General features: G+C 40.6%; 1 protein-coding gene across 1 annotated transcript; it reads right to left on the reverse strand.

Moving 5' to 3' along the window:
- Nucleotides 1-34,107: 34,107 nt before the first annotated feature.
- Nucleotides 34,108-46,687, reverse strand: Stc1 (stanniocalcin 1). The gene is made up of 4 exons (XM_020187517.2): nt 46,322-46,687; nt 44,204-44,346; nt 43,351-43,562; nt 34,108-37,211 (listed from the first exon to the last, which is right to left on the reverse strand). Exons 1-4 carry the CDS (start codon nt 46,437-46,439, stop codon nt 36,941-36,943), a joined length of 744 nt encoding a protein of 247 aa, XP_020043106.1. The 5' UTR covers nt 46,440-46,687; the 3' UTR covers nt 34,108-36,940.
- Nucleotides 46,688-72,089: the final 25,402 nt, after the last annotated feature.

Genomic DNA, 72,089 nt, shown 5'->3' on the forward strand with positions numbered 1-72,089 from the left:
TAGGTTGACTTACAACTTTTAAATATTTAAACATGTGATACCTGGGCCTCCCTTTACACTCCTGCCCTGGGAGACTTAGGAACCTGGTCACTCTCTTAAGTTTAGGTGTGAAATTAAAGGCTGCTGAGATAGTTACACAGGTTGTTTACTGTTCTCCCGTCTTCTTCCCCTGTCACCCCTCTCTCTAAATTGGAATAGGGAGTACAGATTACAGAGATACAATGTAGAGTTTCTGTTCTAATGAATCCATTGTTGAGGTAGAGAAGGACAAAACACTCTCTAGATACACCAGTGCTTGTGAGATGACACATTCTGGTAACTTTGAGAAGGGGCTAATGAAAATTATTAGCCAGTGATGGAACACGGGATAAGGGCCATGAAGAATTAATACTTTACACATGAGGGAGTGTTTTTGGAAGGGGGGGAGAGAGAGGAGAGAAAGAGAGAGAGGGAGAGAGAGAGAGAGAGAGAGAGGAATGGGGGAAGAGATTTTAGCTTGGATGAACTGGAAGGTGTGTTGGAGGAAAATGATGAATAAAACGAGTAAAATAGAGCCCAACTTGATGCAAAACCTTGGACAAACATTGTTCTCAGGTAGATGGGGTGTCTGGAAAAGGGTAATTTAATGGGTAATTACAAATTATTGTAATTACTTCTAATCAAGCAAAACAAAGAGAATGACTAAGACAGTGCCCATTTGTAAGAAATTTGAGTTTTCATCTCTGGAAAGCTCCAGAACAAGCAGGAAGCAAAGTACAGTACCTACCTTACAACCAGGCTCTTCTCTAAAGAAATTTTTCAAGAGCCAATTTTTTTGAGTGTCTTTGCTTAACTATAAAGAAAGCAAAGAGGCAGGAAGGGTGAGGGCCAGGAAAATTTGAGATGATTTTTCCCTTGTTATATAATGAAACTTAAAAAAAAAAAGTAGATAAGAGCGTCAGTCAATCAATGTCTTTGATTTTGGGCCAAGTTGAAATGTCCTCTGTTCTGCTTGCTCATTTTTTAAAAAAAGAGCTCAATGTTAACAAACTGTAATCCACTTCGATCTTCTTTTGGAAGGACATTTATGCTCATAAGAAAATGCAGCACCTGTTAAAGAAAATCTTGTGAAACTGAGAAGATAAGCAGTTTTTATTAAAATTAATTTTTAAAAAGCCCAGCAAATTTAGGTCCAATACTCCCTTCTATCCCTAAGAAGGTTATTGGGTTTTAAGGGAAAGAACTTGTCCAAAGCTCTTGTTCACAAAATATACCCTGCAGTTTGGGAAATACCTTGTAAATAAAAATCTTTGGAACTAAAGCAAGGGTTTCAGGTACTAGTCCTGTTCTCAACTGGCTCATATCTTTGGAAAACTATTTGTTCCTCCATTCTTTGTCTCCCACCCAAGTACTAACCAGGCCCGACCCTGCTTAGCTTCTGAGACCGGACAAGATCGGGCGCGTTCAGGGTGGGATGGCTGTTGATGTTGTTCCTCCATCTTTAGTGTCTAAAGACTGAAAACATTAAAATAAGTGATTTCAAAGTGTACTCTTGGAGAGAAAAATGGAGAGCTAGAGGGAGGTAGGAAAGATCAAGAGAAAGGTCTGGTTCATTGCTGCTAAGTTGTCACTGCTTCCAAGCTTTTCAGCTGAAGGAGCAAGAAGGGATGTGAAGCCTAATAGCTCATTATGTGCATGTGTTTATAAATTCCTCTGAATATAACCACCTGTGATGGCTAATTTTGGGTGTCAGTTTGACTGGATTGAGTGATACCAAGGAAGGCGATAAAAAGTTACTTCTGGGTGTGTCTGTAAAGGTATTTCCAGAGCAGACTGGCATGTGATCAAGGAACGGGGTAGGCAAGACTTGCCATCATTGAGAGTGGTACCACTCTCACTGGCTGGGGACCTGTGTGGAACAGGAAAGTGGAAGAAGAGCAAAACTCTCTAGCTCTTCTGGAGTGATTGCCTCACTCCTGCTGCTGCCTTGGATATCAGACTCCAGGTTCTTCATCCTTCAAGCCCTGGACCCTCTGGGGCTTCTTGGGTCTTTGGCCTCACACTGGGGGCTGCACCATTGGCTTCTGTGAAGCCAGGACTTCCAGATTCTTGGTCTGAGCTTTGCTTATCTGGCTTTGAAGAACCTTTCACACTCCTAATAAATTTCCTCTTATGCACATATATCCCACTGGTTTTGTTTCTCTGGAGAACCCTGACTAGTATGCATCTGTGTCTACAGTAAGGTAAGCATAACTTCATACTTGTGTTTGCAATTTTGTTTTGTTTTCAGATGAGTCATTCTGGCTTACTCCCTTTACTTGTCTGTAAGAACCTGACTCCCACTATTTGAGATCCATTTACTTGTTCAATCTAGCATACCTATAGGGGGGCAACAAAACTTAATCTGTTCTCCATCACCAGCTAGACTCCAGTGCTTATACACAATTTTTTGTCTTTGCTCCTATAGATTCCATGTTCCTTAAGTTAGCCTCTTCTTCCAACTTCCTTCACTGACATTGTTTAATACATTTGTAATACAATTAGATATTTTGTCACATTCTTCATTGCATCTTGTTGTCCCTCAAAGTCCTAAATGATATTAAAAATTTTGCTACATAAAGGTGCACTGGGCTGTGACAAATAGCATTACCTATTCACCATTGTAATATCATGCAGGATAATTTTGCCATCCTAAAAAAATCCTGTGTTGACCTTTCTCCTTCCCCTAGAACCCTGGTAGATACTGATATATATATATATATATATATATAAAATATATATCAATATATATATTTTATCATATAAAGATATACTATCTTTATATTTTATCTTTACTATAATGTCATATAGTTGGAATCAATAGTAATGTAATTTTTTTAGATTGGCTTTTAAACTTAGCAATATGCATTTGAGTTCCTCAATGTACTTTTTGGCTGCTCAGTTCTTCTTTATAAAAAATGAAATAACAGAATAATATTCTATTATATGGGGCATCAGTTTGATAATACATCCAGCTATTGAAGCATATCTATTTGCTTTCAGTTTGGGATGATTGTGAATAAAGCTATTAAAAACGTTTACTTTAAGTTTCTTGGTGAGCGTAAGTCTTCAAATCACTTGGGTGAATGCCTGGGAGTACATTTTCTCTGTCTTGTGGCAATTTATCTTCCAAAGTAGTTCTATTGTTTTGCATTTCTGTCAACGAGACATGAGAAGAATCTTACTTTTTAATTGGCTGAGAATATTTACAATGAAAATCTTTGACTCTTCTGGAAAGTTAGAAGGTCCCAGTCATGAAGGAAAGAATGCAAAATAATGCAGAGGTCAAGCACTTGAGGGTTCATGGAGACCACGGAGATAGTAAATGAAGAAAATGGCTGATATCATGAGAAAAATAGAATGATTTGGTCTGTGGTGAACCAAAGTATACGTCTGGCTGCTGATTGGTTGTAGCTAGTTGTTGCCAGGCGTGAAATAGGCGCCAATGCTTCTAAATTTCCCAATATTTTCTTTTTTTTTTGGTGGGACTGGGATTTGAATTCAGGGCACCCCACTTACAAAGCAGGTGTTCACAAACAGGCACTCTATCTCTTGAGTCACACCTCTAGTCCATTTTGCTTTGTTTATTTTGGAGTTGGGGTCTCACAGTGCATTTTCCCGGGTTAACCTTGAACCATATCCTCTTGATCTTAGCCTCCCAAGTAGCTAGGATTACAGGCATGGTCCACCAACACCTGGCTTGTAATATTTTCAAGAGAAGCTAGAAATCTGCATTTGTATTTAAATTGTCCTACTTTTTGATATATAATAAATGTACATAATTTGATAAAGTTCAACCAATGTTTATATCATTAAAATCATTGCCAGTCAAGCTGGTGAACATATACATCATCCCAAACAGCTTTTTCATTCATCTTCATGATTCCTCCTCCTACTCTTCCCTTATACAGTAGTTTGCATTTTATAAGGCTTTATATGAATGGAATCATAATTGTCTACTCCTTTTCTTTTTGCCTTTTTCTCCCTCAGCATAAACATTTCATATTTATCCAAGTTGTATGATCAATAGTTTACCTGCACAGTATTATTCTGCATGTCTATAGTACAATTTGTTTATCTGATCATCTATTGCTGTTCATTTGAGTTGCTTCCAGATTTGAACTATGACAAAGTTAGCTTGAATATTTGTATACGTGTTCTTGTAAGAGCATGGATTCTTTTTTCTTTTGTCTTAGAATGGCTAGATCATGTAATAGATGTGTGTTTAATTTTTTAAGAAACTCCCAAACTGTTTTCCAAAGTGATTGTAGTATTTTATATTCCCATCCGTAGGTGGAGGAGAGTTCTGGTTCTTCCCAATCCTCACCAACATTTGGCATGGTGAGTCTTTGTAATTTTAACTATTCTAGTGGTTATGTAGTGGTGCCTTTTTGTGACTTTGATATGCATTTTCCTAACCAATAATGATATTGAACAGCCCTCACCTTTTAATTGTCCTTCACATATCTTCATTGGAGAACTGTCCAAATATTTTGCCTATTATTTTATTTATTTTTGACTAATTTGTTATTTTTTATCATTTTTACATGTATTTACATGTGTATACATGGTTTGTGTCACCTCCCCCCACTACCCCAAACCCCCCCGCTTCCAGGCAGAACCTGTTCCACTCTCTTGTTCTCCAGTTTTGTTGAAGAGAAAACATAAGAGATAATTAAGAAAGACATAGCGCTTTTGCTAGCTTGAGATAAAGACAGCTATACAGAGAGATGCCTAGCATTGCTTCCATGCACTTGTGTATTGCAACCCACATTGGTTCATCTCTACCAGATCTCTTTGCTACTTGCTCTTTCCCCTTCCCATAGTTTGCCCATTATTTTATTCGGTTATCATTTTCTCATTATTGAATTTTGAGAGTTTTAAGAACATAGATAGTCTAGATTCATCCTTTGTCAGATGTATGTTTTGAAAGTATTTTCTTGTTTCCGTGATTGCTCTTTTTTCATTTGTAAAAAATTGGAGTCTTTAAAAAATGGATTTGAGCCTGGGTCTTAATTTATAGAAGTGACTGAGTTGATAACACAGAAAAGTTTATGTTACAGTTTCCCTAGAGATGGTAGACGTGCCACACCATGTAGGATCACAGGGGGAAGGAAGAGCCAGTGTCAATCAAGAGGCAGACAGGAGTGTGGGAGGGTCAGAGACTTTACTGGGGTTTTCCGAGAAAGCCAATGCGGGAAGGATAAAAAATTTGGATTGACTCCTGCAGACTTTGGGGCATTGAGGTTATCTCTAGTTACCTGATATTTGGCCCTGGGTTGAATTAGGGAAAATAGAAAGTTGGTATGAGAGAATTAGATAAAGGAAGTGGTTGGGAATAAACAACCAACTAATAAACTAGTAAACAAGTAACAACTAGCTTGTAAACAACTTTTTACTCTTTCTGGAAATTGGCTAGTCCTGAGAGGGGCAGTCTCTCCTCTACCACCTCTTAAAGACCCCAAAATATCATAAAATATAGAAAACAGAGGCTGGGCATCTCAGCAGTAGAGCAGGCTTACCTGAAGACACAAGGCCCTGAGCTTGATCTTTAGCACTGCCCTCCCCACCCCAAAAAAGAAATCATAAATAAAAATAAGACACTGGGCACCAGTGGCTCACGCCTGTAATCCTATCTACTCAGGAGGCAGAGATCAGGAGGATTGTGGTTCAAAGTCAACCCAGGCAAATAGTTCACAAGACCCTATCTTGAATAAACCCATCACAAAAAGATAGGATTGGTAGAGTGGCTTGAGGTGTAGGCCCTGAGTTCAAACCCCAGCACTGCAACACACACACACACACACACACACACACACACAAAGACTAATATTGATGTTTTAAAAGTTTAGGTGAAGTCCAATTCATCAAGTTTTTTATTTTGTGTATTTTTTTTCTTTCATGTACAAATTTGAATGCTTGTAACTTCTGAGAGATAGCTTGTCTGGTGAATTTGGTCAGTTTTAACCATCAGTGCAACTGCATCCACCCAATTCACTGAGACTCATGGGAGGCAACTGTGGGGATAGCATCCTGTGTTTTGGTGCTGCTTGCTAAGCCAGGGTGGGTAATGAGGCCCATGAGCCTCAAATATTGGGGTTCTCTGTTCTGGCTGTGCATGGCTGCTCTAATGGATGACATGTGGGCATGGGCTGAATGCTGCTGTTGCAACCACTGTGGGCTCAACTGGTTTCCATCAGATTTAGAGGTCTGAGCCTGTCATTTGAACATTCAAAAACTGTAGGTATGAGAAACTTCAGAATGTTACTGCTTATATCCAGGAAAAGACACAGGCTCAGAAAAGAACTGAGAAAAGCTCAAGTTTTAATTTCAAGCAGATCCTGGCATGCAGACACCCTAGAACAATCAGAAAAACAGCAAAGTCTGTGGAGGAGGGGACTGTGATTTGCATAGTTATCTCATCATAAGATTCAATGAAAAATTACAAGCCATACAAAGAGACAGAAAACAGTATGGTCCACTCAAAGGAGTCCAATGAGTTGACTAAAAATGGACCTGAGGAAGCCCAGATGTAATAGGAAGCAGTTAGACATGAGTGTTGGGGACATGAAAAGGGAACCTTAAAATGGAGACTCCTTGTTTTAGTGCATCTGTGCTCAAAGCCCTGTTCTCATTTTCTCATGGCCTGTTTTCTCACATGCTGTAAATCACACTTTGCTAGACTTAGGCTTCTTTCTCTACATCCTTGTGAAACACCTGCAAAATCTCAGATATGCCTGACAGGGAAAAGGCCTGGTACAAACTGATAAGGAGAAGGCCAGATATGGCCAGATCCTCCTCAAGATTAATCTTGCAGAGATAAAAATTATAAAAAGTAAGGCAAAAGAAATTTTGGAGCTGAAAAGCACCATAAATGAAATGAGAACTACACTAGAGGGGCCCAAATACAGCTATGTGCAATTGAAAGAAAGTATCAATGAACTTAAAGAATTGAAGTGGTGGAGGCTGATGAACAGAAAGAGAAAGGAATGAACAAAGGTGAATAGGACTTAAGGGACCAAAATACACTTTTAGGTCCTCTCCCTAGGAAGAGGGAGAAAGTGATGGAGAGAATATTTGAAGAAATATTTGAAAAATTTGAAGAACTCCATGTGGAGTGAACACAAAGACATGCACACAAAGACATATTATAATATGTCAAAAGACAAAGAAATAATCTTGAAGTCTGCAAGAAGGAAGTGACTCAACAAATACAAGAATATGCAATAAGATTTATAAATACAAGAATACTCAGTAAGATTATCAGGCAAATTATCATCAGAAATCTTGGAGATCAAGAGGCAGTGGGTTGATATACTCAAATTGCTGAGAGGAAATAAAAAAAAAGCTGTGTATCTGGCAAAACTGTCCCAAAATGAGGGAGATTTCCAGATAAAGACACTCCCAATAAACAAAAGCTGAAGGTGTTTTGTACTAGACCCATATTATAAGAAATGCCAAACAGAATTCTTCAGGTTGACATTGAAACTAGACAGTAACTTGAAATTGTATGAAGAACTTCAGTAATGGCAAATACATGGGAAATTATGAAAGTTTGTATTATTATAATTTTGCTTTGTAAATTTACTGTTTATTTGCATGTGATTTAAAAGAAAAAAAACCATAAAATGTTATTGATCCAAGTTATTGGGCACACAATGATAAAGATACAAATGAGATAGATCAAAGAGATCCAACTCTCTTTGAGGGTATTTAGCTAGGGCTTAAGTACTGTGGATAATATTAATTTCATGTTATGTCTTTATTGTTAGCACACTTTGATGTTTTAAGTGACCAAAAGTGTCAGAGATGGTCAGTCAGTCCCTTGATTGCTGGCTGACAGATCCTTCCCTTGTGTCTGGTTGCTTTAAGTGGAAGGCTGTCAGCAAAGCAGCCCCTTCTTTGGCAACTGGCTGAACTGTCATCATGGCAGCCTGGTTACTTTGAACACTCCGTGGTGGCCTGGAGGAAACTATTCCAGCAGCAAGGAATACTTGTAACCATGACTGCTGTGGGAGCCACAACTTGTGCTTTTTAGGGGCCTTGCTCCAGTCAGGACTGTTCCAAACAACTTGCTCAGGCTCCAGGAAATTTCACTCTATCGATGGCAAGCCTCAATGAACTCTAGATAACTCCACCTATCCTGCAGACAGTCTCACTCAGGATGGAAGGAGAGCACCTCCTTGATGACTCAGAAAAAAGCTTGTGAGTGGGATATCTGTGAGGCTTGTGATTGGTGGAAGCAGAAGCTGTGCATAAACAGGACTGTGAATGATAGATCTAGAGTCTGTGCACAGCATCAGGTTTTTAACTCTTCTTGGGTCAGTCAGGATGTTCTGTCCTATGCTCTGCCCCTTCTTGTGCTGCAGCACTAGCCTGTGATAAAAGCCTCTTTCAACGGTCCTTTATTGACTAAGTGTAGTCTTTATTATAGGAAGGGTGGGATCAGCTGGTAACACGAACCCTGAGCTTCCAGCCCCAGGCGCTTATAGCAGAAGCAGCTAGAAGGGGGCTGGAGAGTGACTTCCAAGGCTACAAGGCTGTGGGGCACCTCCAGGGATCTGGCTCATTCATCAGCTAGGGGACTGGCTGAAGTGTTCCACAGGGTGTCTAGGAGCAGAGACTGCAGGGACTACAAAAGACTACAGAAGTGCTAGGGTCATAAGAAGGCAAGAGGTGGCAAACAGCTAAGACTATGAAGAGTTGAGAATGAAGAAGGTGAGAGACTGGGAACAGCCAAGTTGGAGAACTGAAGACTCCAGATACTAGAATAGTTCTGGAGGGCCACTGAGGGCCTTGGTGTATGGAAGCTCAGAGCTGAAACCCTAGCTGCTGGATGCTGGGCTGCTAGGACTCAATGCCTACAGCAATAAACCTCTTACTTTGATATGTCTAGCCACAAGTGTCTGATTATCAGGACCTACAGCTATAAGCTTCTGGGCTAGAAGGTCCATCCCAAAAGCCTCTGGAGTTCCGGGCTGCCAAAACCCAGGGAGCTGATCCTTGTCTGTTCATTTGTTTCCATCTGAAGAGAGCAAAAGGAACTTCAGTCAGATGTTTGTGACACAATATGTGACATCAATCACAGAAAGGGAGGGGTGGTCAGAGATGTATAGGAGTAGAGTTTTGTATGTTATTGAACTTAGAAGTTGTTAGAAATTCTAATCTGATTGTTATAAATTTAGAATGTTAATGGAATCCCCATGGTAACCACAAAGACATCAGGAACTGAAATATTTTATTGTAAAAAGAATCAGAACAAGGCAGTTGGAGGAAATGAGGGGAAATAAAGCTATAAAGCGTATAGTAAACATTGCAACATTGCAGAAGTCTCTCCATATCAGTAATTTAAATGTAAATGGATTAAACTCTTTGACCAAGTGACAGAGACTAGCAGAATGACTCAAAACAAACAAAAAAGCAAATAACACGACCCAACTATACACTGTCTACAAAGGGGCTCACTTTAGTTCTAAATATGAAAATAAATTTAAGTTGAAAGAATGGAAAAATATATCCTGTGCAAATAGTAAATAAAGGAGAGCTAGAGTAGCTATGAAAATATCATAAAGATAGATCTTAAATCCAAAACAGATCCAAGGACGAAGAAGGATATTATATATTAATAAAAGACTTAATAGATCACTATAATAATTTTAAACATTTACGCACTTAGTAACAGACCCTCAAAGTATCTGAAGCAAAAAGCGTTGTCGCCTGTGCTTTAGGTAGAATATCCAAGATCTTTTTGCCAAATCCAAAGTCAAGAATTTTTCTGTAGTGTTTTCTTCTTTTATTATATCTTTATTTTGGTTTCATTATGTTTTCTAACATTTTAGTATCTTTAAATCTTTGATTCATTTTGGGCTAATTTTTGTGTACAGTACAAAGTAAGAACCTAGTTTTGTTATTTTCCATGTGGGTATTCTGTTTTTCAAAAGATTGTCATTTTCCCAATTCCTAGTCATGACATCTTTGCCAAAAACAATGGCCCATATATATGAGGGTTTATTTTTGTGCCCTCTATTCTCCATTTGACTTTGGTCAGTTTTTATGCTAGTACTGTACTATTTTAATTACTAAAGCTTTGCTGATAATGTTATTCGTGTTCTGTATGTTTTTTGACTTGCCTACTTGTTCTGTCGGTTACCAAGAAAGTGATTTTGAAATCTGTAATGACAGTTGCAGATTCGTCTGTGTTTCCTTGCCATTATATCAGTTTTTCTTCATGCATTTTTTTATTGTTGTGCTGGGGGTACATTGTGGCATTTACAAAAGTTCTTACAATATATCAAATGTATCATACTTGAATTAACCCCCTCCATCACTCTCCTTTATCCTCCCTCCCATTCTTCAGACATTTTGAAACTCTGTTAAGAATAAATATTTAGGAGTTTTATATCCTCTTGATGACTTGACTACTTGACCATTGTGAGATGACCTTCTTTATCCTGGTAATAGTTTTCCTCTGAAATCTACCTTGTGTGATATTAATACAGTCATCCATCTTTCTTTTAATTAGTGTTCCCACAGTAAAACTTTTCTCGTTGTTTTACTTTTAATTTATTTGTGTACTTGATATCTCAATTACATTTCTTATAGGCAGCATATAGTTGAGCCATTTAAAATAATTCAATCATACTCTTATTTTCTCCTAACTGTTCTTTATTCCCTTTCCTTCTTCAGCATTCTTTAGGGTTGAATATTTTTATGATCCACTTTTATTTCTTTCATTAAACAATTGCAATAACATTTTATTTTACTATTTATTCCAGGCCTATAGTAAGCACCTTTAACTTACCACAGACTACCTTCAACTCACATTATACCACTTCCTTCCTTCCTTCCTTCCTTCCTTCCTTCCTTCCTTCCTTCCTTCCTTCCTTCCTTCCTTCCTTCTTTCCTCCCTCCTTCTGTCCTTTTTCTTTCTTTCCTTCCTTCCTTCTTCCTTCCTTTTTTCTTTCCTTCCTTCCTTTCTTTCTTTTTCTCTCTCTTTTCCTCCCTCTCTTCCCCTCCCTTCCTCCTCCTCCTTCTTCTCTCTCTCTTCTTTCTTTCCTTCATTTTTGTTGCCACTGCTTCTGCACTTATAAGATTAACATTGAGAAGGTGAGACTAATATTGATCTATGCTCACCTGTTTAAAATTCAGTCCAGCCTTACTTCCCAGTGAGATAGCATGTTATTGTCATAAAGCCTTTGCTTATTCTTAAGCCCTTTCAACTTGGCTCACTCACACACTCCTTCCTTTGTACCATCCCTCCTTTCTTTACAGTAGCTCCAACTAAGCAGTTATTAAGATTTTATTGCTCTTTGCATTCCCAGTAGCTCCCCCCCCCATGCCTTAAACTTCTAACAATTTACATTTACTCTTTGTACTCCATGCCATTTACTAAGATCAGACCTCAGAGCAAAATGTTCCCAGGGATGTAAAGATATTTTAGAATGGATCCCACTGCCAGAGTTCATGGTCTTCACTGGCTCCTCAGAACTGAACACTAGAATGCCAGGAAAGTGCTGAAAGCTGCTTTAAGACCTTGGTATGGAAGCTGCCAGAAGATGGTAGGTGGTTGATAACATTGCATTCTTTCCCTACCTCTGCACATTGTACATCCTTTCTACCATCACTTAGTACATATGAAGTCTGAAGACAATTTTATACATATCATTTATTTTCATCATTATCATTTTTATTTGAGACAGGGTCTTGCTATGTAGACCATGCTGTCTTTGAACTTGCAATCCTCCTAGTACCTCCACCTTCCAAGTACTAAGGTGTTCTTTGAGATAGGATCAGGCTAACATTTTTGCCTGGTCTGTCCTCGAACTGTGACATTCCCATCTCTACTTCTCCAATGAGTGAGATTACAGTCATGAGCTACTGTATGCATCTCTGGTTTGGTTTTTGTTAATTGAATTTTCTCATAAAACATCATATTTTTTACTTCTTCACATGTCCAGTAATTTTTTTAATTGAATTCCAGGCATTGTGAATTTTACCTTATTGGATGCTAGATAGTTATGTATTCTTATAAATATACTAAAGTTTTGTTCAGTTGCACATCTGAGATACTTGGAAATATTTTGATCCATTTCGTATCTTGCTTTTAAGAATTGTTGGGTGGTCACTGACGAACGGATCAAGACAATGTGTTATCTATACACAATGGAATTTTATGCTACCATGAAGAAGAATGAAATGTTATCATTCGCTGGTAAATGGATGGAATTGGAGAACATCATTCTGAGGGAGGTTAGCCTGGCCCAAAAGACCAAAAATCATATGTTCTCCCTCATATATGGACATTAGATCAAGGGCAAACACAACAAGGGGATTGGACTTTGAGCACATGATAAAAGTGAGAGCACAAAAGGGAGGGGTGAGGATAGGTAAGACGCCTAAAAAACTAGATAGCATTTGTTGCCCTTAATGCAGAGAAACTAAAGCAGATACCTTAAAAGCAACTGAGGCCAATAGGAGAAGGGGACCAGGAATTAGAGAAAAGGTTAGATCAAAAAGAATTAACCTAGAAGGTAACACCCACGCACAGGAAATCAATGTGAGTCAATGCCCTGTACAGCTATCCTTATCTCAACCAGGAACCCTTGTTCCTTCCTATTATTGCTTATACTCTCTCTACAACAAAATTAGAGATAAGGGCAAAATAGTTTCTGCTGGGTATTGGGGGGGGAGAGGGAGGGGGCAGGGTGGGTGGTAAGGGAGGGGGTGGGGGCAGGGGGAGAAATGACCCAAGCCTTGTATGCACATATGAATAATAAAACAATAAAAAGACAGAATTGTTGGGTGGTATAGGAGCAGTGTGAGGCTGAAGGCTAGTTATTGCACACTACTGAGGCAGGAGTTCTGAGTCCTCTATGCAACACTGTAAAATATGAGGTTTTCTAACCTGGCTGTTGGCACTAGGCAGTATTGTTGGCCTTACATGAGTGTTGAGCCCTTTTCCCATAATTCTTCTGGATATTTTGTTTCCTGGCCTCATGATAAATACTGATGGGCATCTTGATAAATACGCAAAAGGGAGCCTCTGCAGATATCTGGGGTTCTCTCCCTATTCAGCTCTCTGCTTTTTTTGATATTCTGTCCTGTGAATTTTTTCATCCAAGTACTAACCAGCTTAGCTTCTGAGATCAGATGAGATCAGGTGTGTTCAGGGTGGTATGCCTGTAGACCTGTCCTGTGAATTCTAACCACTTTGGTCTTTCAAGTTGTGTTCCTCAATTCAGGGAATCCTTTGGTCTCTGCCTAGGTTCCTCTCCCTTCTGTACCTGGAAGCTCTCTCAAGGCAATCTATTGGGGCAATCATAGGAATGAGCTCACTGGCTTACCATCTTTCAGGGGTCAGTGTCCTTCAATACCTGATATCTAGTTTCTTGAGAACTTTTTGATATTTTTTTTCATGTTTTGTTTAGTTTGGTTTGGTTTTCTAGGCAGGAGGCTAAATCTGGTCCCTGCTACTCTCTCTTGGTAGAAGCTGAACGTCATTCATTAAATATTGGAACTTGACACAGAATTTTAAAAGACATACTGCAAACAGCAAAAATACATCTGGGGTTGCATTTAGCTCTTAGGTCATATCTTGTGACTTCAAAACAACATTCCTTATACAATATCATAGTAAGAACCATGATAGAGTTGCTACGGAAGCTCCAAAATGAGGCTCTTCACATACAGTGGGTATTAAGACTTTCAGGACACTTGAGCAAGACTTGAAGACTTGAGCAGCTGTTACCCAAAAAAGAAGATATGGTGAGAGGAAAGGATAGTTCAGGCCAAAGGTCCACCATGAGTAAATATGGGTTAGTGTGGAACTGTACACCCATATTATTTATAAGGTTCAATATTGAAATGTATTTATGAAATAAATACATAAATAAAAAGATACTCTCTGTCTTCAGGATGAACAAAATTCATCCTGAATTACTCTCTGCTGTAAGGGTGACTAAAAGCGTTACTCTATTAAAAATCATTGGGCTCAGGAGGAACAAGTGATCAGTAAATGGAAAAACTAAGGTTACCAGATGCAGTGAGTAAAAATACAGAGCACAATTAATTTGGAATTTAAGATGAATAAGGGAAATATTTTTAGTGTAAGTATGTCCCATGCAAAATTTGGAACATACATCTAGCTACTAAAAAGCTATTTGTTGTTTACCTTAAATTCAAATTTAATTGGATGCCCTGCATTTTGGGGGCACTTTTTAGGGTAAAACTATTCAGTATAACTGGAGAAGAACCTGAAACAAGTCAGGGTCAGTTGCTGTAGGAGTCAAGTCGTGCCGTGATTGTAATCATGTGTGGGTTCCCTTTGGCTTAGGTTCTTGGGATTAGTCTGGCTTTGAAAGAAAGAGCTGAACACCAAGTCGCCCACAAAGCTGTTTTAATAATATGATTGTTTACATTGATATCACACATATGCTTTTCCAAAGTGCTTTCACAATGCCTTCTCTCACCTTACCCCCCAAACCACCAGAAGGCAAACCCACATTAACCACAGTCTGACAGTGGAAAAAACAACAGCTAGAGATGCCAAATAAGCTGGTATTAAACCAAGGCTTAAGGTCACTGTTTACACTCCTTCTGGTCCACAGGCAATTCTAGGTGAGGAGTTCACTTTTAAAATAGAGATGCCGACATGTTCAGACATGTGCATGTGTGAGAGCACGTGTGGTGTGTGGTGTGGACTCCCAGTGGTGAGGACTAGTTACTTATGTGTTAATTTTCTTAGAAAGGAAGAGATTAATCTGCTTGATAGGTGCCTAAGCCTATGAGTTTAACCAGTCTACCCTCCCACCCCCACCTCACAGCTGGGCAGCCTTGGGCACTGCGGATCTGTTGATGACAGTTCTTTTAGTCATGCTCACATCACTTCTATTCTCACTCCTCCCTCTCTTGCTGCCTCTTGGCCTTAGCCCTCAGTTTTAGCTCCCATATCTGGCTGCACAAAGATCCCAGGTATTTGGGTTTCATGGCTATCACCCTCTAGGTGCAACTTCATCTGCGATGGGATGTATTGGCAGCAGTCAACTTGTTAGGGATCTCTTGCATACTGGCCAGCAGGCTATTTCTGACAGAGTTGTGACTGTCACCTCCTGCCTACAGTGGCATTGCTAACTCATCTGCCTGAAATGCCATGTCACAGTCTACACTTCATAACTGACTCCAAGCATTGACCCAATCCAGGTCAACTGAAAGTTTCCTTTATACTGAACAAATGTGTACACTTAGCAATCTGAACCAATTGCAAAGATTCTAAAATGGGTTGTCCAACTGAGGAGAGGAGTTGAAAACAGATAGAACAATTAACTGAGCACTTAATATCAAAATAAGCCCTTTGCATAATTTACACTATTTAACTTTTATGGGAATTTTATGAAGTAGGAATTGCCATCTGTCGCTTTATAGGTAAGTATCCATATCCATACAATTAGGGAATCAGGATTTGAACCAACATAGTCTGGCTCCAGCATCTTCACTTCTACTCCTATATCATACTGCCTCTTAGGAACTGGAGGCAGAAAGTGAAGTAGTGAAGACGGGTAAGGGGTATTTGAGTGGAGGTGGGGTTTCATGTGATGTGGTGCTATGATTCAGGATAAGTATATAGAGCAGTGAGGTGGTGGACAGAGTGTCTTAGGAGTCTGAAATCAATCTGCATTGTGATATTTATTTTTCTCCTCTTTGCTAGCCTTTCTTATCTCCAGGGACCTCTCTCTTCTCTCTCCTCCAGGGTCCAGTGTCCTCATCCTTCTCCTCTCTTAAAAGTATACTCTCAGAGATTAAAGTGAGGGAATATGGTTGATGGACTTCATATACCTATATGAAATAGAACAGTGAAACCTCTTGCAATTGCTTCAAGTGGGGCGAGGAGGAGTTCGAGGGGGAGAGATGGTGTACAATGTACAATATAAGCCTATTTGGAATTGTCACAATGAATCCCTCCTGTACAACAAAAGTATTCTAATAAAGAAAAAAATTCTACTTTCAGAAAAGGGAAGGAAACTTATTCAGACTGAGGTTTACCTAGGAGGAAGCACAAACTATCATATTTCCTGGATATTATTTTAAGTATTAGTAGGGTTTGAATGTCCCCACCAAAACTCACATTGGAATTTAATCTCCATTGTGAAGTGTTAAGAAGTGGACCCAGTTGAGACCTTTAAGAGGTGACTGGCTCATGAGGGGAATGGATTAGTCCATTCATAAATTAATGAGTAATCAAAATGAGTAACTTTTAAAATAAAAAGACAGTTCTCTCTGACTAGCTCACTCTTTCTTTCCATGTGGTACCCTGTATCCCCCGGGACTCTGCAGAGTTCTCACCAGCAGGCTTTCACCAGATGTGGCCCTTGACCTTGGATTTCCAAGCCTCCAGAACAGTAAGTTGAATAAACTCTGATTCTTTATAAATGACTCAGTTGGTGACATTAAGGCAACAGAAAATATTCTAAGAGAAGTATGTTCTCTTTAGTCCTTTTTTTTTTAACTGGCACAATTCCCTAAAGAACCATGTATCAGCACCACATATAATGAAGGTCCAAATACTTCTGTTTCATTCTCAAACTAAGTCTGGGAGCATCCCCTGGTGCTGGTCTCTTGCTTTGCCTCTTGTTTCTATGTCTGTGCTTACCTTGGACCTGAGGACATTCACCTTTTCTCTGGTTCTGCCTGGCTGCTGTCCTCACCACCCTCCCACCAACCCATGTCAATATGAGCCAGGTCATGAATAGGGGTTTTTTTCAACAGGGTCCTCCTGGAAGACCTATGTTGGGGGATCTACTTGAATATCTGGTGCTAGGAAGAGCAGGAGACAGTAAGAACAGCCACTGAGCTCCTACCAGCCTCTGGACTTGGCAACCTTATCTTATTTGATCTTCCTAGTCATCCCATGTGGCTGGTATTAATGACCTCATTTTAGAGATGAAGAGCTTAAGAATGCAAGGGTTTGCAATACATTGTTCAAGCTCACCCTGCTAACAAATGGCAGTGCTGGGACTCAACCTTTATCTGACTGACAGTCAAGCCTATCTGTGCTGTTATTCCCCTGTCTCAATAGCATGGAAGCAGCAGCACCTGGTACTAATCCTGGAAAAAAGGGAAGGGGACAGAAATTAAACAGGAAAGTAAAAAGGCCAAAAGATGAGTGGACATTAAAATGGAAAAGACTGAGGAAATAAGAGAAAACAACAACAACAACAAAATAAACATAAAAACTAGAAAAAATGGTAGAACTAGAAAGTCTAAGGCAGTTTCTATGGATGGAGGTCAAATGCTTAAGTGTTTAGGGATAGGACACAAGGCAGTGTGGGTGTTCCCCCATACATGCTTTGGTCCCCACTCTTGGACATGTTCTGCCTATGGTGACCATTTCATCTAACTCAGTTCCAGCTCCAGTCCTCGGATTCCCCCAGCCTGGGTCACATCAGCCTATGCCATAAGACTAGGCTAAATGGCAACAAAAAACAGACACCAACGAGTAGAGAAGAACTGGTGGGTTTTAGACATTAGCAGGTTTGAGGAGAAGGCAGCTGCAAGGGATTGGGGGATCTTCTTGGTGTTCCTAAAATCCTACCAATAGTGGGGCAGCTGCCTGTTTTCCATTACTTGAAGGTAGCCTCACATAAAGTTATGTAGGTGAATTTGGCCCCATAGATGCTTACATTTTGGTTTTCTACCTCCTCTATTGTTCCTTTCTAGGGAGAGTAAACACCCTCTCCGCCCCTCCCAACGTTATGTGCTTCCGGGCTGAGACCAGAGATGGAGGCTGCAGGTGGCCTGGAGGAGCCCCAGTGGTCTCAGACTCAGTTCTCCAAGCTGCTAATGGAGGAGTCCAGTTCAGCCTCGGATGGCTGACTAAACCCAGCTCCACTTTAGGGCTCAGGGCAAAGGATTGAGTTCTTCTCTGCTTCTGGGCTTTAGGCAGTGTCTTGAGATTTGCATGGCTGAGAAAGAGGAAACAGGTGGACACCATGTGGGCTGGAGGAAGCCAGGGGGTCACCAACCTACCCTGGGGCTGGGAGGAGATTGCTCCCTTTGGAGTATGTTGTGATAATCATCAGGTTGCTGAGATGTCAGGCAACAGAAAGTGGAAAGTTACAGTCAGGGCTTTCTGGGGTTGCAATGAGGAACAGATTTAGTACAGGTTAGAGTCACTTTCAACCTTTGTACTGAGTAGTAACTTCGCCATGGCAAAAATTGAACATGGTAATTTATGCCAGGTGAATTACCACTGCATGCTTGCTTCCTAGGTGGCTTCCTGGAGCTATAGGGCTTTATAGTTGGAAGAGATAATCTGGTCCAGTGACTGGTGATTGAATGGCTCTTCATCATATTTATTAATCCCTACAAGATTTTATGGAGAGGGGAAGTGACCTGCTCAAGGCTATGAGAAGGCTAGGTCCCAGAAGGCAGGTGCCCTTCTTCACAGGGAACCATGGGAGTCCAGGCTCCTGGAGATCACTGTCATGACTGTTATTATCAAAATGTACTTAGTGGCAGGGCAAATACAAATAAGTGTCTTACCTATCACATGTCATTTTCCTATTGATTTGTTAATGTCATATATAGTTTGTCCTCTATACTTCCTGTAGAATCAATGAGCATTTAGCTTTCTAAGCCCTCTTCCTTAGCTGTTCAAATTTTATTTATTTTTTTTTTGCACTCAATACTCTACAGACATTAAGTGGGCCATGGGGGCTCCATCTTCACTGAGGGAGGCAGTTTGGTTTAATGGAAAAAGACATGAGTGAGGAACTAGATAGTTTTAATGTCCAAATATTACCTTCACTACTGATTACACATATACCATCTGCATGATCCCTTTATTTTTCAGTCTGTTTTCTTGTCTGTGAAATGGGATCTAGGAAGGAGCCCCTCAATGGATTATGCTGAGGATTGTCAATGCCTGGCACCTTGCACATCATAGGTCCTCACCGGTTATTGACATTTTAATCTTAAAGTGAGTACTCACATAATTTTCTTCCACTTATAGTATGTCTTGTTTTCAGCTTAGAAGCTTTTTCTTCTTTTTAAACAACCAAAGTCATTGCTTTGTAAAGTTGAATGTTCTTGTAATTCCTCATGTAAATGGAAATACACATCTGTACTTTAAATTAGATCATCTGGTGTTTATAGCATCTCTAGGGTATGCAAAGGATTTTTACATCAGTTTTGTCTAGTATTTTTATGTGCTCATTAATTTTCACAGCATTCTTATACGACAGGGATCAGGCATATTGCTCATGAATTAATGAAAGTACAGAGAGGTGTAGGCACTTTTCCAACATCACAGGGAAAAATTCATGCCGGTCAAGAAGACTATCAACAACTCTAGGCTGCAAATGTGCTGTTGGCTTGCTCAGCTCTCTCTTTCTCTGTCTCTCTGTGTGTCTCTCTCTGTCTCTGCCTCTGTTTCTCTCTCTCTCTCTCTCTTTCTCTTGTGTGTTTTCTCCTCCTGGGTTTGGGGATCTTAGGTCCTCAGTAGTCACATGGACCATTCTGGTTTCAGTTGGATGACCAGGAAAGAACGATGAGAGTGGTGGTAATGTCCATTAAGTTTTCTTCCACTGCAGGCATTTGAGGCATTGGTGAAGTGGTGACAGTGGCAGATATTTTGGGAATCAGAAGTGCAATTCCAGATCCCAGATCTCCTAAAATAATTTCTGCCTCTGGGTGAGGGGTGCTGGGTGACGGTGTCTGATTCTCGGCTCTGATTGCCTTGCTCTTCGGGTAGGCAGAAGATCCCTGTGACACAGGAGCTCTGCTCCTGAAAGGCAGCCTCAGGATCCACTCTGGATTGGCCAGTGGATACCTGCTTCCCAGGCCTGGGCCCCTTAATATCTACAGTCAACTCACACCCAGCAGTGACCCATAGACTCTTCTTCCACATTTTGTTCTGAGCATTACTGTCTTTTCTTGCTTTGCTTGCTAATTGGTCTTGGGACCAGCTTTGACTCTACTGTGGCTGTTTTAACTGCATTCTAGCTTCCTTCTATTTTTCTAAGCTTGTAGCATCTCTGATTTTGGCCTCATCCACCTATCTTGGTACTGACTGGTTAGTTTTGTTGCCCTTGCTAGAAGATGAGATAGAAGAGGATAGCATGGGCTGATGCTTCATAGAAAGTGTTCTGTAACGAAATGTTATCATTCGCTGGTAAATGGATGGAATTGGAGAACATCATTCTGAGTGAGGTTAGCCTGGCTCAAAAAACCAAAAATCGTATGTTCTCCCTCATATGTGGACATTAGATCAAGGGCAAACACAACAAGGGGATTGGACTATGAGCACATGATAAAAGCGAGAGCACACAAGGGAGGGGTGAGGATAGGTAAGACGCCTAAAAAACTAGCTAGCATTTGTTGCCCTTAACGCAGAGAAACTAAAGCAGATACCTTAAAGCAACTGAGGCCAATAGGAAAAGGGGAACAGGTACTAGAGAAAAGGTTAGATCAAAAAGAATTAACCTAGAAGGTAACACACACGCACAGGAAATCAATGTGAGTCAATGCCCTGTATAGCTATCCTTATCTCAACCAGCAAAAACTCTTGTTCCTTCCTATTATTGCTTATACTCTCTCTACAACAAAATTAGAAATAAGGGCAAAATAGTTTCTGCTGGGTATTGGGGGGGGAGAAGGAGGGGGTGGAGTGGGTGGTAAGGGAGGGGGTGGGGGCAGTGGGGAGAAATGAACCAATCCTTATATGCACATATGAATAATAAAAGAAAAATGAAAAAAAAAAAAAAGAACAGCAACCTGGACAAAACTGAAACTCAAAAAAAAAAAAAAAAGAAAGTGTTCTGTAGGGGGTGGGAATTGAAGTTTGGGTAACCTCATGACAAGTGGAGAGAGCTGGAGAGGGGGCCTGAGAGCACTGTACCAGGAAGGAGGAGAGCAGCATAGTATCATACAAAAGCATAGTTTGGGAGTTGGACAGAACTGGTCCAAAGTGTGAGTGAGCTCTGATATTTACAAGGTGTAAGAGCTTGGACAAGTCCCTTAACCTTTCTGGGGCTTGGCTTTCTTATCTGTAAAATGGGAATAGCATAGCTTTCTTCTCAGTGTTCTTGGGACTGTTAGACAGCACATGTGACAGTGGCCAGTGCAGGGCCCCTGGGAGATTCTCAATCAATGCTGATTTTGCATCATTTCCTGGTGTTGGCAATGCTGGCTTACCTACACAGGCAGGAAAAAGAGGCAGAGAGAGGAAGGTGGCCCCCATTTCTGCTCTGATCTTGCCTTGACAATTGCTTAATCGATGCTGGGCAATCACAGTGCTTCTTCCACAGATGTGAGAGTCCCCCAGCTGGAGGCTTAATGTCTTGATGATGAAGCTTGCACACTGGGCTAGAGAGTTCTCTTGCACTTGTTAAAACTCAGCTTGGGGATATAAAGTGATGTAGTACCTCTTCCTTTCTACTGCCTCTGTCCCTCATCCTCCCACCTGTGGTGATGAATTCAGCCTTTGGTGGCTTCATGCGTCTACCACAAAGCATTGCTGAAGAAACATCTGTATTATATTGAGTTCAGGGAGACCCTGTTATCGGGAGCAGCCTGGCCTCCTTCTTAGTCATTTGCTCTTGATAATCAGATGTGCTTATATGAACATATTTCAGCTTGAGAACCAAGGGGACTTGTCCCAGGCTCCTCCTTCCTCAAAAGGCCTTGGCATCCCTTGATGTTCACCTTGCTGCTAACTACAGTGTTTTCTTTATTTGTCCATTAGCTGCTCTACCTTTGGGTTCTAATCTGTGCTCCAGGATTTCTGTTGATGGACTGGAACCTCTGCTAACAAGATGGAGTCACTGTTCCATATTGTTAATGCTTTTTTTTTAAGTACTGGGGTTTGACCTCAAGTCCTGCTCTTGCTAGATAAGCACTCTACTGTTTGAACCCTCCATCCCTTTTTGCCTGTTTTTCAGATAGGATGTTGTGCTTTTTGCCTGGGTTGGCCTGGGACCACTATCCTCTTACTTCTACCTCCCCCATAGCTGGGATTATAGGCTTGCACCACCACCATGCCTAGCTTGCTTTTTGAGGTATGATCTTGCAAACTTTATTGCTTGGGCTATCCTTGAACCTCAATCTTAGCTCCACCTCCCAAGCAGCTGGGATTATAGGACTGAGCCATTGCACCCAGCTTGGTCTTTACTTCCTAACTTTTGCCCTTGTATTTGGTCCAGAAGCCTCATCAAGCTCCACCTTTTCTGTTTAGTAACTGAACATGCTACTGGTCATGGCTTAGGCACCAAAATTTGCAACTCTGACAATGGACAAATAGGCTTCTTTAATCTCATCTTTAGTTGAGTACCCAAATCCAGACCTTTCAGACATCACACCTGACCACTTATATCCATCCAGCCTGCCAGAAACACCTTGCCAGAATTGCTTCTAGTCTGCTAATTCATGACCTCCAGTAGAAATTCCAGTTTAGAAGGCTGGTTAGGGAAGGGGCCAGGGTGATGGAGAGTGGAGGGGAAATAGAGTCTGCAATCTGCGTAGAACCACAGGTGAGTCCGACCCAGGAGGCTCTTGAATCATATGCTCTGAGCAGCACTGACCACTCTAGAGGACTCTGGAAGTCACATAAAGGCAAACATTGTCATGTTGGCTGGTAGAGATTGAAAGCCATAGGTTTAAGACCAGGTAAGAATGACATGTATGAGCTGGGCACAGGTGCCTCACACCTGTAATCCTAGCTCCTTGGGAGGAAGAGATCAGGAGGATTTCAGTTCAAGGCCAGCCATAGAAAATAGTTCATGAGACCCTATCTCCAAAGTACCCAACACAAAAAAGAGCTGGTGCAGTGGTTCAAATGGGAGATGGGGAGAGTACCTAGCAACAATAAGGCCCTGAGTTCAAACCCCAGTACCACCAAACAGACAAACAAACAAACAAAAAAAGGACCTGTTTGAAATCAGTGCTTCTTAGAAGAGCAAAAACAATCAAATTTCCTAAGTTAGCTAAATATTTGCTCCATTTGTCTAGACAGACATTTTGCTTGATCTGGTTTCCTCAAGGAAATGGTGGTGAACTTCCAGCCCTGTTTTGCTCAGGTCACTTTAATTTTGAATTCGTTTGAGTCTGTGTTCAAGACTTGTGTGCCTGGGCTACTAAAGTAAGGAGTGTCCTCTCATCAGGTCCCATTTTCCCTTCCCCCAGTCCCTAGCATCCTTTCCCTTAATCTTCCTGTGCTCCAGATGGATCCTACTAAATGTTAGTAATATCTTTCTGATAAGTACTTCATGGGCGATCTTTCTTTGAGCTCTATTTTTGGAGGAAGAGATGAAAGGAGACTGAAAAATTAAAATCAAGATAAGCAGTCTCTCCCCTGGAATGTTATTAAGAGGATGTGGTCGTTTAAAAGTACTTTTCCTTCTTCTCTTCAGCGTTTGACATCTGAAGTCATAGAAGATGCTATCACATCTCGTTTTATTAGCATGGCTAGAGTCACCTGTTTCACAAAGCCCAGGAGCATTAACCTGAAACGAAAAGAAAGTGGCACCAACAGAAAGAGATAAAGAGAAACTCGCTTTTGGCAGCAGGAGTTGTAGGCGCTCTGCCAGGCCCCTGCAGCTACCCTGTTAAGTGGCCCCATGAATTTATTTTACAGGGAGATCATTTCCACTATCTGAGTGCACTGAGGCTGTCGTTGTTCAGACAAGCTTCAGAAAAGCCAGTTAAGTTACATAACATGTTCCTCTTCTAGGAGAACAGGGAAGGGGCTAGAAGGCCAGAGAAGGGAGTGGGCGGTGCAGATGATAAGAATTGGCCTTCTTTGGTATCCAGTGGGGTTTGCAGAGAAGGGTCAGAGGGCTCAGGGAGGTTGGATGAGGATTGTGCACACTAATGCCCCAGCCTGGAGCTCCAGGCACCGGGCGTGCACAAGCACAGCAGGCTTTCTCTGGAAAGGCGAGGTGAGGCAGAGCTGGGAGGATGGGGCTCTGCTGTGGCTGGCAGAAGCCCTGGAGCACACCCTCAGCCCCAGGGTTCTCCTTTTATTTCAGGTTGTTAGAGATGAAATGTTCCTAAAGGGTGGAGGGGTGGGGTGAGGTGGGGGAAGTCCTCCCAGGTATGATGAGTTTATAACCCAGGGCTCCTGGGAATATGCTTATTCTCAGTGCCCCTCTTCATTGACTTTCATCACCCATCTGTCAATCCAGATATCTTGACATGGCCCTTGAGCCCTCCATGTTTGTGTCATTGATGGTTTGTCACAGTGGCTTTGGAGTCTATCAGTCATGTCCTCTTTCAGGCCCATTCTTTCTCCTCTGGAGCCCAGCAAGGCAAGTGGTTTGAGTTCATTTGGATGGCAGAATAGTTCATTATTCAACAGAATAAGGAGGCTTGAGGAAGGCAGTTCAACAGTGGGCCAGCTGGCTTTCCTCTGGTTTCAGAGCACAGACAGCATCCCCCCTCCACCCATAGCCAGCTCCTCTGCAAGTAGCTACTTTGCTCATAGAGCCCAGAGTTGGGGGTGGGACAAGGTCAGGTGTGAATGGATTTGCCCATCCAGGAAACTTAACATTAAGAACGGTTATCATCTTTTAGGAGTAAGGGTGGACCATGATTAGTACGGAGCCTGACACTTCACAGGAGCTGGATGGGGTGTTGTGGTGTTGCATATTGTATGAATTGCCTTGACCTTGAATTGTGTCATTTAGCAATTTTCTTGGACTAGACATATTTGTCATAAATATTAAAATATATGAACAGCTGGCATTCAATACGATGAGAGTTTGCTATTTTAAAGAGGGCTTTTATATAAATACATGTGGTGTGAACACTGTATCAGTGTTTTGGATACTTAAAAGCCAAACTATAGCAGTTTTATCATAAAAAGTGATTGATTTATTGAAGATCTGCCTTTTCATTAAGATTCTTTAAATTTTCACTTTGGTCTTATTACAAAAATACAGTGCCTTGTAAAAATATTGAAAAAAACAAAACCAAACCAAAAACAACCCCAAATTCAAAATTGCAAGAAACTATATAAAGCAAAGACAATCAATAGCAATGTTTTATTAGGTAAGTTTCTAGTTTTTCTTCCTTGATGCATGTATATGAGTACATATTTTTGTAAAAGGTCATATACATTTTGCTATATTCTTTCCACTTATGTGTATTTGTATGCAAATATACTTCATATCCTTTTAATAATTAAATATTTTATCAATTTCTTCAATCAATATATTATTGTAGATAGATATATGTCACTTTAGTAACAAAGTTTTTGTGATAAATATCTCTGTGGTAAGCTATTTAATAGTGTGTTGTCTTTTACTACATTTTTAGAAATGAAATTTCCAGCTCAAAGGACGTGTAAAGTTTGAACATATTGTAGAATTTTTAATAGAATATCCCCCAAAGGCACTCTATTTTGCATTCTCACCAGTAGTGTTTGGAAATTTTGTTTTCTTCAAACACCAAACAACTCTGAAAATTATTATTTAAAATATTTTTCCAATTAGAATGATAAAAATATTCATATGTTGAGCCCCTTTAGTGTGTGATTGCCAATGGTATTTGTTGTTTTGGAACTAGCTTTTATTTATTTTGCTTATAGATGATATGTCTCACTTGTGTCTTACCATTTTTCCAGAACAAAATCTAGAAGAATGACTACCTAAAATGTAACTATGATACATTTTTATTCAATTAGATTCATTGCATATTTATTGAGTATCTACTGGGTACCAAGCACCATGCTAGAAAATGGGCATATCATTTCTTTAAAAAAAGGTAACAGTCTGGCTTTCAGGCTTTCAAATTGCACAGTCCAGTGAAGGGAGAAAAACAAGTCAATAGGAAGTTTAAATTCTTCAGTACAGAGGTAACCACTAGAGTTTTTGGAACTAGAGTGGGCATATAACCCTGTCTTAAGTAGTCACAGGCGGTTCCTTGGAAGAGCTCACTGAATCCTAAAAGATGAGTAACAGGTATGGAAACACATGCTTATGAGGAGCAAACTCACACCAGTGGGATGGATTCATACTGAGTATTACTATATAGTTTATGCAACCAAATTGGCAGAGGTCAAGAAGAGCAAGGTGAATGCATGGAATTGCATATACTAAATACCTGGCTGGAATTCACAGTGAGAGAAGAAGGGTAAGGATTGGATTGGTTATCAAGAGATGAGGTTAACAAAAATCGTATGTTCTCCCTCATATATGGACATTAGATCAAGGGCAAACACAGCAAGGGGATTGGACTTTGATCACATGATAAAAGTGAGAGCACAAAAGGGAGGGGTGAGAATAGGTAAGACACCTAAAAAATTAGCTAGCATTTGTTGCCCTTAACGCAGAGAAACTAAAGCGGATACCTTAAAGCAACTGAGGCCAATAGGAGAAGGGGACCAGGAATTAGAGAAAAGGTTAGATCAAAAAGAATTAACCTAGAAGGTAACACCCACGCACAGGAAATCAATGTGAGTCAATGCCCTGTATAGCTATCCTTATCTCAACCAGCAAAACCCCTTGTTCCTTCCTATTATTGCTTATACTCTCTCTTCAACAAAATTAGAGATAAGGTCAAAATAGTGTCTGCCAGGTATTGAGGGGTGGGGGGGAGAGGGAGGGGGCAGGGTGGGTGGTAAGGGAGGGGGTGGGGGCAGTGGGGAGAAATGACCGAAGCATTATATGCACATATGAATAAAAAAAAGAGATGAGGTTAAGAAGTAAGAAGTGGTCAGATTATGTAGCATTTCATGTTGCATACTGTATTAGACAGCTAGTGTTACTCTAACACAATACCTGCAGCTAACTTAAAAAGATAAAAGGTTTATTTAACTCACAATTTTGGAAGTTCAAGAATATGATGCCTGTATTGGATCAGTTTTAGTGAGGATTTTATGGTGAATGGCAGATGGCAATGAAAGAAGTGCATGTGGGACCAAGCTGTGACATCTCAGATTAGAGAGAGAGAGAGAGAGAGAGACAAGAAGAAGGAGGAGGAGGAGGAGGAGAAGGAGAGAGCTATCTCATAATGATTCAAGGGCACTCCTCCCCCTGGGATCCACCTCCCTAAGATTTTACCACCTGCCAATAGTGCCACCATGGCAACCAAACCTTCAATCACAATGGACCTTTGGTGGATACCACACCTAAACCATAGGGAATACTAAGAAGTATGGATTTTTTTTCCTGATAGTTTAGAGTGGCCACTGAAGTTTTCAAATGGTAGAGTGACAGAACCAGACTTGCTCTCTTGAAAGAATCTTCTGTTCCTAAGTAGGGAATGAATTTGGAGTTAGGGGGCATGGCATTCCTAGAATCTGAGAACTTATGAGGCTCTTGAGGATGGGGCCTAAATCAAGATAATAGCAATGGGAATGTAAATAAGGAGATCTGTGGGTGTCTGCTGAGGGGAATGAACAGTCAAAATATTTCATATGAATGGAGATGCCACTCAATAGGTTTGGGGTCACAGATGAGGAATAAGGTTTTTTTGCTTTTATTTTTGGAAAGCAAAGGAGGAGTGGAGAGTTCAAATTTGGTCCCATTGAGAGTTTAGTGGCTGTTTTATATCAGAATGGCCATCCTTCAGCTCAGTAAATGGATCTGAAACTCCATAGAGTTTTCAAGGGAAATGCAGAATTTTTGAGGTATCAACACATAAATGGCAAATGAAATATGATACCAAAGAAAATTATATACAGTGAGAAAAGAGGCTAGGACAGAGAGCTGGAGAACTCCAGTATTTGAGAAATTGGAAGAGAAGGTAAAGACTGAGATGATTAGAGAGAGGAAAAGTGTTGTCATGGAAAGCATTAAGTAGGACATTTTTATCAGTGCCACTGGCACAGATCAATCAAATAAGACAAGACATAGAAAGTCTCTTTTGGACTTAGAAATTAGCCTGATTGATAGGTACCTGGTTGTGGGTAGGTGTCAGATTCTAAAGGACTAGAGATTGAATGGGAGATGAGGAAATGAAGAAAGTGCATATAGGCATCTCTTTAAAGAAGACTGGCTGTGAGAGATTAGAGAGATAGGGTGCAAGTGGAAGATATGCTTTTGTGTGGAAGCAGAGAGGGAGAGGCCACTGATGTAGCTGTAAGGATGACATAGACTGATGGAGAGGTTGCTGAAGGTGAGTGGTCCTACTTGAGCGGGGGGCCATGACTGGGATCTACAACTCAGGTGCACTCATTAGTTTAAGCAGGAAGTAGGATTCTGCACCTGCTGGACAGGCGAACAAGAGGAAGTTTATGTATGAATAGACATGGTGGCGGGGAATTGAGGGATCTTCCATGTGCTGGCTTTTATTTTGTCTGTATGGTAGGAGGCAAATTTTTTTGCTGGACATCAGAAGGGGGGTGGTTGGATGGCTTTTCAATTGAATTGAAGATTTTAATAGTTGCTATGGAGAGTAGAAAAGGGTCCTGAACAGAGATAATTAGTAAGATAACCAGTATAGCACCAAGGGTCCTGTTGAGCTTGAAGCTGACAAATTTCAAATAACACCAAAGCTGTTCAAGGATTTCTGATTTTGTTTCTCTAGTTGAGAAGGCAGACTGCAGGGTTGGGATTTTTCCAGTTTGATGTGGTGGGAAATTGATGAGGATGGCTATTTGAGAGCAACGCAGTAGCATGGTTGAACTGATGAGCCATGCGTCTAAGAGTGGACATGGAGGAAGCAAGACGGGAGGGGAGGGAAAATATTGGGAGAATCTTGAAGGGTCAAGGTCTGGAAGTGGGGATAAGGTTATAGAATTTGTGCAGTACAAATAAATGAGCAGGAGAGCTGTAAGGGGAATCTTTGCATTCGTGTCAGTTTCACATAAGGATAATAGTCAACATATTCAACTGGTATGGCATGGACAATGATCAATCAGAGTAAGAAGTCATCACAACCAAACTGGTTACCATCACTGGAACGGAGAAAGGATTAAGAGCTTGAGCACTGGATGAGTCATTCCCAGGAAGATTGAACTTTTCCCAGATAAATGAAGTGACTTGGAAATGAAAAGGAAGACCACGAATTTTATATCACTATCATCAATAAATGAGATACAGTTCCTGCCAATATCATCCTGCCAATCCAAATTCTCTGGATAACAGAGAAGGGATATAGCAAGGTGGCTTAAAGCTCCATCCATCAGGTGTGTTACAGGGAATTGGCAGAATCGTAGTTTGGAGCATCACTAGCCAAAAGAGGCACCCAGAGCTCACTTGCCACCTTTGACATGGGAAGAATAAGCAACCATTTGGGAGGATGGTGCTCTTTGAGGAACCAGGTTTCAGCTAGGACTGGACTGGGGAGAAGGTTCAAAGAGAGGTTGAAGATACACATCTTTGCTTTTACATGTGCAGATTCAGCCATCTATGAATAGGAAATATCCAGAAAAGAAGAAATTGCATCTGTACTAAACATGTCAGACTTTTCCTTGTCATTATTTACTAAATAATACAGTCTAATAACTTTTTACCCAGCAGTCACATTGCACTAGGTATTGTGAGTATTCTAGAGATGGTCTAAACAACACATGAGGATTGCATAGGCTATGTACAAATGTTATAATGTTGTATACAAGGAACTTGATCATTGATGGATTTCACTACCTGGGGATTGAAGGGGTGTCTGAAACCAATCCCTGAGGATAGCAAAGGACAACTGTAGTAAAATGTTATTCAGAATGGGCAGATTTGGGAAGGAGGAGAACAGTGGAAGATTTCCTCAGGGAGGGAGAGCACATAATAGTATTGGAATGTGCAGGAGGCAGGAGGCTAGATAATTGGAGAGGCTGATGTTTTGAGTAGTGACTTTGGATGACCAGGATATAAGGCATGAAGGAAGTAGTGGAATGCAAATCTTCCAGGTTATTAGTCCTAGCATCTTCCTGATGAACAGGGATAGGAAGGAGAAGAGCTCAGGCCAGTGTGGAGGGAGTGCTGTGGCCCAGAATGATTGTGCTTCTAAGAAATCCCAGGACAAGTGAGCAGGCCATCGCTGGAATGGATTCCAGTCCTTCGACCACATGTTGGAAATAATGACAAGTCCCTTGTGGAACACTTCTGGTTTTCCTACAGCACAGGACACCTGCATGTGACTTAATTGTGTTAGAGTTGAGACTAGTATTGTATCCTCCACTGGAAGCCACAAATCCCTTAGTACAGAGGGAGAGCAGAGATACACTCGCTTGGTAAGTGAGTGCTCAGCCCAGTTTGCTCCATGTTGGCCACTGGACACAGTGTACAGCAGCACATTAATGCTCAGTTGATTCCTATTTGATAATTTGACTTCAGTTAGTCATTTGCAAAGTCTAGTGATGTTCACTGTTCTTCATATTTTATAATAGAGTTGTGGGGTGGGTGTAGATAATATCTCTTCTTGGTCCTCAAGTTCTTTCTTGGGGAACAATGGCCAAAGGGTCATAGGGAATGCAATCAAGAGCAGAACTTGAGCACAGGGAAGATGAACTAGTGAGCTGAGGGGTATTGTAAGAATAACCACATGATGAAGTAATTAGAATGCAGGAATTATGATGCAGTCTGACCTGCACTTGATCATATTCTCTCTGTGTCCCAGCTCTTTACTATGATGCCATGGGTATCTTTAGCAAATATTTAAACATTTGTTGATGAGTCTCCTGTTGCTCAGATTAGCAAGAGAAAACAATAGTTACTGAACACTTTTAACAGGGCCAGTGCTGGAAAGAAATGTGGTTATATACTGTTATTACAAACAGGCAGGATATCTGGAAGGAAATCTGGAATTAATTTTGGGAAACTGGTACCTGGAGTTAGTTTCTCTATATACCATGGCAACATGTTCTCTATCCCCCAGAATACTCTGCTGTGGATGTTAAGGCCTTAGCCCCCTACTGGAGAAAAACACATGAGTTAATTGGTAGTGGTGGTGGAATAAACTCCTTCCCTCCCCTTCCCTTCCTTCCTCTCTTTTTTCCCTCCCTCCTTCCTTCCTTTCTTCTTTCCCTCCTTCCTTCGCAGATGCTTAGTGCATGTTGGCTTTGGGTTAAGCATCAAGAATACAAGAATGACTTAGACCTTTAATCTTTGAAAGCAGGTGGCAGTACAAATCTGCTGCATGCTTAGCTGTGCTGGGGAAGAGGCTTTGGTGAATGAGAAAGAGTTTGTGGGGAAGTCTATTCATTAGAAGGAACGATACGTGTGACGATAATATGTCAAAGTGATGAGGCAGGAAAGCTCATGTTGTCTTTGGGGGAATAACAAGAAGCTAGCATCTGCAGCCTCCAGAGGGCAAGCTGGATGAAGGGCCCATAGTTGAAGTCAAGATGCTTGATTTTTGTCTTTGAAGCAGTGGAGAGCCACTAAGGCAGGGAAGTGAAGCAATCAAACTTGGCCTTAAGTAGCATCTCTGCCATGACTGTGAGGAGGGCTGTGGGGTGGAGGAGCTGATTCAGGTCTATCGTGGTAGCTGGGACCTTGCTACTCAAAGCATCCTCCTGGGAGCAACAGTGAGCATCTTCTGGGAACTCCTGGACCTCACCCAGGCACAACCATCATTTTAACAAGCTCTCCAGGGGATTTGTGTGCATGGTAATTCTATGAAGCACTGATTTTGGAGTCATGCTGATCTCTCTTGGTGACATCCGTGTAGATGCCATCGGAGGGATGACCTTACCTCTTTTTTCTCTCATGCCACAGAGTTACACACCATACCATGATCTCTGCTACCTTTTTTTGAAAAACTGATAGAATTAAAAAAAAATTTAGATATTTCAATAATATGGGAAGTTCTCCTTTCTTCAACTACTACTACTTTTCAAAGGGTCTTAAAGTCATGGATTGTCAATGTGTCATTGGAGGCTTACCTAGGAGACTATGATGTCTTGTGTTACTTGATTTCATAAGCTTGGTGAAGGGAAGGGTGTTTTGATTTTTAACATCATGGCTTAATTTCCACTTTTTTTTGGAGGTTCCAATATTTTATAATTCAAATTAGGAAAATATGTCTTATACAACAATGTATAGTGATACACAAAAGGAAAAAAGGGCAAGAGAAAATTCCCCATACAAAATACTATCTCAAGACTCACATTAAAGATGGGAGTAGAATCTAAGTGGTGGTGATGGCATGAGTGTAAATGATAATAGCTCTGTTTGTTGACTGCTCAATAAATATTGTTCTGAAGGTAATTGCTAGGTATCAGACATTGTGCTTTACTTGTAACACATTTAGTTCTCAGCCACTTTTAGAGGTAAGACCTATTAGTTGTCCCTACCTCATAAGATTATGGGGGAGGGGGAAAGGGGTGAGGAAAGGGGTAGGAGGATGAAGTACTGTGCAAATAATGTACACACATGTAAGTAAATGCAAAAATGATACCTGTTGAAACTGTTCCAGGAATGGGGGGAATGAAAGAGAGCAGTGGAGGGGGTGAATTCAAGTGTGATATATGTGATACATGGTAAGAACGTTTGTAAATACTCCAATGTACCTCCACCTAGTACAACAATAAAAAAATTAAGGTGGTCAGGCATAGTCATGTCTGTATCTGTAATCGTGTTCATAATGGTCATGTCTGTAATCCCAGCTACTTGGGAGGAAGAGTCAGCAGGATCATGGCTTGAGGCCAGTCTGTACAAACAGTTAGTGAGATTCCATTTCAACACATAAGGTAGGTGTGGTGTTATGTGCAGTGAGTCTAGTGTTGAGGGAGGCACAGATAGAAGAATTAAGGTCTGGATTGGCCCTGGGCAAAAACCTGAGACCCTATCTGAAAAAATAGCTGAAGCAAAAGGGCTGGAGGTATGGCTCAAGTGACAAGGCTCTGAGCTCAAATTAGTACCACCATAAAACAAAACAAAATACCACTACCACCGCCACCACCACCAAACAGCCTATGGTGGGAAGTTAGCCCAAAGCCACTGAGATAGTTGGAGAACTAGGATTTGACCTTGGGTCTCAGAAATTGTAGGTCTAGGTTCTTTTAACACTATATTAGCCTAGAGTTCAGCCTCTCTGTATAAAAAATTTTGATAGAAGACTGGGGATAATAATGAAAGAAATGTGATCTTTTTCCTTGGCCAAGGAAAGTAAATGCAACACATTTTTGCCTTGAAGTGACAGTTGTTCTGTTTGTTAGTTGCCCTGTACACGTCTGTACTTGGGAAAGGGCAGTTTGGAGACAGGAATGAATGATATTGGGAAAAATGTTCTCATTTGAATTTAAATGATAAGAAGAAGCCACTAATTGAAAAACTATATAAGATCCGTCTTGAAAAAAATTTCCTCACAGAAGTTCCCCCATTTTCTGTGAGCTGGTAACCATCCATCAAGATCCAGGTAAGTGCTATGACACTGTGAATCCTACTGCCACTCTCTGTGATGGGGAATTGCTGTCCTCGTCCTCTAGCCCATGATGAGAATAGCTGCCACTTACTGCATATTGGGACTGTTGTGAGCTGCTCACTTACTTTATCTCCTTATAGTAGCTCTATGTAATCACCATCCCTATCCCCACTTTATAGAGGGGAATTGATGCCCTTCAAGATTAAATGACTCATCAGATTTCATGCAATTAGTAAGTGACAGAGTCAGAATTCCAATCCAGAAGTCTGAACCCAGGTCTGCTGGTTGTCATAACTGCAAAGCTGTCTGCCTTCCTTGTCTTATCTATTCAGTTGTCTTTTTCCACTCTTCCAATGTTTCCTAAATCCTTTAAAGTATTGAGGACACTCTTTTTATGCTGGGGATACACCTGTCCCCTGGGTGCTTTGAGTCTAGGCAGAGAGTAAAGGGAAAAATCTTCCAAAAAGTGACAAAGGTATAAATAAAGATCTTGTAGGGAGACAGGACACATTTCTCCCAGCACTGTCTATGCCGTTGTCATGCAGAAGGCCACTGAACAGAGTGAAAGTAGAGTTAACCTTGAAAGGAGATTGGGTTTCAATTTTATCATGAAGGTAATGGGAATTACTGAATGGTTTTAAAGAAATTCGGAAAATGTTCCTTTAAACCAGGTTCATTTTTATATTGACAATTAGTGCTTTAAGGAGAACTAACCAGCCAGTGACATCACAGTCAGAAATTCTCATTCCAGAAGCTTTAAAAGAATAACAATGAAAGACATGGGGGGAAAAATCCATAAAACGTAACACTTTATTATTATTATCTTAGAAGGAATTCACCAAAGGCTTCATATTATGCTATGGCATCTTTAATTATAAAAATAAGCAAATAAAATAACTTGCATCTGTCATTACCATGATATGTTTCATAACCTTTATATGCACATGGAGCTTAAAAATGTAATTTAACAATAAATAATGACATATACCAGATATGCTCACTGTTTATTCCAGTACTCAGCCAAAAACCTAAATATCATTTAAATTATAAATACATAATGCAAATATAATGGCACAAAAATGTCTAAAGTGCAACCAAATCACAATAGAGGAATCATGCAAACTGGTCTAGGTCAGCCCCCGAATCACTCTGTAGCAAACACAAGACGAAGCTTTGGAAGTTTAAGGAAGAGTCGGAGGGAGTGGGGTGGGAAAAAAGACGCAAAAACTAGCTACATTATGTATGAGAACTGCTTCTTTCCACATGTAGATATATGTATTGTAGATCATATATAAATATCACTGTGGGGAGAAAAGGAGGGTACCACGGTTTGAAGAGATCACAGCAAAAAGGAAAAAGAAAAGAGGGTGAGAGAATCTATTGGACTGAAATAAGAATTTTGCTAGGAATCCTCATGAACTACTTGTCACTTTGGGGTTCTGGCTTAGTGGGTTTGCAAAATGGACACAACACACACACTTGATTAGCTTTTCTGGTTCAGAGAAGTCAGCCTTGCCTGGCGTGGGAAGTGGGGGAGAGAGGGGAAGTGTGTAACTTAGAAGATGCTCTACCTGATTTCCAAGAGGCTAAGGCAGTGTCCATTTGTTTGGGACCTGGGGATGGGACAGTTCTGAGTATAAAAATGCCCTTAACAATCTGATGTCAGCACGCTTAGAGGCTGTGTGGGGACAAAGGCAGCAACGTTTGTGCTGCTGCTGCTGCTGCTGCTGGGTCTGCTGCACTTGATCTTGGTCCTTGAGCAGCACGTTACTGGTTTTAAAGGCTTTATGGTAAAGTTGTATTGCTTTTCATTTTTCTGGAGAGGTGCCCTCCTTCCTCCCACCAGGGTCCTTATCACTCAATTTGGTCAACTCGAGTTTACCCTAGTGAGAGTCAAGCACCAATAGTTTCTACCCAAGCGAGTTTGGAGCGGCCCCTGCAGAACTACCCCTCCTCCCTCTTCCTCTCTCCACATTGACCTTTGGTGGGCAGTGATGCTCATAAGGGGCTGTTGGGTTCAAGGACAGTGACCCTGAGAAACTACTGTTGTTCATAGATAGGTTTATCATTTGGCTTTGGTGGTCGCCATCTTGTAAACATCACGGCAAACAATGATCAAACCACCAGCTCTTTTTCCCTCCTTCTTTCTATCTTTTTTTTCTTTTTTTAAATTTTCTTTTTTTTTTTTAAGATCCTACAGAGATGGTCCAGCTACCAGGACTACTTTGGCAGGCAGCGTGCTATAGGACAAAAGTGTAAGAGGAGTCTATTAAGGCTGGACAGCCCAGGGTTATTTATACTCCCTCAGCCCCAAGTCCCCCGGACTAAAGACCCAAAGGCTGATTGACTCATTCCTGATTGAGTTAGTGGAAAATCTCCCACACCATCATCACTTTCCAGAGGGCCAGGCACTGATGGAAGATGGCAATGAATAATTGCCACTTCCCAGAGTACAGTAGGCCTTATCACACTCAGTGGTCCAAGCCCAAAGGGATGCTCTTTATGGTTTCGATAATTCCCAGTTAGAGTGACAGAGCTGTTTCAAGATAGGTCTAAGTCAAGTGTAGCCTCTGGGTTGAGATGGGCTGGGAGATTAACATCTTACCTGGGGTCCTTCAGATAAATCGTTGGTTTTTCCTATCTCATATAGGCCCATCTTAAGTTTTGATGTTGAGTTAAAACTACTTCTACCCCCTTAGTTATAAAAAAGGCCACAAGGAGCATTTATGTGGATATCTGGAAGTGAGATAGTTATTCCATTCCCAGGAAAAGAAAAATAAAGCTAAGTTACAAAACTAAATCTATATGCAATAAAGTTATTATATACTGCTTTGTTTAAGCAGAGTCCTCTGGAATTTATGTACAGTACATTAGTTTTCAGCTATTTATATTCCACAGTTAGACCTTAAGATTCTCTGGTTTTAAGACAATTGTTAAAGATACTTTTAAAGCTCTGAGCAGTTACAGTACATAAAGATGTTAGCTTTTTGTTTTTCATTAGATGCAAGAAGATGCAGGCTCAAAGTCTGGTTGGAGAGCCAGGCTCGAGCAATTTGGTAAATGTGTCAGAAAGGAAACTAGACATTGGAGGATCGAGACCATAAGACACTAGCTCATTAGAGATCAAGAATTCAGACATGACATTCATATTCGTCCATGGCCAGCACAGATTCATAACACGAATTCCATTTAACATCTTTATGAGCATTTGAGACATGCATTTAAATAAAGTTGTTTCGTATCGGCTAACTCTACCGGGCAACCATTCTAAAGGGCTCCACATCTTCAAATTACAATGACTGGGCAGTTAACATGAATGTTTTGTGTTTGAGGGTGGTTGGAGGGGAACTGGGAAAAGACATCACAGAGGAAGGGGATAAAAGAGGGTACTTTCTCCTGAGGAGAGGCAGAATGATCGCATGTATTCTGTTTGTGGGAATGCTGCCATTGCAGAATGTTGGGATTTTGATTACAGAAGCCTAGTTTCATGCAATTTTCTTTAAAGGGGGATAGAAAATAGGAACTACTTTATAAAATCAAACCAGGCACAGTACACTCAAATTTGGTGTGTCAACACCCCTAAAATGATACTAGTTTTGGTGAGGTTGTGAATACCTCTCCCTGGTTACGCACTCTCTTGGGAGGTGCGTTTGATGTGGGAGGGAGAGCCCCCCTCACCTCGGAGGTTCCTGAGGAGGACTTTCAGCTTCTGTGGTTCATTAGTACGCCTCCTGTTGAAGTCAGCTCTCGGGTGTGTTTGGGCACAGTGGTCCGTCTGCAAGATGTGGAAGAGGCTGGCCATGTTGGGCCCAATTTTCTCCATGAGGCTGTCTCTGATTGTGCTGACTGTATCTTCATCACATTCTAAGAGACTTCGAACAAGTCTGTTATAGTATCTGCATTGGGAAAGAGAGAACATATGACCATCATTTGCAAGAGCCAGGGAAGACCCAGCTGACATCTGGGTGCCAACCAACACATATCCCCAATGGTCAGACCATGCAAAAATGAATAGTTCATGAGCTGAAGGTGATTTTTGCCACCTAACTGATGCAGTGTCTTTTGAATTTAAGTGCCAGGTTTACTATACTGTGTAACACAAGTCCATCTTCATGTTTAAGTCAGGAGGTTTAGATCACACTTGGGGTAGTAGGCTGACTATGATGTTTGGAATTTTGGAGAGCATAGAGTATTAGAACTAAATGGGACCACAGAGAGAATTTAGTAATTAGTTCAATGCTGTCATGAGTAGAGAAGAAACTAAAGTGGGAGAGCTGAAGTGACTTGCTCAGGGTCATACAGTGAATTATGACAGAAATAGGACTTAATCATTAAGTATAATGAATATAATGAGGTCAGCCCAACATTCAATGCTTATATTAAAAGCCACTGCACATGGATTTATAGCTATTTTGATGCCTCTCTGTGATTTTCCTTTTTCTTGGTGGTGTGTTTGCTCTGGTGTGTAGGCATAGGAGTTCATATTCTCACTAAACTTTTGTCTAAGGTCCCTGACTTTTGTGGCTCATTTTCTGTGAAACCTACTTTCCTTATCACACACTTAGCTAGTTTTGAGAAAGGCTAGTGCCTGACTCAGTTTTCAGACTTCCTCCAAATGAAGGAAATCAGAAGGCCAAACACTATAAACAATAAGAATGTTTAAAAGGAAAGATGAACAGTCCTCTTAAATTCCTAACCTTCCCACTGTTCTGGCTTTTACTGGTCTCTTCCTTTTTTAAATGTCTTATAGGTATTTGGTTACCATCTCAAAGACCAACATTTGATGATTTGTTTCTTTGACTAAACTGAAAGCTTATTGAAGGCAAGATTTGTGTCCTCATACCTTGCATCCCTCATAAGTGTCATCAGGCTATATTGCCTACTCACTGTAAAGTTTAAAATTTATTTTGTGGCCATTGAGAGAATAGAATTTAAGAAACATATTTTCCTCCAATAAATCACAATTTCCTGAAAACAAGCTATCTGCATGTCTGGCTTTTTTATTTTTGTTTTTTTTTAAACAAAACCCCTTGTGTTTAGTATAAATTCCCTTCATCTTTGGAGCAAATTCTTTAAACATCCTAGGCAATGCAGTTAAGTGTTATGGCTCAGAAAGGATTAAACTGCCTACTATTTAGAGCATATGAACTACTTGTGCTGTTCTTTGGGAAAACAGTTCAGGTATTTTCCAATTTGAGTTGGGATGTGTCTGATCCATTTTGAAGTGACAGTTGTCAAAATCCATTTGCTCTGTGATCAATAATAGGAGACTTTCCTGATGACAGTGACCTGCTGTATTGATGCAGAGAGACCCTTTCCTCAGAACAGCCTGAGAATCTGTGGGGCCACAGACTCTTCCATGAAAAGAAATCTGTTTATTTTTAACTCACCTCCCATAGCACAGGATCAAACATCTTTCCAGAATAACTTAACCCCCAGAGAGGCCTTTTCAAGGATGGACAGTAAATAGAGTGGAACATTGGTAATGAAGCAAAGCGGTCACTCTTCTGTTAGTGAGAGAATGAAGCTGGGGACTAAAAGAGAAGAGGAGTGTCTAGGTCGGACAGTCCTGGCTGCACCCCTCCCTCCAGGAACAATTACATCCAGCTGTGAGTGAAGCTGGGATTCTCTGGCACAGAGGAACATTTTCCAATCCTTTGGAATTACAAAGCACATGAGTCAAGCAGAGCTTACTTGGATGGAGAGACGGGGAGAAAACTGACTTTAGAAAAACTGAGAATAAAAAATTTTGTACCAACAGCTTCAGACATTTGCATCCACATTGATCTCTGGGCCTCCCCTAACCTCTGCCACTACCTGGATCCCTTGGATCTTCATTTCTATTTCAGAGGTCAATTAGCTCCTAGAGGATAAGGCTCAATGAGGACTTTACAGCTACCATAGAAATTAACCCTTCCACTTCTAAAGAACTATTTGTGTCAGATGAGCCCCTAAACGGTGTGGAAAATACGATCTTTCCTTAGAAAGAAAGAGTGGAAAGTTCTTTCTCCTTAGAGAGAATTGGAAGTGCTTGTCTGGATCAAGAAACCCAATCTTCTTAAGGAAATTACATTTCTCTGCTGGCTTTGCAGTGTCAGGGCCATACATTTCCTTGGGGCCCCACTATGTCAAAGTGCCTACTCTCTTGCTGTGAGGGCTCCTACCTTTAGCATTGCTTTTTCTCTGATGGTATCTCATGATTGCTCATAGTGGTCTCCCAACCCCAAATCTACCCTTGCTGCTTTTCTTACAGAGTTTGTTAACTCAGGAGGGTAGCCAAGAGAACTCCTTAAAATAGAAAATAGTGCACGGTCCCATTAGAAGCTCTTCAAAGGCTGAGCACATGTCAGGCTGCCTTGATGTCAGGGCAGTGAACCTTGTGCGTCTCCACTAGGGTTGGAATATGGCATTCCCTTCTGGGCTATGATGACCAAAGAGAAATCTTTCCTGTAGGTCACCAAGGGATATAGATTTCTGAAGAGGTTGTGCATCTAGCAAAAGGTGACTTAGCAATTGCTGCATATTTATCCAGCACCCTCTTTTACTGAGACATATTATAACTTTAGCTATAGGGAAGCTGTATCTTTTTTTTTTTTTAGGATAGAATGCATGTAAAATTAATTGCCACCCACCATGGTGCTTATATATTCAATTATGCTTGGAATTCTATTTTTAGTTTGTGGATATTTATTGCAGGTTTTTTTTTTCTGGCTGCCATTTTTGAAGTAGAAATTAAAATAGATCAGTTCAAAGTCATGTGAGATCTGGGCTCAACTCTGTTACTTACAAGCTGTGTGACCTTCAGCAGGTCACTCTGCTCCCTGAACCTCTGTTCTTGAATTGGTAAACGAGGCAGTTAATTGAGAGAGCAGTCATCTTCAGCTAAAGCATTCTAGGTTTCTAGGAATTCAATACACATTTTTGTTCTTCATTTAAGAAAAAAAAATGCTGCTCAGCTGAAGGTTCCTCCCACATAGGAAGAGTTAGGGGTGTGGGAAAGTCTTTTCTTCATCTTGGTAGAATTTATGGTGAGCAAAGGGGACATGCTGCAAAGATTCAGTGGATTAAGAGTTCTGAGCATTCAGCCTGGAAGGACATTTTTAAGCATCTTTCTTTCTTCCCACTTCGAAAATTCCATCCCTGACTTTTTTTTCCCTTGGTAAAGAATAAGATCAGATATTCTCCATAGCTACTGTTTCAGCCATGCTTCCCCAAATACACACATTCTGCCTAGGAACGTTCTGTGTGAGGGTTTATAAATAGTCCTTTGTTTCCCTTGATCAATATTATTCTTCTGTTTCCTGTTCCCTATCCATGCCCTAGAGAGTTGGACGCTTTGTCAGTTTTCCCACTCTGGATCTGGGTTGGTCTAATATGTTCCCAAGCCTCACTCTACCCTGACTGCCTGATCAATTCTGTCTGCCTTCCTCAGGGCTGAAGGTCCAGTTGACAAATTCAACCAGGGGATACTCCAACTACCTTTTCCTCTTTGAGATGCACCTTTGACATGGAAAACCCCCCTCATTCTGCTTCTTGATCCAGTTGTAGGCTTTGGATTCTCCCAGCCCCAAATCTTGTGCTAGAGAAGTCACAGGAAGGTGGAATGAACCTGTAACTACTTCCTTTTGCAATCCTGTGCCAATTGGCAGCAACTTCGTGTGTGTCTACGGTGGGACAGAGGCTGGGAAAGCAGGATGTTTCAGGCGGGTGAGAAGCTTAAATAGAGCAAGTCAAGTCCAGCCTGGAACCGGAAATCTCTACAGTCCTGAACAGGAATAATATTGCTCACTGAAGCGAAAGGTAAGAGTTGCAATGAGAGATTGTGGCCTTCAAGAGCAGGCCACTTTTTCCCCACTGACCTTTCCTATTAAGTGTGAGCCTCTGAAGATGAAAGAGAGAGTAAGCAGACTTTCTTTGTGATCATATTTTAAAAGTGTTGAAAATAAGGCAATTATTAAAAGGAATAATGGTCTGGTTAAGAATTATTTTTACTAGTCTCTTCTTAGGTAAGTGGGCAAGTGGGGATTCTATAGTTCAAACTTTGCATTTTTTCTTCTTTTTTTGGTAGTATGGGGGTTGAACTCAGGGCCTCGTGCTAGCTAGGCAGTGAGTCACTCCAAGCCCTTTTCATGCTGGTGATTTTTGAGATAGGTCTTGCATTATTCCCTGGGCTGGCCTGGGCCATGAGCCTCCTATTCGTGCCTCCCTACATAGCTGGGGATGACAAGCATGTGCCACTGTGCCCAGTCACTGGTTGAAATGGGAGGGGGAGGGTCTCACAAACTTTTGCCTGAGTGGCCTCGAACTGCTATCCTCCTGCGCTCAACCTCCAAGGTAGCTAGGATTACGGGTGTGAGCCACCACTCCAGGCTCAAAATCTGCATCTTCCTTTCCATAGCATCCCTCCTTTCATAATGGAAAACCTCTTTTTAGGTGAAATAGTGAAATCAGTATTGCTTTGAAATTGGTTACACGCCATATTATAGATCATATTTGTCACAGGATACTTAAAAATCTACACTTGCAATGATGACTTTGCTAACACGCCCCTTCCCCAACTCTTGCACAAGCACGTACATTGTTCCTAGTCATTGTCTAAGAAGTCTTCATTTCTTTTCCTTAGGGCGAAAGGAGTCTCCAACAAATATTCAAGTCCATTACCTCCCCCATGCAAATAAGAAACTTACTAAGAGAATTTTAAAACTGTGGTTGATAGAAAGAGACAAGCCAGTTGAGGGAAATTATGGAATTGATTCTCTTGTTCTGAGAAAATTGGTTAGAACCCCATGAAAGAGTCACTTTCCAAGGACTTGACGAATGAGTTCCATTAAGTTGACTTGTAGTTCTGAAGGGAACTAACTCATAGTCAAGAATGAATCAGAAACTGTACAAAGGTTGCATGTTGGAAACCTTAACCTTTTCTGAGGAGGAGCTGTATTTCTGGTTTTTTAGTGGCGCACAAGTATGTCATCTCGTAAGCCCTAGGAACTGGCTGTTGCTACTCTCTGAAGAAGGTAGTAGCCCCTGGCTAGGAAATTAATCCAGGGGATCAGAGTAACATCTGATGATCTTTGTGACTGTGTGCACATTTGACTGGAGAGTCAGACTTATAGATCTTCAGGACTGGGAGTGAAGTTTTAGGCCCAGGGCTATCATGGTAGGCTAACACTGACTGGCCTGCATTCCCCTGAATCTCTCCAATCAGCCCTGGCAGAATCCCTCACTTCTTGCTGAAAACCTTTCCAGACTACCCATATGGAACCAGGGTGCCGATTCTCTCACGTAGCGGGGGTTCACTCTTGGCTGGCAAAGGCTAGGGGCATAGCAAGGCATGATGCTCAAATGGCATGACCTCAGTGGCTTCGGGTCACCTGAGAGCAGTAAGATGGGAATGTGATCTGGGCAGCCACCAGTGCTTCCTTCTGGGAAATCTTGGGTTGGAAGGATGGGATAACATAATGCTTGAAAGGGAATGCAAGAATAGTGCCAGCTAGCCATGTCACTTGTCACACAGAAAATCCAAGTTCCAGGGAAGTAAGATGGCCTGTTCTGGGTTAACCTGGAAATATCTGGCTTGGTTTGGGACTGACTTGAATCTGTGCAGATTTAACAAAAGTCTGCATTAAGACATATGACCAGGGCTTTTTTTCTTTCTTTCTTTTTTTTTTTTTATCATGGCTGCACAGTCATAGTTTCAGCCCAATCTGATGTCTCAAACAGTGGTTTCCAGAAACTTTACCATTTCTTTCAGGCTTAAGGCAAGAAGTGGACAAAGAAATGCACCCAAGGATGCTGCAAATTGAGCTTTCTCTTAGCTGCATGGAAAGACTTTTCCTGTAACAGTGGGGGAAAAAATCCAAGCTGCTTCAACTGTCACAACCAATCACAAACATATTTTTCCTGCAAAAGCTGGGAAGACTGCAAGCTAAAATAAGAGTGTGAGTGTAGCAATTTAACCTTCCTTCCCAGTTTAGTTCTGCCAAGCAGACTCCCCTTCTCCTCCCCTGATTGCGAAGAAGGAGATGGAGCTCATACCTGTTGGAGAAGTGATTGGGCAGCTGGACGACTTCAGTGATGGCTTCAGGGTTCCGCTTGGCAATGCTGCACACGTTCAGCTTGCTGTAGCACTCTTCCTGCACCTCAGCAATCATCCTCTGGAAAGTAGAGCACCTCCGAATGGCGAGGAAGACCTTGGAGGTGACCCCATTGGCGATGCACTTTAAGCTCTCTTTGACAAATGCTTTTCCCTGCAGAGGAGCGAAGATAGGAGGAAAAGCTTTAGCTTGACCTGACCAAAGAGGTTAGGGTATGTGACATGGGAACCTTAAGGGGGCTTGCTTTGGCAGGGTATCATGGCCATCTGCATATCCTTGCTGTGAGAAGATTGTATGCCAGGACCAAGAATTAAAAAAAAAAATCCCTTCTCTTTTAGACTATCTTAAGAATTGAGCTCCACAGAAAGAAAATGAGAGGAAAAAAAGAGAGGGGCCACCATCCACCACTCTGCAGTTTGAAAATCATTATAATCTGCTTTCCTATTCTTGGGATTGAGACTTCGATAATTCAGATTGCAGGCTAGTATACTGGGTCATACAGCAAGAACTACTTTGTTAGAAGACATTTTTTTGTTTCTTCTTGAGGAGGAAAAGCTTTTCTGTTCCTTATAGCCAACCTCTGCCCGTGGGGGTGGGGAGTGTTTTACACAGAACCTACTTCCTGTTCCAAACCACGTGTATGTGCACGTGTACATGTGTGCACCCTGGGATGGGCATTTGGAATAGAGGGTGGGAAGTAGGACTGGTTCCCTACAAGACTGGTTCCTAAAAACAATAGTTGAACACTGTTAAAGTCAAGCAACCAGTAGGAGCAGAAGTCAAGGTTTTATTACCTGAGTATCAAATTTAGCAGCGCTGTACAGGAAGGATTTACAGATGTCATACATCCCATCTGTGTCACAGGTGGAGTTTTCCAGGCATGCAAAAGCCCCACAGCCAACCTGCAGAGCACTGTTGAGGCAGCGAACAACTTCAGCTGTAAGAGACAAGCACATCCAGGCTGGGTCAAACTGAGGGTTGCTGGATAGGATCCAGTGAAAGCAGAGGCCAAGTTGAAGGGCTAGGGATCAGAACTGATTCCAGCTGTCAAACTGAGGGCTATTAGGTAGGCCCATCTGAAGAGGAGTGAGGGCAAAAAGGGAGGACTGACAGGTCCCTTTTGCTTCTAAGAGCCAAAGCATGTGGAGTTCTCCCTCTGAGACTCATTCTCTTGGTCTGACCATTACATACATTATGAGGGCTGGAGACGTAAGGCTGGAGTCCAGCAACTCCAGTGCCTTGTGGCAGGTCTGTAGGATCAATGGTTATCACTTGAAACTCGAAAGCATGAGAAGGCAGAGTGTAGTGGCTGGTGGTCAGGTTTAGGAGGTGGGAGGGTCAGGGAATCTATCTGGCTTGTATAAAATGCACTCCAGAGTAGAAAGCATGGGATTTTAATCCAAATGACAGAGAACAATGTACCAGGAGTCCACTTGGAGGGAGGATCCATCTGATTTGGGACTTTCAACTTATCGTTGCATTGGTAGAAAGGAATCTGATCTGTTCATGTTCACCCCAACCCTCCACTACAGGACAGTGCTTAAAGGCATATATAATCTCTCATATTAAAAGCCTTCTTTTAAAAAAAGAGAAATATAGGTGTGGAATAATAAGGCCAAGGCACCCCTTGTGCAAGACTGGAAGAAAACCACAAAGAACTTGCATGAGGCTTTCTACATTCTGGATAAGATTTCCCATAAAAGTAATTTCTCTCCCACAGAAAGGGGTGTGTGGGGGGGTGTTCTGGCAGGCAGCTCGGCAAGAAATGATCTGTAGCCTTCCTACCGTAGGATTCTCCAAGATCAAAAGCGTGCTTCAGCTAGGCTTCCCCACCCCCTTCCACCACCCGCAGCCTCTGGGATGTTACAAGTCATTTCCCTAATTATATATTTCCACGGGTTCAAATTATAACTTTGCTTTAAGCAGTTTTAATATGCATTAGGACTGCTATTGTTTTAGGCAAGCTTGAATTGTGAATCACGGCATCTCTATAGCAACTAAGTACAAAAGGAAGTGAGGCAAAACCCCTCCTCGGCAGGAACCTGCGCTCTTCCAAGGGGAGAGTCTGCAGCATCGTGACACCTGCGATCCCATCTTTGCTGACAGTTGGAGGAGAGAGGGGAGAAATGCAAGAGGAGAGACTGGGGAGTCAGGGGGCAGAGGTGTCAGTGCGGGCTTCCTAAAGCCTCTTTTCCTACAAAGCCCAGGATCACACACAATTAACGCTCTGGGGGTCAGCGCGAAAGTGAGACCTTCCCCTTGGAGAAATGACCACTTCGTTTCTCTAAGACTTTTTTTCAGGGGTTCCCTAGCTGTGGGCTGCATGGGCGATTGAATGGAGCTCAAGAGAGCCCTGGGAGGAGAAAGGCAGCAGTGTTGGGGGTGGGATGTATAGGGTTTTCTCCGAATCCGCCCTGGATTGTCAAAGACTTAAGGGCTATGGTTCCGAAAATTAGTCTAAAGAGGGAGCCTCTCTATGTGTTCTCTGAAGAGGTAGAGAAGTCAAGTTGCAGGGTCTTAAAAGGGAAAGGAGAGGGACAGCTTCAGATCAGCAGTGTCTCACCTTAAGACTAGCTTCTGAAAAGTATAGAGAGCGCTTTGAAACATGCCAACATTCAAGCCTTTCCCCGTCCCCTCCCCCCAAGAGGGTACGTGCCAGATTTCAGGCAATCAGGCTAGGCTTATGCAATGAAATACCCTCAGCAGAGAGCCCGGCTTCTTCCTTAGTTGCATGCAATTTATTAAACAAAGGAGCTCTACTTCCTAAGGCTAGGATTACACTAGCAGTTTATTGCCATCAGACATGAAGCACATTCATTATCAAGATCAGCCTTCACAGACACAGTTGCAAAAGTGAGAGGCAAATGAGGACAGCTCTTTGGGGGAGAAACCGGTCCTGGGTTTGCGCTTACCTGAGTTCTGAGCAGCTACCCGGGATTTCCTGGGACTCACAGAGTCATTCTGCTCCGCCTCATGGGTTGCAGAAGCGCTGATCACCAGCACCAGAAGCACTGCTGAGTTTTGGAGCATTCTCTGAGAAGTTTCCGCTAAGTTGTTGGGTTTTTTTTTTTTTTTCCTCCCCCCCTTTCCTCTTTCCCTCTCCCGGCTTGAGTGAAGATGTGGATCTGGATATACTGAGAGCTTAGGTGAGGATTTGATGAAGATTTTTTTTTTTTTTTGGTTGCTGCTGCTGCTGCTGTGCCTGCTGCTGCTGCTGCTGCTGTGCCTGCTGCAGTTGCTGCCTCTTGCACCTCAGGCTTTTGCAAACTGGGGGCCCAAGCGCTGCACCCAGGCATTTTATAGCCGTTCTTATCGGTCCTCGGGATCAGGGACCAATCAGATCCCTCAGCTGGCCTGTTTAGCCAATAGGAGGACACGCTTATTCAGCTGGAGCTTTTTGACTTCTTAGAAATATTTTCCAGCAAATTAAAAGTACCTGCTGCCAATGTTTTATATGTGTGTGCAGGGACGTGTGGAAACGCTATTTTTTACTGAATTAAGGGATGATTTTGTATTGATTGAATTAGAAGAAAATCACATGAAAATCTCTCCAAGGTGCTTTTGAAATTTATTCATTTTTTAAAAATGAGCTACTGGGGGGATGGGTAGCATAGTTAGGGTGGGGAAGAATGATTTCTTTGGATTAGAACCTAATCTAATCAGAGCAGTATTACTCCAACTTTAACACAGTGTGCTCTGTGTTGTAAGTGATTGATAGATGTAATATCTCTACATGTACATGTTCACATCTGTGATGCACTTGTGTGATCTGTGGGCATCCTGAGTTCTCATTCCTCCAAAATGCATATGAGCAGAAGAGCCTTGGTGAACTGAGACATGATGGCTCTGAGCTGTGACCTCTGCTCCTCTATTGATTGGCTTTATGACCTTGGACAAGTCCTTTCACCTTGCTTTACCCCTCTGTTTTCAAATCTGTAAAATGCCAACCTTGTATCTCTGTTATTCCTTACACCTCTAAAACATTGTGATTTTCTCTGGTAACACACATTAAAGGACTTCTCAGTTGCCACCAGAAACTGTGAATTCCAGGAGTGTTATTACTATAGACGGCACACACACACACACACACACACACACACCCTTTCTCACCCTACACTTAACAGAGAGACATTGCGAATGCCTGAAAATTAATAAACTGTGTATTTAAGCCCAGCAACTACATAATCAGGTTGAAACAATAAGCTGGTCAGAGCAAGACTAAACCTGCTAGGTAAACCAGTTCACTTGTTGGGGGGGAACAGGGAGGAGACAGAGAGGTGGGAACTGGGAAAAAAGTGTAGGGAAAGACCAGAATGTGTAGGAGAGAAGACTGATAAACTCTAGACTTAATGGGAAAATTACAGTGGAATCACGAATCATGTTTAGCATAGCAGCTCATATTTTCTTATGAGTAGGCTATAAGCAACACTGAGGCTTGTCAGTAACTTGTGAGAGGACTTCTCAGAGTAGGAAGGTAGTCATTAAGGGTGGAAGAGAGGTGAAGGGATTAAACAATAAAAAGTTCAAAATTTTCAGGAGGTAAGTGAGAAAGGCCATTGGTGATTATATAGACTTGGGCAGGATGATCTTGCAAAGAAATGGAGCTAGTGGCTTCTGTTTAAATCTTAAAGTCTTTACTTGAAAGTTAAAGTTAAGAAAAGAGTGCTGATTCTATTAATCACAAACCCAGTGAGGAATTGGCACTACATGTGTGGGGGAGTGGGCTCTCCTGGGTGACTTACAGCCCACTGTTAGCAAAAAAAGGATTGTTGAAATGCAGGAATACTTGCTAGGAAAAGGAATAGAGGGAGAAAAGGTATAGGAAATATCTAAAAGAAAGGAAGAGATTTTCATTAAATAACCAGGGCATTTCAGTTTATATCAACTGTGTTGATATTTTTCCAACTTTCTGGGCTGAGTGTTGGGGGTAAGTGGGGAAGAGTAAAAGAGAAGAGATCTGGAGGAAGGCAAATGAAGGAGTCTTGACTTTAAAGCCCTTGCAACCAAGTTGGGAAGATGGCCAACTCCAGTGATATCTCTTAAAGTCTCCGGATGCCAGGACTTTGACTGGCAGGACACAGACACGAGCAGCTTTGGCTAGAATGGTGAGGAAGACTACAGAAGGATCTTCAGGGAATGATTTGTGGGGAGGGATGTTAACCTCTGCAATTGCTTTTTAAAAATTTAGCAAAAAGCTATGAAATGCCATTTAAAAAAAATAAAGCTCTTGTTCTGAAAATCTTCGAGATTGTTTTTGCTTTAGGCAGGAATAGTGGATATATGGCCATGCAAAATATGTCACTTGGTGTTCTCTTCCAGAAAGAGGACAACACGTTCTTCCTGAGTGTCTTGACTTTGGTTCTTCAGCCTTTTCTACCTCTTTGGGTGTTGTTTACTAGTAAAGGCACTGCTGTTTGCTTCTTTTGCCAAATTTTCACTGTGTTGGTCCCCGGCTTGGTAGGATGATGGTTTGTCTGCAGCCATCCACTTTCTTTTTCCAACTACCTGATCTTTTCACCAGAACACAATGTCCTACAAGTATCAGGATGTATTTTGGTTCTTTTTTTTCAGATGTTTATTTATTGTTCCTCCTTATTTTTGTTCACTTACCTCTGCATGCCTAGAGGTTTGTTGCTAGGTGTGCCAAGTGTTTCACAATGGCAGGTGAGCTGTCATTTGAAGAAATACAATGACGGTCAGCCACACTGGTTGAATATAACTAGAGTGCATGTCACCACATTTGAGAGTGTCAAGGGAGGGAGTGGACATCTAAGTGGATATGCCCAGTGAAAAGTTCCTTACCAGAAGTTCACAATTTATTTGAGGACTAGCTGAGCATTCACAATCATTGCTGTGTTGGACTTTGATGGCTGGTTCCTTTTCGACTTTTCCCTGGGTGGGGTTTGGGGCAGGGGTGGGATCTGAGGCAATATGGAGAAATCTGAATGCCAGATTTCAGTTTGAATTTATTTTGCAAGCAACAGGAGTCATTAGGCTCTTTTATTTTTTTGTTACCTCAAGCTGGCCTCCAACTCCCAATCCTCCTGTCTTTGCCTCCTAAGTGCTGGGATTACTGGCGTCTGGACTCTTGAATAGCAATTATTAAATGATGTGTTGGAATTTGCTTGGGGAAGGTCTTTTCATCATGCAGATGATGGTTTGGAGAAAGAAAGAGTGGAGGCTTCATGACAGTTTGGGTTAACCAGGTTAAGTTGGTGGTAATGAGAAAGAAAGGGAAATAATTATGAGAGATGATTGAAACAAATGGACATTACTCATTAACCCATGGATATTGTTGGAAAACATCTTTCTCCCAGTTTAATGATAATGGAGATAATGTATATCAGACTGTCCCCCTCCCCATCTTTTGGCCATGATTTTTAGTTGTGAGGACTGCTTAGAGTCTCCGTGAGACAGGCACTTTCTGGCATTCTGTTAGGATTGTAGAATTACCTAACAAAAGGACTTGACTGCACTATCAGTAGGTAGAGAGTCTTCCTGAGCCAGGCTGCACAGTTGGAGGTGCCCTGGGGGGACAGTGGGTGGGAGGAAAGGGTATCTTTGCCATTGCCCCTGAGCAGGGAAAGTGCTAAGAAATGTGAGAGAGAGACTGCCAACACCTAAGGCTGGGTGATGATGCCCTGGCTGTGCCCGTGCAGTGCTGGCATGAGTTCAGTGAGAAGATTAAGCTTTATTGGATTTGGCTAGCTTGAAGCTAAGCAGTGAACAGTCCTCTGCCTTTTGGTGAGAAAAGCCCAGGAGCGTGGTTTTTTGGTTAACGTTTGTTAACAGAGTGCAAGACCCAGCATGGTTGGTCTGACACAGTGACCAACATTAGACCATTTTTGCTTGGCAATTCTGGGCCTGTGTTTTATTCTCTTGGACTGTTCATTCTTGCCTTCCTAACCTTAAGACAAAGATGGGAAGAAGAGAAGGAGGAAGGTGTGTGTAAAACATTTTTTGACCCTCTTTAAAAAATAAAGACAACAGATTTTTTGTATGGATGGTCTCAGATTCTTGAATGAATCCGTGCCTTTTAACACATCTTTGCTTTTAACTGTACCAAAGAAAGAAAGCAAGAGAATATATTAAGAAGGTAAACTCTCTCCTGTACCCTACTCCTACTCACCCCTCCCCTGCACTGGTTTATGGAGGGTCACAGTGTGTCCGGAGTTAGGTTAGCCATCGTGGAAAGTGCAGACAGAGTGGACCTTGTCTTGTGCTCCAGGAACCCCCAAGATACTTTCAAAGGATGAATGTTGTATCTGCTTTCTGGAACTATAATGTGACAAGTGGACTGGAATGGTTTATAGGTTTGCATTCAATTAGCATTTACTGGGTGCCTCTCTACTCTATGCCAGACACTTTTGCTGATACATCTTAGATAGGAGAAAGGACCTCTCCTTTCCTTCCTTCTGGAGAAGACTGGGACCCAAGGAGAAACATGGATTACCCATGGTTGTAGTATGGATGTGGAAAAAAACCTCCTGAGATTTGCTTGCTATAGTTCTGAGCTCTTCAGTGGTATGGCCAGCACAATGATAGAGAGAATATGTGTGCTTGGAACCCTGGGCCTTAAGGTGCAGAGAGTGGGGAGCAGGAAGAAAAAGATAGGATGATCTGACAGGCTTACCCCAGAACAGGCAAGTGGAAATTAGCCTCCATGCCTGTTAACATCTGCTTCTCATTCCTCCAGATATATGTCATGACATCACTTAATATCAAGCAGGACAGACTGAGTCTCAGGAGAGTCTGTGAATCTTTAGAATTTCACATGAGGCTCCCGGAACGGCGTGAGAAGGGTTTGTGTATTATCCAATCTGTCCTTTAAATAGACCTTTGCAAAACTTCAAGTGACATTACCCTGTTGAGACACATGAGGGCGCTCGAACCAACTAACAATGTGGGGCTGTTTCCTTTAAATTAAAAAAAAAAAAAATTGTGAACCTGGCTCTGCTTGACTGGCTATTGTTTCAAATCATCAGAGAGTTTTTTTAGGCAGCTATGTTTGTGGTTAGGGCTCTCACCTGTGACTTAGCCAGTTTTCTGGTAGGATAGTATGGTAATATGTATACAGAAGTTTTGCAACATACCTTAACATTCTATGTACTGTTACAGTATTGTTCAGTAGAGAAATTGGTTGCAGGCAAGTTTCTTCAGCGTTTTTCCTCGGTCCTGTGCCCGATCTATGAGGGCAGCTGAGAGGATCCCTTGGGTAACTTACTTGTGGTACATTGAGCTCCTTGCTTTATAAAAGGGATTCCATTTCAGGGGGAGTGAGCATTGCTCACTGAGGATAAAGACTCTTCTTTCATCCATGTCTCTGCTTAGCATTCTTTCTTCCAGTGGTCTCTAGACAGAATTCAAAGCCAAATAACTTTTCACGCTATTTCTGTCAATTGTACCTGTCCTACAGCTTGGAGATCTTGCAAGGGAAGTATGGGAGGCAGACACAGGGCGAACTTGTACATGGGTATTCTGCTTCTTGGTCCTGAGCTCAAACACCTTGTGAAGAAGGGTTTGCATGTATTGGATGCAGGGACCCATTTGGGATACCCTTGAGATGAGACAGGCTGAGAATGGTTGAGAAAACTTCACACCCAGTGAAAACCCATCTAGTCAGACTAGGTCTTATCACCTGCAGAGGAATCCATTCATCACTGTGTATCCTTAGGCTCTCTCTGAGTGCAATCCTGTGAGTACTGTGAGCGTACAGTCGAGTCACCAGCAAGACCCAAATGTAGGAACCTGAGCACAAAGAAGCATTTGCATACTGTTAAGCTGTGAGTTTTACAGGGCAGGACTGACTGATGATGCTGAGGAGTTCTTGAAATAGAAATTTAGCAAGTGTCCACTCCAACAACCTGTGCCGAAGCATGCTTCTGACATATTCAGCCTAAGCCAGCTTGTCATTTGTAAAATGCTGTCCAAATATAAGAAGTGTCTTGCAGCCATTTCTGAGTGCTAGACAAATCTATTATTACTACTTTAGTGGCTGAGAAAGGGAGGTGTGGGGAGGGAGCAGCCTTTGTATGAAGTTACCTGGCATGTCAGCAAAAGGGCTAGACTCAAAGATTATAGATTTCTTTTCTTGATGTTCGGACATCTTGCCAAGAAATTTATTGTGGCAATTCAGATGCATTTTATAATCAAGTTCCATTTAATATGCTTTAGGCTAAAGTGCAATTAAGAAACCAGTTCCTGGCTCTGGATGGGTATCAGGGGAGTATCAACATATTCTGATTACTCTATCACAGTATTAAAGTACAGATTGCACAGTCAGAATTCATACTGTAAGGATTTTATAATGGTAGCAAAAATGGTCGCCAACTATATTTCGTTTGCTTTCATAGAACCCAGTTCCTGTCAGCTGTTTGGGAAATGAATTCTCCCAGCCCTTTTAAAAATTAATTGTGAGGAAATTTAGTGGAATAAATGGAAATCCGAGTGCAGAGGAAACGCACTCTGGCCCCCAGGCAAGCGTTTTCTTGAGTGTGTCATTCTGCACTCTCTAGTGACAATGATGGGGGTGGGAGAGAGGAGGAAGAGAGAGAAAAGTTACAATTTCAGAGGAAGTGGTGAAATCCTGAAGGACAAAAATGTTAAGGGGAGTCACTGACCCTAGGATGGAGAAATTTAGCTCAAAAAAGTGTGGAGCAGTGGCAGAATGTTCTTTTGTGTTTGGCAAATTTTAATTGCTGCTTCTACTTTGTGAGCAGTGACGTCTTCAGGTAGCTGGAGCTGTCTTCACTGTTTCTCTTGTTAGATTAACAAAGGAAGAGCAACTTCCTCTGTGTGTGTGTGTGTGTGTGTGTGTGTGTGTGTGTGTGTGTGTGTGTGTGCGTGCGCTCATGCACACACAGGCCTACTTGCCCTCATTTCATTTGCTGGTTAAACTACTCACAACAGACTTTGGAATACGGGAAACAATGAGAAGTGAGTCACCTGTTAAAATCAAACACGAGAAGTGAGAAGAGAACATTTCCTGACATGGTAGTTAACAGACTTTGAGAAATAAATCGATTTGCAAGAAAGGACAGCGTTTGGACTTTTTAAATCATAACTTGTCTCTTTTCTTTTTTTTTTCCTGCAAAGAACTAGCTATGAACTGATGGTTTTGATTTCTCCAGGGAGTCCACATCTTTCCCAAACGATGCACAAAGGAGTGTGGAGGTGGAGGCATTTCTTTGGAAACTCCTGTTGCTTTCTGTCTCTACCTGGCTGAACCTGAGGAGGACCTGAGGAACTGCGTCATGTTCACCCAGGGCAAGACTCTGAGAATTTGAACCTTTTATCATCCTTGAGTGTCTCCTTTCATACAAAAGAAATTTCTTTAGAAGACCTTTAGAAACTGAGATTTTCTTTTTTTCAGCACCTCTCAACCCCTCCCCCGCCCACTCCTGCCATCCCTGTGCAGGGAACCTCTGGGAGCCCCAGCTCCTTTTCAGAAGCAGTGAATGCAAGCCACCAGCTGTAAAATACGTGGCCTGAATGGCTTTTCACAGGGAGTGGTCAGTTTACTAAGAAAGAGCTGGGCTTTGCTACAGGATTTTGTGACTATTGCCAAAAGCATTTGCTCCACAGTGAAGAATCCAAACTGTAATGAGTCTGTGGACACAGAAGGTGGGGATGAAGGGTACCCCAGCTCCACCCACTGCTGGGTGAATTAACTGGGCTCAGCAGCTGCTCTCATGATAGGGGTGTGTTTTGAATCTTGGTTCTTGATTGGTTGAAAGTTTTCCAGCTTCAGAGTGTGTGTCATATGAGTTGGTACATGGTTTAAAAGTATGGTCTTTATCAAACCAACCAAAGTCCTTTACAGATTCTAGATTTTCCTTCTAATGGACTCCTTGATTCACAGCTTATCAAATGTGTTAAAATGTATCCAAATCCCATGACAAGTATATTTTAAAGTGATTATATATAGTATGTTGAACAACACTTGACTAGTTGGCATGCTCTTACATTTTGTAGATGTTTACTTAAATATCTGTTGGAAATTTTTGCAATTTTCTTTTTGTATTTTCTTCCTCTGGAATCAGCAAATTTCCTTCCCAGTTTTCAATCACGTTGAAGCCTTTGAAAAGCTCATAGATGCTGGGTGCCATCTTATAGCGAATGAAGTGGCTGTGGGATTTGAGATCAGCATGGAGTAATTAGACAGGAGCCAGAGACCCATTCAGTTAAGCCCACTTTCCCAGAGTGTGTTCCAATAGTCTTCTGAAATGCACCAAGAAAAAGAGAGCTCATGGTCAAGTTCATGCTGGTGTGGGATGTCCCAGGAGCATCCACACATGGAACTCACCTACAAATCTTGCAGGAAGAAATCTTTTGAATTATTCAACCCAGTGTTTCCCAAATGCATTTGGTTCAAGAAGCTTTCAGTGTTCCTTGGAACAAACTTTGGGAAGTGCTTGTTTAAAGTCTGTGACTTCCCTCTTAAATCCGCTGGGTAGACCTTTGTCCTGCTCTTGACTGGCTTTTTTCTCTGCAGTCTCAGCAACCCTCTTTACAGCCACACTCATGATTATCCCTGACTTTAGTTGAGTGCTTTCAGGGCTCTGAATGCTGGACATATCTTATCTAATTTGTATTATGAAGATAGCAACAGTGTATATCAGTAGTATTGTGTGTATTGTACTTGCAAAGAGAGTAAGGTCCAAAGAAGCTCAGTCAATAAGTAGAATCCTCACTCAACATTAGGTCTGACTCTAGAGTCCATGATTCTCTTTTGTTAAAAAATTTAAAAGTTATTAATTGACATAATTATTTATATTTATGAGGTTCAATGTGATATTCCATTCATGTATACAATTTTAAGAATCAGCTCAGGGTAATTAGTATTTCCATCACCTCAATTGTGTATCACTTCTTTGTGTTAGGAAATCTAAAATTTCTGTTTTGAAATATACCAGGCTATTAGTTATAACTTACTAGACCTCCTATCTAACTGTATTTTGATACTCATTATCCATCCTTTCTCTATGCATCCTCCCCTGTACCCTTTCCGGCCTCTGGTTACCTCTGTTCTACTTTCTATTTCTATGAGATCAACTTACCAGCTTTCAATATGAGTGAGAACATGTTGAAGTTGTCTTTCTGTGTCTGGCTTCTTTCCTTCATTTTTATGGCTTAATAATATTCCATTAGGTATATATGTCACATTTTTAAAAATCAAATTCATCTACTGATAGGCATTTAGGTGGATCCTAAATCTTGGCTATTGTGTATGAATAGTGCTAGTGAGCAGGGGAGTTCAGTTGCTTTGAAATATTTTGTATTCCTTTCCTTTGGATGTATTCCTGATAGTAGAATTCTTGGGTTATATGGTAGTTGTATTTTTAGTTTTTCTAATTAATGGTATGCCATAGAAGAAAACTAATACACTGGATCTAGAAATAAACATATTTAGAAATCCAGGATATGCCAATGCCCCATTTTTCTTCCACTGCCACATCTCTCACATATGTTCTGTATTATTCTAGGAAAGGTAATAGAAAGAGTTCTCTTTCAGTCCTGCTAAACTCTACCTGTACTGAGCAAAACCTTTCAAACAGCCAGATGGAACAGAGAAGGCAGGGAATCAGTACTCGGACTCATGAATGGTACTTCTCCAGCTTGGAAAGTTCTCTTTGCTGTGACCAATGATGCAGGTTGTCAAGAAAAGCTTCACCCAGAGACTCAGGAGTGCTGCTTCCTTTGGAATGGAAGAGCTGCCTTCAGCTGTTCATTGGCTATGTAATCATGGCTAAGCCTGCTACTGGCAGCCCCAAACATTACAGTCAAACACAATCATCAGGTTGGCCTGTCTCTCTGTTTCTTTCAATCGCTCTTGCATCTTGCTAATGAATGGTCCATTCCCTAGAGTCAATTCTTTGACTTGAGAAGAGGGTGGAGCAGCACAATGGCTGTTTTGATGAATCTCTGGTTTCTTGCTGCTTGCTTAAGGAATATAAGGAGCTTGAGATTTACAGCTGTTACTACTGCTCATTCAAGTCCTCAGTCCACAGAACTGCTGGGAACATGATAAGCTTATGCCTTTCCTCAATCATATGGAATATAGTAGAAGCCTACCTGGTAAAGATTACAAAATATAGTATTTTGAAGTATGTCCTTTTATAGAAGGACATCTCTGTTCCACCCAAGTAGCTGATTTTTCATCAGCTAAGTGCTTTCTACATCTTATTTATTTTGGTGGGTATTCACAGAGGGTACAGAAATTTGCATGTCTATTCTTGCCAGGCTTCATAGCTGTATGAAGTGACACATAAATTTAAAAGCTAAATTATTGAGGTAGGCATGGTGGTACACACCTGTAATCCTAGCAATCAAGACACTGAGGCAGGAGGATCCAGAGTTCAAGGCCAACTTGGGCTATAAAGTGGAACCCTGTTTTTTTCAAAGCCCAATTATTGATATGTAAAAGATTGTCCATGCTATTTTATTTTTTGCTTTTATACTGTTTCAAAACCAAGATCATCAGTAGGGGTAGGGAGAAAATGTGTTGTTACATAATACTTAGGTATTTGACACATAATGAAGGAAAATGTCTGACCACATTCTTCTGTATACCACTATGTTCAGTCCTCTAAACTAGTTAACATCACTAGTTTGGCTCATGGAAATTACAGTATAACATTGGATAAATTGTCATGAATGTTAGTGTTACAACTAAAAAATCCAAGATGATACTCGGACCAAAGTTATCCAAGAAGTCTTCCTAGAGAGGAGGTTTGAAGCTGACATCTGGACAATAGTTAAGATGTGGTTAGACAACAGTGGTGGCAGGGTCATTGGTTTGTACATCTCTAGGGATCACCAGTTATAATTCACATGGTTGGAGTATCTGCTGCCATTGCAGCCTGGAGTGTGGAGGTGTGGGAAATTGAGGTGGTAGAGAGAGGACTGTATTGAGAAGGAAAAGCACAATATGCACTGTCATCCTGAGCTGCAGTACTGGGTCCAAAGAAACCTAGGGAAAGGAAGAGTAATTCAAGATGGAACCAAAGAGGTTGGATGGGACTAGATCAAGCATTAATTTGTAGTCTCTATTAAAGGACTCTTTCCTAAAGACAAGAGACAGGGTTTAAAGCAGGCAGGTGCCATTTTGAGATTTGTATTGGCAAAGTCTAAATAGTCATCCCTTAGTATTTTCAGGGAATGGGTTCTAGGATCCCACCCTCTCCATTGCAAAATCCATAGATGCTGAAGTCCCTTATATAAAATGTTGTAATATTTCACGGTCTTCCTGAACACTATAAATTATGTCTGACAAAAGTAGCCTGGATGAGGTGAAGACAGACAAATTAGAGTCTTTGTAAAGTTAACATTATTTTTGATAATTTACATAGTGTAAATGCTATGTAAATAGTTGTTATACTGTGTTGTTCAGGAAATAAGGACACAAAAACAGTCTGCACACATTCACTGCTGATCCAATTTTTCCCTAAAATACTTTCAACTTGATTTTGGTTAAATTTGCAGATACAAAAGGCCAAGTGCATATCACACTACAGTATGAAGAAGAATTGTTTGAGAACTAAGGTAGACTAGATAGACTAATAAGGAAATTTATGACAATGAATGTTTGGGCTAGAGTGACAGCATTGGTAAAAAGTGAGTGAATTCAAGAGATATCCAGTAGATGCCCTCAAATGGGACCAGGTGATTAATGGGTTGGGGTAGGGGGACTGTCAAGTGAGAAGGGGGGAAGGAGGAAGATGAGAGAAAGAGAGAGAGAGAGAGAGAGAGAGAGAGAGAGAGAGAGAGAGAGAGAGAGAGAGAGGGAGAGAGAGAGAGAATAGATTTAAAAATAATGTCTGGGTTCCTGTCTTGAACTTGATGAATGAGGGTGACATTTACTGAGATATGGGACATGGGTGGGAAAAGAGCTTTTGTATGATACCAGATAGTGACCCCAGTTTTAGGAAAATCAAATTAAGATATTAAGGAATCTAATACAGACTTTAAGTTGGGGGTTGGGATATGGATCAGGAACTCAGGACAGGAGCCTGACCTGGGGTTGCACATTTGGCAGGTTTAAGTGTTTACAAGTCTTGGGAGTGGTTGAGATTATTTAAGGAATAAATGTTGAGTTAGAATCAAAGAAGGCCAAAAAAGAAAGATGTCTGTGGTAATCACACACACATTAAATGAATGGGTTGGAAGAGGAGGCCATGAAGGAAACTTCAAGGGCAACTTTAGGGCTGTAAGAGGGTATAATCAACAAATGCAAAGGAAGAGAATGTTTTTGGAATAAAGAAGTGGCTAACTGTTAAATGCACTGAAGAGGACAAAGCTATGTGGTAGAAACAGAGAAGCAGATTCAAACTTGCTCATCAACTGACTCTCCTGTTTTAGAAGTACAGAAGACTTCAGGATCATGGTTTCCCTTGGGTATATACTCTATGGATTGGCATTTCCCCCTTAGACTGCTTCCCTGATGGAGCGAGAACTGTTTGGTAGTTTCTGGTTGCAAATCTGTACTTCCTGGTGTTCAGCAGACACAATTTGTCTCTTCTACTTGTAAGGTCTTGAGACCAAGAAAACTTATTTTAACTCTTCCTGGCTTATTATTGAGCTGAGGTGAATCACATGCTTATTCCTGAGTCAAATTCTGACCAGAAAAATACCTGGCATCTGTGACTTAAATGTGATTTCCTGAACCTATTACTGCTCAGGGGATAGGAATAAATATTCCTATAAGGCTCATCCCAGGACATGGATTGGAATTTTCTTTTCTCGATGCACAGAACTGGAGTTCTTTTGGGGATGGTGAAGGAGAGAACAAATGTAGATTGGGCAATCACCAATTTCTACTATATTAGCATAAGCAAGGGATGAGAATTGCTTATAGGTATCAAAAATTTCAATACATATTTATTGAGGTGTACTCTATGTATGTTACATTGCACATATTTAAAATTGTACCATGAAATCATGACCATAATTAGGATAATGAACATATTCATAACCACAAGTTTCTTCATCCATTGTAATAATTTTCTCCTCCTTTTTGGGGAGAGGATAGTACTTGGGTTTGAACTCAGGGCTTTAGGCTTGCTAGGCAGGTGCTCTACTGCTTGAGCCACACCTCCAGCCCTTTTTGCTCTGGTTATTTTTGAGATAAGGTTTCACTTTTTGTCCCAATCCAATTGGACAGATATTCTATTTTATGCTTCCTGTATAGCTGGAATCACAGAGAGAGGCATACCACCACACCCAGCTTTTTTCCATCTAGTTGGGGTCTCACAAACCTTTTGCTCATGCTGGTTTAGAACAGCAATCTTCTCAATGTCAGCCTCCTGCAGAGCTTGGAATGACAGGCATGGGCCAATTTGCCCAGCTATTGATTGTGGTGGGGTCGGGCAAAGTATTTGCCCGGGGCTGGCCTGGAACCATGATCCTCTGGATCTAAGCCACCCATGCAACCAGGATTACAGGTGCTGCTTCCCTCTTTTCTTATCATAACACTTCTCCTTGCCTGGTTTTTAAGAAATTAAGATCTCTCTGTCACTGTAGATTCATTAGCATTTTAAAGAATTTTATACAATATTTACTCTTGTTTTCTGGCCTCTTTCATTTAGCTTTATTTATTTAATTTGAGATTCATTCGTGCCGTAGTGTTTCTCAATAGTTTACTTTTTTTTTATTGTTGCGCTGGATGGGGTTACATTGGGGAATTTACAAAAGCTCTTACAATTTATTAAATACATTTTATAGCTGCATAGTACTCTGTTAGTGGACATACCACAATTCTTTATCCATTTATGTGCTGTTGCACTTTTGGGTTGTTTCTGGTTTTGAGCTTACACAAATATAAGTGTGAGGAATATTGTGTACAAGTGAGTTCTCTACCTAGAGAACCTAGCGTGGGGTGGTTAGGTCCTACGGTAAGAGACTGAAAGATGTTTTTATACGTGGTTGTTTTTTTATATTCTCATAGCAGTAAATGGAAGTTTCACATTCTTGTTAGCAGTTAATATTGTTAGTCCTTTTAATTGTTACCATTTTAGAGGGTTTTAGTCATCTCATTTTGATTTTAACTTGGGTCTCTTTCATAATTGATGATGTGTGTACTTGCTATCCATTTATCTTTCTTGGTTCAAATCTTTTACCTAACTAAAAAAATATTTGTCTTCATCATTGAGTTGTAAGAGTTCTTTGTAAAGTTATAGATATAAGTCCTTTGTTGGATATATCATTTGCAAATATTTTCCCTCAGTCTTTGACTTCCTTTTTAATACTATTTTTCAAAGAGTAAAACTTTAGTTTTGATAGACTCAAGTTTATAGATTTTTTTAGTGCAGTTTGTGATGTATAAAATAAATCTTTGCCAAATCCAAGATCTGTAAGATTTTCTCCTATTTTTTTAAAAAGAAATTTTATTTTTAGCTCTTAAAGTTAGAACTATCATTGATTTTTGAGTTAACTTTTGTGTATGGTGTGAGGTAAGGGTCAAGGTTAATTTAATTTTTCTTTTTTGCATATGACTATCCTATTGTCACACCACTATTTTTAGCAAAGATTTTCTTTCCCCGTTGAATTTCCTTGACTTACTGAAAATCAATTGCATGAATGTGTGTAAATATGCACATATATATGTATCTACTCTTATTTTATACTGTTTTTACTCACCATCTTGTATACTTTCATTTAAGTAAACACAAACCACTTTGTTTTTTTTTTTTCCTTTTTTTTAATGATCACATTATTGTTGTACTGAGGGTACATTGTGACATTTATACAAGTTCTTACAATATGTCATAGTTGAATTCACCCCTCCATCATTCTTCTTTATTCCCTCCTCCTTCATTCCTGGAACAGTTTCAACAGCTCTCATTTTTCCATTTTCATACATGAGTATATAATATTTCTATCATACTTACCTTCCTACACCCTTTCCTTATATCTTCTCCCCTCCCACTGGTGCCATCCCCCAAAGACTGATTTTATCTTCCTGTTCTCCGTTTTGGAAAAAGACATGTTTGTTTAAGGTAGCTATACAGTGAGTTCCATTGTGACATACATATGTATTATAATTTGAATTGGTTCATCCAGTCTATTTTTCTCCTTTCTACCTTAGTCCCTTTCTTAGGGTGATTTCACTAGGTTTAAAAATTCTATATTCTTTCTTGTATAGAAAGTGCATCAGCCATATTTACCTTCCTAACTTCCTTCTTTTACCTCCTTCTTCCATTAGTGACCTCTCCTTTTCGTGACCTGTTTTTCACATTATTATTTGTATTTGTATTGGGCCTATATTCCACATATAAGAGAAAATATGTGGCCTTTGGCTTTCTGAACCTGGCTAAATTCACTTAAGATGATGTTCTCCAGTGTCACTGACTTGCAAATGACAAAATTTCATGAGGAATATTTTCGTTGCATATAAAGTTCTTTCAGTGTGCTGAGGGTGCCATTCCATTCCATTTGGCCTCCATTGTTTCTGATGAGAAGTTAGTGCTCATTCTCATTTCAGTTACCTGGATATAATTAGCTTTTTTTTCTCTGGATGACTTGAAGACATCATATTTGTTGCAATTTTATGATGAATATCCTAGAAGGGGTTTTTTTATATTTATCCTGATGAGAGTTTATTGAGCTTCTTGTAACTATAATTCAGAGTTTGGTTTTTAAAATCAAATTGGGAAAGTTTTCATAATTATTCAAATTTTTTTTCTGTCCCATTTTACTCTAGTCTCTCAATCTTATCACATGTATATAAAACCACAGGTTTTATTCTCTTTTTCTTCCATCTTTTTTCTTCTTTTATCCCACAGATTCAGTGATTTCTACTACTTTGTGTTCAGACTGTGTTAGACATGGAAGATGATTCATTCACAAAGTAGTTCCTGGTGCTGGCTGTCATCTGCAGCCACCTCGGTGGAGCTGTCAGCTTGCTTGGGTTGTCAAACACAACACTTCCTTGTGAACTCTCACACCATGGCAGCTGAGTAAATGTTCCAAAAGACGCAGATGGGAGGAAGGGCTTCTTATGTCCTTGCCTAAGACGCCACAATGTCATTTCCACTGCATTCTATTGGTTAAAAGATTCTAAGACCAGACTGTAGGGGATTGGCACAGTCACTTAGAAAAAAAAGCTTGAAGAAGGGAGATATTACTGTAAGCCATTTTTAGAAAACACAAAATGCCAAGTTCTTTCAAGTTTTTGTCTACTAAATATACCACTTGGGTACCTTGGTTTTAGTTTCTATTGACCAATATTTTTCCTTTATGATAGGTTACATTTGTTGCTTCTTGTGTGTTTAGTGGTTTTTAGTTGAATATTAGACATTTGGAATAATACACCACAGAAACTCTGGATTCTGTTATCTTTGGAGATTATTGAGGTGTATTTTTGTAGGCAGTGAAATTAGTGGCTGATCATTTTGAATCTGTGTAGGCTTGACTTCATGCTTTATTTTGGCGATTATACTTCCCAAGTCCCTGTAAGTCCTGGAAGTCCCCTATGTCAAAAGAATACTCAACTTCCAGGCTTTTTTCCATAAAGATCTTGTTAGGGTATGGTTTTAGGAACTGTTGATTGTAGGAAGGTCTAGAGTAAGTCTTACACTAGTGCATCATCCTTACTTTTTAGGAGAGCTTTTTGAGTAATTCATCCTGATGCAGGGAAATGAATGAGGATTCTCCACTCATGCTGGAAAGCTCCCTCTTTTCTTTTCTCAGTTCCTTGCAGTTGCTCTCTGATCAGCATTTAGAACTCTCCTGTGTAGGCACAATCTAGCCGCCATCATGGCTCATGGAGACACCCAGCACAGATTGTTGGAATCTCCAACTCTGCACACCTTCTTTTCTTCCTGATGTTTTTCCTTTTAGAATCAGGTGCCCTCAGCTCTGACTTTTGCCTCCTAAGCTCAGTGGGACAGCTAAGCTCTACTCGCTTCCTAAGTTTTCCTGTTCTTAGAAGCGCAGTTTTGTCCTGCCTATTATCCAGTACCTTAAAAATGTTTCTTCATATACTTGGTACTGTTTTGTAATTGTCTGTGGTTGTGCCAGTGAATACATCATGGCTGGAGGCACAAGTTCCATCAGCCTTTTTATTTATGATGCTTGTGTTTTGTGTTATATTTAGAAAAACTGTCACTGTTCTGAGATTACAATAAAAAATCATCCCATAATTTTTTTCTAGCACTATTTATGGTTTTAATTTTTTAAGAGTTTAATCTCTGATCCAGCTTAAGATGATTTTGATGGTGTTTACTATGAAATATGGAGCCAATTTCATTTTTCCCTCACGGTGGTTACTTGGCAGTCCCAGAACCATTTATTCAATAAAATCCTTCATTTTAACAACTTTTGTGAAATGCCTCTTATATAATTTAGTGTATTTTAATTCTTATTTGAGCATATTTCTGGACTTCTTAGCTCTTTTATTGATCTATTTATTCATATACTATGTAACTGTTTACTTATAACTTTGTGATACATTTTAACATATGATAAAGCTATTTCCTCCTCATGAATCTTCCTTTTCACAATTATAGTGATTCTTCTTGCTTATTCATTTTTAATAATAACTTTAAAGTGAAGTCGTACAGTTGAAAAACCCTATGGTTATACATTCAGTTCATAAATCTAGTAAGAACTTTTATCTTTGTGAGGTCATTCTTTTCAAGAATACATACTGCCATTTTATTTAGTGTTCTTTTTAATCTGTTAACAGCACATTTCTTGTTGAGTTTATATCTAGGTGCATGCTTGTTGTGATATTTTCATGGGGATCATTTTTGCAGTATATCTTCTAATGGATCATTGGATCATTTTGTAGTGTATCTTCTAATTGGTGGTTGATGTGTGTATGAAAGCCTTTGGATAACAAAAGGAAAATAAAAATGGATCACTGATTTTAAAGCAATTTTAAACAACTCCCTGTGATAATACAAATGTTCTCTTTTTAATCCAGCCCTATCACATTTGCAAAATTACAAGGAAATCATAAAACAGTGATATTGACTGCAATATAACCTCTCGATCTTGAAAAGTAAGGACATGATATGAATCCTTTTTAAGTTGTTGAGGGCATCAGGATGTAGGAGCTCTTTTTCTTTGCCCTTTTTAATGTATCAGATTGCTAACATATGGCCAAAGCTTCCAAGGCTTCCTACTTCTTCTTTCTGGATGGTTTTCTCTCAATGGAATACAAGCTAACACCCTATTCTTTAGAGCCCTAGGCATCTGACTAGGTAATCAAGTAAGTATCCCATGATGGTGGTCGTGAGCTCCTACCTCCTGGTCTGGGCCCCTGGAGCACCTCACACCGTTGTTTTTACCCAGGGAAGATAAGAGTCTGGCTGCTAGGACTCTTGGAAATAGTGAGGAAAGAGGGTTGGAAGTGAGAAGTCCCACTCTGGAACTCTCTACACCCACAAAGACTATGCTGCCAATAAGGATGGTGCTAGACCATTGTGTAGGCACAGAGGGGCTTAGCTGTAGCTGTATCATTCCAGAAGACAAGTTCCATCCCATTGATGTCAATGAGATCACTGAAGTAGCCTTTTTGAACTACTGCTGTTGCTACTGCTGCCCTCTGTCTTCAGACCTGAGAATGTAATGGGTGCTGGACAGAAGGTTTTGGTCATCCTGCTGCAGTCCTGGAGGTGATGCTTTTCTTTGTGTGCCAGTCTCACCTGCTGCCATTGACAGGCAGCCAGTCCTGTACCATGACCTTCTACCACTTGGCCTGGCAAGCCCTTTCAAAGGACTTATGTATTATTTGGGTTTGAGATATGGTGGAGTAATGAATTGCCTCTGAACAGTCCTAATAAAAATGTCAATATGTTCATTTGTATGATCAAAGGTTAATGTGTTTCCTTCCAACATTCACCAACAGATTTGGAGATTGTATCTGATGAGCTACTTCATCATAGCATATTAATGGAACTTAACATGGTCTGTCTGAATTTTCATGAAAGAAGGGCTTAGAATTTATTTAGCCTTTATAGGTACTCTAGAAGAGTACCTATAAGTATACTCTCTATTTTTGCCTTTGGCTGTAATTGGACAAGGGTTTTGTGAATATAAGAATTTACCATAGTTGTAGACAACCTCTTGCTGGATAGACAATTTAACCCCATCATATACACTACCCCACCTGGTTCTCAGATGAGCACAAAGAGCTTCAACTTTACTCTCTCCTTTTGTCTCTCCTCTGTATTGTGTATGTGGGAAACACTAATCTCATTCATTTCCATTATTTTATATTTGAGGAAACTGAGCTCCATTTATCTCAAAGTGACTTGCGCAATTTCTCTTATCTTACAACATATGACAGTCACAAGCTCCCTTAAAAAACACTCCAGTCCTCCAAATATGGCAGCAGAGGATAGGGGCCTTGGTGATTCTCCTTCTGAGGCCAACCTCAGGGGAATCAAGTGTGACCTCACAAAAGCTGCTGGTGACCTTCCTTACATGAAGTTTATTGTTCTTGAACTTTGAATATAGTGACAGCAGCAGTGAAAACTTTTCACAGTGGCAACCCTGGCTTTAAGAGGACTCATACAAAACAGAAAGGGAATTATTAGTGGAAAGTGTGAGACACTGGTAGAAAACTATGTGATAGGATGCCAGGGATACACACAAGGAGCAGAAAGATGTTTGTTTACCTAGTGTGTCGGGAAACATTGTCCTAAGAAGACTAAGAACACAGCATGCTACGGAAGTAAGACCGAAGATCTACGAAGATCTCAACTTCAGAAAGAACCTAAGATCAAACCCATATCTTATTTTGTTACTCATGGATATTTCCTTGTTGATTACCAATAGCTGGTTATGTGTCTGATTACCTTCCTCCCCTCCTTCCTCCCTCCCTCTTTCTTCCTCCCTCCCTTCCTTCATTCCTCCCTTTTTTCTTCCTTTCTTCCTTCCTTTCTTTCTTTCTTTTCTTTTCTTTCTTTCTTTCTTTCTTTCTTTCTTTCTTTCTTTCTTTCTTTCTTTCTTTCTTTCTTTCTTTTTTCTTTCTTCTTTCTTTCTTTCTCTCTTTCCTTTCTTTCTCTCTCTCTGTCTTTCTCTTTCCTTCTCACTCTCTCTCTCTCTCTCTCTCTCTCTGTCTTTCAGCTGAGATCATTTTCAAAGAATTTAAATATTTCTTTACCTACTCATCTATCTGTCATCTAGTATCATGCTTTGGGCTGCTGTGGTATTTTTAATAGATTATTTATTTTCTTTTTGTCTTGCAATTGTTATATATATATTTTAGCATCAGACTGAATTCCTTGAGGAGAGGGTCCATGTCTAAAAAGGAAATTCTATCTATGGGGTCTAGGAGAGAGAATTTCAGGATGTATTAACAAGTAAAATTTGATTTGTTAAAAATGAATTTTTCTGTCCAGTGTGGTGGTGCCTGCCTGTGGTCCCAGCTACCTGGGAGGTAGAGGTAGAAGGATCATGGCCTGATAATGGCCAGGGCAAAAAGTATGAGACCCTGTCTGAAAAAAAAAAAGCAAAAACAAAAACCTAAGAGTGGAAGGACTGGGGGCATGACTCAAGTGCTTGCGAAGCCCTGAGTTCAATCTCCTGTACTGCAGTGTTTTTTTCTGAGAATTGGTAGATTCATTTTCTACATTTCAGATTGCCTGGGTGTTTTTCCGGTGAGATTGTTTTTCATTTTTTAGTATATAATAGTTGTACATTATACAACTATTGTGTGCCATTTCCCATTTTTCTCCCTCTTCCCCCTCCCCCTTCTTAAATGACCTTGACAGGTTTCAATGTTCCATATTCATACACTTATAGAAAGTACATCAACCATATTTACCCTGTTTTATGCTCTTCATTTACCCTGCACTATCCTCCCCTTATCATGACCTGTTTTACACTGCTGTCCTTTACAGTTTAAGTGTGTGTTCATTGTTCACTGGGGTTTTGCTGTGTTTTTGAATGATCTCTGTTAGATTTTATAAAGAATCAGTAAACTTGGTGAAATGAGTCACTAATCGCCTTTCCACTGGTGCCGATGGCCTAAATGTTTTACAGATGGCAGGAATCATCTTTCCCTGACATTCTGAAAGCTTTATCATATAGTAAGGGAAACTCCTAGAAGCAACTTCTTCTTCTTTTCCTTCCTTCCCCTCCTCTTTTTTCTCTGTCTCTTTCTTCCCCTTCCCCTTCTCCTTTTTCCTTCTTCATGGAACTCCAGGCCTTGTACTTGCTAGGCAAGTGCTCTGCCAGTTGCAGAGCAACACCTCCAGTCCTTTTTGCTTTTAGTTGTGTTTTTTTTTTTTTCAGGCAGAGTTTCATGCTTTTCTTTTTGCCCTGGCCAGCCTTGGACTGATTCCTCTACCTCTGCCTCCCAAGTTGCTGGGATTGCAGGTGTGTACAACCATCAGCCTAATAAGGAGAAGTTCATATGGTATCAGTTTTCTTCTGAGAACAATGTCAGTTTTAAATTTTAGTTTAGTTATATAGTATTTATATCTTATTATCTTTTTAGAAAATTTTTAATTCTAGTTCGTATTTCCAATTTTATACAGAAATTGCTTAATGGTGTGTTTTCTAGTTTTTAAGTTGTGTTTTTCCCCACATCAATTAAGATGGCTGCTATCATTTTCATTCTATTTTAGAAATTATATTGTGTTCAAAGATGTGGTCTAGGTCAAGGGAGGCGAGCTTCTGTGAGTGACCTGATAATATGGCATTGTGGCCGTGTTGTGTCAACTCTGCCATTGAGGTTGGAAAGCAGCCCTGGACAGCGTGCAGACACATGGCTATGTTGAGAGTGGTTACATTTCAATTAAACCTTATTTCCATAATCAGACAGGAGGAGGGCTGGATTTGTCTTTGAGTCATAGTGAGAGGACCCCTGCCTATACTAGTTTTGATTTTTGCAATTTAGTGACTTTTTAAAAACCTTAATGTATGATTAACTTCTATAAATATTTACTGATCATTAGAAAAGAAAGTTTGTTATATATGTGGTACAACTTTGACCTCTTAAATTTTATTCCATATAATTTAAGCCATTTTACTTATATTTTTTATCATCCTTATTAGACTTTGACAAATCAAATAATCTCTAACAATTATAACAATTTTATTTGGCTCAAAATCAAAATTTTGTCAGTTGTCCTCTAAAAACAACCTCCATGAGAGTGTCAAAGGTCATTTTATAGAAGATAGTGAACTAGTAACTCATATATGCCTATTTGATTTTGGTTGGCCTTCACAGTGGTCTTTTTTCTTGTTGTTATTTTGGTTTGACTCAGTTTTCAACAGTTATCTGGAAATTTTCATACAATATTCCATAAAATCTAAGAGGCCATAATGGATTTTAAGGTACACCATTATTATATGTACCACTAGAAAGAAAATAGTTACAACTGATTATAATATAATTGATATAATTATCTGGCACCATTGATTATAAGATATATCTTGATTTAAAACATGTGAAAATAATGGAATCAATGAATTATGATGAAAAACCCTGGATTTTTAGTTCTTTTATACACAGGAAGATCTAACAATATCAGGACCACATTTTTATGCCATAGTAATAAGGCTGCTCCTTTGATGGTTTGGAGGTATGCATTTTCCAGAATTCCCACGTGGCCTACTAATTTATGGAAGTCACCTGCAGGTGAGTCTGTTGTTTCTATGGCTATAGACCCTATCCTCCATAGAAATGGAATGCATACTTGCAGTTGTGAAGAGAATATCTGACATCTCATTCTGCAGCATTTGAATGGCAATGACTCTGTGGGCATCTGTAGCTTCCTGGTTAGAGAACAGGTGCTTTCAGAAAAGATATTGGTATGGTAAGGGAGATGCACCATGAGGGGCCTCCCAGCAAACATGTTCCTGGGAGTCTTATAATAGCAATGTTGTCTCTGTTTCTGAAACCAAATGATCAAAACACTTAGGTCCCTTCTCAGTGTACCCTGTGCATAGCCTTGGATATTCTTAAAGGCGATGAGCTAATGTAAAGACAAGAAGCTAAAATATTTTGCAGTTCAGCTTAATACTAAACACCTAACAATCCATTTAAATATTCATTGTGAATACTTCCCTTTCTTACCAGGAACTAACCGGCTTTTGGAGACTTGCCTGATCGCACATACAGCTATCCCTGCTTCAGCTATAGTTGCTTCCCTGGTGTATCTTTCTTATTCTTTTATTCTAGAACTTTCAGTATCACTTTGTTGTAGGTTTGTACCCAGAACTGATAGAGGATAGAAAGCACTGGTTCTGGGGTTTTTCTTTCCTCTCTTTCTTTTCTTCAACACATAGAGCTTTATGTTCTCGTCTGGAAGGCAGTGATATACTCATTTCTGAAAGATATCTTTTAAATAGCGAAGCCTGTATTTGCTAAGAGGGGAAGTCTGATTTGATGTTTCTCAATCCAGCTCTCCTCAGTGGAAATTACTAAAAGCCTGCTATTACATTTTCTCTAAACTTTAGTTTTTGGTGCAGTAAGTTCTCATCTTTCTCTATACCTTTGGCGATGGTATAGTGGTGAAGGAATTTGGTAGGGATGAGCACCATTTTAACCAGGAAGTTCTAGTTGTTTTTAATCAAACTCATTCCCAACTACAAAGGGAGTTACTAGCTCTGGGTTAATGTTTTTGACTTCCATCTTTTTTTGTTGTTGTTGCTCCTGTTCAGCATGAATAATTTAGGGGAAAACAGTTTTTTCCTTTGCTTAGAATCTCCCTTTCAAGAAATAAAGTACATTATGGCAATTACTTAGGAATAATGGATAGTTTATTTGAGCCTTATATGCTTGGTATGTGTGTGTTTTTCTAAACAGATGTTGAGTAAAATCTTTAGAGGGTTACGTGTGAGACAGAATAGTTAAAAGAATGCCTCTGAGCTCAACCGACTTTAAACAACTTGCTAAATCCATTGTTTGTTAAGGTGAAACAATGGAAAAGAGGAAGTGTCAGAAAGTGTCCTGGTTAATATTAAATGAAAGTCATCCCTCTCTCCCACATAAGACACGTCAAACCCCAGTGAATTATAAGCTAAATGAAAGGCAAGAGCTGGCTCAGAAATCTTTGAATTGAACCAAAACAAAAACAGTTCTAGTGACATGAGTGTAATGTGAGATGCCTTGCCAGTGTGCCCAGGAGAGGCGGATTCTTAGGGACCACACGGGTGGCCAATCTGCTAAATGGAGAAGAGTGGTAGCTAGGACCAATCTTGAGAAAAGTTGACTTAGGAAGACAATGAAGATTTTCCTACAGAAGCAGAAGATCTGGCTCAACTTAATGCTGGCAGAATGTTTGATTTTAATGCTTCTTCAAGTAAGATCAAACACATTCACTTCAAGCAGGAAAAGGAGGCAAGGTTAGGAGGATAAAGAACATTGCTAGTTTACTTGTCGTGATGATTAATGTTACGTTTCAACTTCACTAGGCCATGGCATCCAGACATTTGGTCAAGAGTCAGTATAAATGTCACTGTGAAAGTATTTTTTAGTTGAGAGTAACATTTAAACTAGTAGGTGAACTTTGTGTAAAGCAGATAATCCTCCACAATGTTGGTGGGCCATAATTGATCAGTCAAAGAACTTAAGGGATAAAAGACTGAAATCCTTTGAGGATGCAGGAATTCTGCCTCTAGAGTCTTCAGACTCCAGCTACAACTCTAACCCTGCCATGGCTCTCCATCCTGATGGATTGAGAAGTGCCTAGGAAATTAGTAAAGCACACCTCTGGGTGTGCCTGTGAGGGCATTTCCAGAAAGGATTAACTGAAGGGGAAGATCTACTCTGAATATGGATGGCACCGTCCTATAGGATAGGGCCTGAATGGAATAAAAAGGGAATAGGGAGAGAGTTCTGGAACACAGGCATTCTTTCTATTTCCTGGCCATAATGATGTGAACTGTTCTGCCCCACCATATGTTCCCTACCATGATGCACCCAAACCTCTGTGAGCCAAAATAAATCTTCCCTTCAAGTTGCTTCTCTTGGGTGTTTGATCACAGCAACAACAAAGGTGTAATAATATAGTCCACGATGTTTTGCACATAGTGGACACTGTTCTAACCAGGCCATGATATTAAGCAGTATAGAAAGATATGTTCTTTGCTATAATCTTCTACCCCCAACTTTAACCAAGAGAAGGCACTTCATCTTGTCTGAACCTGGCCATGGACCATAGTGGGCAGAAAGGAACTCAGGTTAGGATTGTCTGCCTGATTCCTAGGAATTTGCTTAGAAATTCTAGTCTGGTGACTTCAATACACCCTAGATGTCCACCAAACAGATTCATGTTTTCCTCTTAATGGGAATGAACCCAGAGTTTTAAAAGAAGCTATGTTTGTAGAAAATTTTATATATAGAAAGAATGAATAAAATATTGATAGGCAGAGAGCCTCATTTCCATCAAAAAGCTATCCTCCATGAGATAATTCAAGGACTTTTCAAGTAAACCATCTCAAAGAAAGGTCTTTTCATGTCAAAGTGAGGCATGGAGATGTCCCTGAAAGGCCATTTCCTTCATGGGACTCCTTCCATTTTCCTTGCTTCCTTTCTTATTCCTTGCCCATCCAACCTGTACAAGAAGACAATTATACATTCTTAAAGAACCAAATATTAGTCTTTATTTACTCACATGTAATTCTAGCACAAACACACGATGTGGCTACATTGGCTCCACATTTTCTGTTAGGATGAAATAGTCCTGTCTTGATATTACATCTTTGTGAACAATGACT

Source organism: Castor canadensis, chromosome 14 (genome assembly GCF_047511655.1).
Source record: "Castor canadensis chromosome 14, mCasCan1.hap1v2, whole genome shotgun sequence".
NCBI classification, from domain to species: domain Eukaryota; kingdom Metazoa; phylum Chordata; class Mammalia; order Rodentia; family Castoridae; genus Castor; species Castor canadensis.

What these genes read in the sequence shown, in the direction of transcription:
- Stc1 (XM_020187517.2), bottom strand. Translation starts at nt 46,439, where the DNA reads ATGCTCCAAAACTCAGCAGTGCTTCTGGTGCTGGTGATCAGCGCTTCT. An exon ending in GGTAGCTGCTCAGAACTCAG is followed by an intron (nt 44,347 to 46,321) that starts GTAAGCGCAAAC and finishes TGTCTCTTACAG; the next exon opens with CTGAAGTTGTTCGCTGCCTC. An exon ending in CCCAATCACTTCTCCAACAG is followed by an intron (nt 37,212 to 43,350) that starts GTATGAGCTCCA and finishes TTCCCAATGCAG; the next exon opens with ATACTATAACAGACTTGTTC.